Here is a 68669-nt window from a genome sequence, read left to right as displayed (position 1 = left end):
ACCCGAGAAAAGCGCTGTGACGGGGAGGCAGATAGGACCCCAGCGGCACGACGCAAGCGCGACAAACTCAAAACGAAGGGCGGCGAACAGCAGGAAGCTGCTAGTGTGGCAGCAATTCGGCCGTTTGATGACCCGGGCTTTTCGTGGTCAACATTGCAGAATATTGTACGATCCCAAGAGCACTTTCGAGACACGGTGCCAGACAATTTCCTTACCTCGTGTGGTTCGGGTAAATGCTGGTACCGCTATGGGAGCTGTGGATTCCGACTAAAGACACAACCTTGCTGCAGCGTTTGATGATAGAATCGCATTGTGGGGCGCAGGGGGACACCGCGGACGAGCTACTATGATGGAGCAACTACAACGACACTTCTACGTGGACCATTTACGTGGACATGTGGAAATTGTGTCATCATGTGAAGTGTGGAAATGTGGTACAGCGACCGTGGAGTGAGACGTTCCGCTGCTACGAGCGAAATGGCGCGTTGCACTGGGCTTTCCTTCATGTGGCAGATACCTGCTTATCCTGAAAGACGATGCGACGCACTACGGCGAGTTAATGCCATGAGCTACACCTACAAGTGCAGTGGATGTTTCAGCGATACTAGACTGGCATAGTCGTTTCGGCATTCCCCCATCTGGATCAGTGACCAGGGTAGCCACTTCAAGAACGAGGTGGCGGCCAAGGTTTGCAAGACGCTCAAGTCGGATCAGCACTTTCCGGCGGCGTACAGCCTTGATTCAATATCAGCATCGAAAGGGTCAATCGTGACGTGATCCAAGTTCTACGGGCAATGAGCCTAGAGTATGGAAACGACATTCGAGAGTGGACAATGTTTGTCCCGCTACTGAGGTCTAGCATTAACCACACGCCCCTGCCATCACTAGCCAACTAGTCACCTGTGGAACTGTTCTGTGCTCTGCCATTACCCCCCCCCCCGACTTTTGCGTGGACATGGAGCAAAGAAAGGTGCTTGAAATGACTAAGCATCCTGAGAAGATCGAAGAAAAACTACGCGAACTGCGAGCAAGTGTCCTTAGAAAGGCGCTACCAGCGAACGAAACGCAACAAAAAAGGACAGAATGGTGCAAAGAAAATCAACTTAAGCGTAGGAGACTTCGTGCTGCGGTCACGGGTTATCCAGAAGAACCAGGACAAGCTTTTGGCTACATGGATCGGCCCTTACCAGATTGTCAGAGCTGATGTACATTCGTTCGTGATCCGACATATCATGGGTGCAGAGACGGACGTACATGCTACTAGGTTAAAGTACTACGCAGACAAGAGCTACCAAATGACTGAGGAAGTGCGTGCGCACGTCGCGTCCCAGGGCATTGTACTGGTGGTAGATGTGCTCAAGGAACACCGGTGGTGTACGGCTAAGCGCAGCTAGATATTTTAATATCGTGGAAAGGGGGAGCCACTGCAGTCACTGTGGAAGGATATTCCGGTAATGGTGCGTGCATATGTAGAGCGTGTCGGAGACAGAGATCTCTCGAAGCAGATCGCACGGACAACAAAATTTGCAACCACTTCAAGTTGACGTAGCAGAGTGAAGCTCCAGATTGATGACACAAACACCATATTTTGTGCCATATTGCGATAGCATTCGTGCCACATTTTCAAAGAATGAAAGTCAAGTTTTGGAGTGTCCAAGGTTTGACGGGGCGGTGTAGTGGTTAATTGAGTCCAAGCCTTGCCCACTGCACTGGGCCGCACAGAACGTGAGGCCTGGTATAGAAGTAGGAGGACGTAGTGTAGTGAGCTCTATACATAAAGTTCCCTTAGTTTTGTCAGATTGAAACCTACCGGCTAGCAAGCTATACAACCAAGGTTAACAGGAAGCGTCAGCTTCCCTCGTGTGTGTTCGAGGTATCGAGACCCACTACAGATGGGGTAATTATCGCAACTGACCGTAAATACATCAAAGTTTTTCAAACTGACCGTAAAACTTACACAGCCGGCGTTTGTACATGAAGTAAAGAGACGTCGCAGTATAAAAAATTCGATGTACAACTGGGACGCGGTGAAGAACAAGTATCCAAAAGAAAAAGACTGCTTCAGTGCCAGATCGGATCTATTGGTAGCAAGAAGAGTACACAGAGACCACGAAAGTTCTGCAGACGGGTATGTGCAGACTGAGTATCTCACTTACTTTTGCGTGTGTGTTGTGGACTAAAGACAGCTGTCGTTGCTGGTTTTGCAGTATTTATATTGTAAACGGCGAGACGGTTCTCAGAAAGAAATTAAGACGTACGTAAGAAGCAGGTGAGTCAGCGTCACAGGAATGAATAACTGACTTTGTGCTCGCAGCAACCAAGCCGTACGTGAGGAGAAAGCGAGCCAACTTCACAGGAATACCACGCTTTGGGGGAGCAGGACCGTCGTACAGGTACGTGGACGAGTGTTTCTCTAGCAGTGAGTGTGTAATCTCAAAATTTATTTTGTTTATGTCAACTATGTTACGTAGATACAAGCGTCTGAGGAAATTTTGCGTCTTTAGAAGATCTACTGCTACCTGAACATCCTTGCTTGATCCGCATGTGGGGGGTGAGTGGTGTGGTAATAAAGCCCATTGACTTATTCTCGTTGAAAGCGTAAGCACGAAGAAACGCTGTACTGTCAGACGCTGATAGAAATACATCCCTAAATGTTACTGACTGCCTCCCGTACTTGGACTGAAGGTTAACCTTGCCTGGTTCCATGATAGTTGTAGAGTGAGCGACTATGTAGTGGAGCGGTACATGTGGAGTCGTCCTCGCTTCTGACCCAAGGATCTTTTTTTTACTAGTGAACTTCAACAGATGTAACCAATCAAACAGCATTTATAGACATGTGTATGTTTTACGGTCAGCTTGGAAAAGTTTGATGTATTTACGGTCAGTTGCGATAATTATCCCTACAGATGCCCAAAATCCGATAAATTTGAATTGAAAGCTGGAAGAAGAAATAAATAACGCGGGAGAATTCTTCTACACCGACAGATAAATAGCTGAGTAAAACCAAACGTCCCAATAAATTGTTGCAATATTGCTGTTGCAGCAGTGTCCCACTTGCAGTGACTGTAGCATCGCGCATATCGATCTCGCAGTGAGGAAGCTTGGTCCGGACATGGGTCACCAAATTGGTGTACCCTGTCTTGGGCGTATGCTTGCGGCACTTGCCGCAGGTCTTGTACGCATAGTAGCCTGTCGGCTCCTCTTCTTCGTCGAGGCACGGCTTGAAAAAGAAGGAGCAAATCTGCCGTGGGGTGAAGGTAGGCTGAGGCGTGGCCGCGGCAAGAAGGTTGTCAGACATGGCGTTGGGGAAGGAGAGGAGTTGGAGTTTCAGTTTCAGCTGAGTGTGCTTATTTAAAAGTGAGTTGTTCAGACTGCGCTTAGCTAAATGAATGGCCTCAGTAAAACTTTACAATTTAGTTTGACCTCAAGAGGTCCGTGAAATAAACTTCCTAGTTTTACGAAATTTAAACGGCTGAAATCCTAAAATAAACGGAGAAAAAGTAATTTAATTTTGTGTGTATTTTGGGTGATTCTGCTGCTGCTTGATTTGGAGAAAAACCGGTTCCCCCGGCCTCGCGATCCCTACCCGCTCCTAAATTACCGGTTTCTCCAGCTAACAGTGTTCCGGTTAGGGACACTACGTACGTGGCAGGACCGACAATCGATGGACGACGAGTTGAATGTGCCTCGATCGTATTACCTTCTTCCCTTTGACGACGATGGCGTAGAAGTGCGGGCGTCGACCATTCCGGGAGCTGGCATGGGGCTATTTGCCACAAAGTTCCACGCTCAAGGCTCAATTATCTGCGAGTACTCGGGGGTTGTGGTGCCGAATGAAGAGGCTTGGAAGCTTAAGGACAAGGCGTATCTCATGAAGTTGGGTGGCGGCGTCTACGTGGACGCCTTGGACTGCCCCGAGGTCCTTGCGCGGTACATCAACGACTGCAGAGGACATCGTGGGGGCTTCAATGTCCACTTCGTGAAGCGCCCAGAAGATACCAAAGCCGACGTCGTCGCGATGCGAGACATCCACCCTGGAGAGGAGCTGTACGTCAATTATGGTCGACTGTACTGGCTCGCCTACAACATGATGCACCCTAGTAACCCCGTGCGTTAAATTGCACAATTGATGTCATCAAACTTTCAAGTTGTAAGTAAATTGAATACATGGTTACTTTGACGTTAATACTCGCGGAGAGACGCCGAGATGGCTGCTGCTACATCCTCTTCACTTGTACTACGCGGCTTAGTCGGTGTGCCATCTTGTTGCCCCGTGCTGCCCACACTGCCTGACAGCGAAAGCTTCGCACTCTACATGAACGGTGTTAGTCAATATTAGTTATGGTATTTACTACAAAGTCCACGCGTACCTGTCGTGCGAGCTCGTCGTCCGAGTCGTCCTGAGTTACAGCGGCCTTCTCTTCCTCCTCTGCCTTGCGCATAGCGGCGATCTCCGCCTCCGCGATCTCCAAGAAGATGTGCTCGCGGTTGAAATCGTAGTCGAACACGTCCTGAATTGTAGTACAGTTGTATGTGTCAGTACATCGCTGCAGCACCATAATCCGCAGTATCTCCGTGTTACTCTTTGAAGCAGATTCTCGTTCAGCGAGGGCATCACAGGTGTCGTTGTAAACGTCGTGTTAAGAATGATTCTCGTGTGCTACAGCGCAAAAACGCCGCATACATAGTCAGCTGGATATCGAGAGTGGACATATACCGTCGTGGCAATAAATTCTGCCGCGACTTACCTTGAGAATGGCCGCCTGGCCGCCGGAATGCACCGGAGACGATGCCATGACGACACTTCTTTTTCAAAATGCAATGTTTTGTAAGACTAATATCCCCGTCATTCTCGCTCAATTGATATAAACAGGTACACTAGCATCATGTTAACATACGACTTGTGTCTTGTAGCTCTTCTGGTAATGACCACTCACCCCCTTGGTTTAAGTGCCAATCCTTTATCTATCTGGCTTAAGTACACCTCCTCTATCTATCTGCATCAACGCTATCCTCTCTCTTCATCTCAAAACTGAAGTAACACTGTGTCAACGCCGCTTAATACCCTCAAGGTCAAGTTTGTCTGTGCCTTTGCCGCTCTTCCAGGGCCATCCAGTGCCCACACGACCCTTCACGTCTTCTGATCCGTCCTTATCCTCTCGAGGCGCGTCCATCCATGTGTCCTGCGTGTCTACTGTCTTGGCTGAGGTCCAATCTCCTTTCTTCCAGTCGCGTTCGCCGCGCTGCTGGGCCTGTGCCGTGTCTACCAAGTCGCTGACCATCTTGAGCTGATCGCGTGCCTGGCGCAGTAGCATACTCACGCGACGTTCGTCCTCCTCGTACCGGCAGGCGTCGAAACCCGCGCGAATCTGACGTCGCACGTCCAGCCGCACGTCGGCGGCAAGAGGCTTCGTGGTGCGCAAGAACTCGCGGTATTGCTTCAATACTGCCGTGCGGTTTAAAAAGTACTGTAGCGACTTGACTTCGGGTCCCAGAGCTCGCCTGGTGACGCCCATGGCCGACAAGTTGTTGCTGGTGGTCGACGGCGAATTAGCGTCCGAAATGTAATTGAAAAATTTGCACTTTGATTGTGTAAAGTTTATGATTCTATTGCAACTTTTCCAGAAAATTAAGTTGAAGTGGGCCATGCATTCTTCTTGCTTCACCGAGTTGCTACAACTGGAGCATTTACTTGCGTGGTAGCTGGCTGACATGTCGGCTGCAATGTCCGTTCCAAGAGTCTTACCGTAAGGTCCTTTCGAAGTGCTCTTCGGATGTGGTATTTCACTAGACAAAAATACCGAAACTGGAACGTTGTAGAACTTCTAGCAAAATGTGAAAGGAGTACACGCGTCCTCGGGCCCATGTCAAGCATGTCAAGACTCAAGAGCGACAACTTGAGAAATTGGATAATCATTACAAACTGCAAGCAAAAGAACCTGACAAAGTCAAGCGCGCGCTATCATGCCGTGATAACACGGACGCCGACGGACGAAACGCACTCAGCCGACACCATATCGGGCTGTGTGATGAACATCATGTTGCGCGGTACGTCCTTCTTCTTGGACAGCCACTCGATCGTCGCGGGATTGAACTCGCCCTGCACAGACATGAAGTCGATGCGGATCTTCGGGTACATACTGTCGAACAGCACCGCCAGGTTACGGAATGCCTCCAGTACGTGGACGTCGCTCTCTTCGCCCGAGAAGACATGCACGATACGGAGTGTGTGCGTCTGCTCATTGCGACGCACGTAGACGATCACCTTGTTGATGATCGTCAAGTCCGGCCGCTTGCAGAAGAAGACGATAGGAGCACTACGGATACTCGTGATGGCTCGAGCGATCGTGCGACCTCCACGCGCTCCTGTGTGCTCCACCTCTGGGGTATCTCGCGTTCGGAAATAGCTGACCGCAGTGTCCTTCGCGTACTGTGACGGCGCCGTCTTCTTCATCAACGCCAACAGACAACGCAGAATCATAACACGCTCGAACATGATGAACATGACAAGAGCCACGGAGATGAAGTACAACGCAAAGTACATCAACACCGACGGATCTCCGAGCAGATTAGCGAAAATCGCCACTACCATCATGATCAGCCCAAGCACCAGTACCGACCACGGCGCAATGACGTCGCGTGGGATTTCAGGACGTTTTGCCTTCAGTAGCATAGCAGCACTGGCGAACAGCGCCATCAAACCCAGGAACGCGTACGTGTATACACCGTTCATGATACCGGAGTCTGCATCGAGGAGCAGCACGAGACTCGCAGACAAGAGGAAGAACGCGCCGATGATGTTGTGGTTCGTACCGCGTAACTTGTTGGTCGTGGCCAAGAAACTTGGCAACACTCGGTCCGTTGCAAGTCGACGCACCAATCCACATATACCGACGTACGAGGTCAGAACGGAACCCGAGAGGACAATGAATGCATCGACGCTGACCCAGGTACTGAACCAACTTCCAAGAGACTCCTCAGCGGCTTTTGACAATAAAGCATCAGAGCTTGCATAGATGCCGTTGTCGCCACCAAGTGGCAACACGGCAAGGATGCCAACTCCGAGGCAAACGTTGAAGAAGGAGGCCAAGGCCCACATGTTACGTAGGGTCTTGCGGAACACTCCGGGAGCTTGTTCCTCGACGTAGCTGGACGATGACTCAAAAAATAGTGATACCCAGCATTGCAGCACCGAAACCGAAGAACACGCATTGCCGTCCAGCATCGTGCCAGCAAAGTCCACCTCGGGGAAGTCCGCCTCCATGTTATCACGGAAGATGTGTGGGTTTTTGATGCCGTGCACTACGCATGACACCACCAGAATGCTCAGTACCACGATGTGGTGCAGAAAGATGACGAGAGCGACACGGGAATTTTCAGCGATGCCCACAAGTGCCAACAGTGCGAACACAAACAAGAGCGCGATGGTGCAGGCGACAATGGGAATATCCACCTGGGTGTCCAGGTAATGGACACCTGACGTGGCTGAGACCACACCCGTGGCCACGTACGACAAGATACTCAGACAGGCAGTTACAGCGGCTGCACGCTTCGAGGTGGTGTTCAATAGGGCGTTGTAGGTGCCACCGTTCATGGGGATAGCGGTGACAACTTCTTCGTAGATGAACCGGAAAAAGTAGAGCACGATAGCCACCATTAGCAGCGCGACCGGCATGAGTTTGCCGGCTTTGGAGACCACCGACGCAGCTGCATACAACACGCTTCCCAGAATGTCGTTGCCGCTGATAGCGGTGGCAGGCCATTCGGACAACAGTTTGCGCGGTTGGTCTATTTGGTGTTGGATGTCAGCAAGTTCGGATTCAGGCACATGTACATGCTGCGAAGTGCCGGAGCGGGGGAACTGCCAGGTAGGGAGGGCCTCGGGCTGCACCTTCCTCCACTTCAATCTCAATCTTGCGCCGACGGACATTGGGTACGACGGCCCAGCATTTATTTTCCCGGACAACAACTACCAACAGTTTGTGGTTGGTTTGGAGCCCCTCGACTTCTCCGAATCGCATATTCTAGCTCATTCTGCAACTTCAGGAACACCCCAACAAAACCTACTATCTTCTTTCACCACCGTGGATGCTTGCATTTAGGCGGCTTCACCCAGGCTTGGTAGTTTATTTCACTAATAATTTACGTTTGCAATGTCCCCGCTCCAATTATTTATTTGCTGAGTTCTTAGGTTGCCGCGCGTTATGTATTTCTCGATGTCCTTTGAAATTGATATAAATTATATTTTCGGGCTTCCTGCCTGTCAGGTCCATGGAAAACTTGGATGTTGTAAGGGCGAGAAGTGAGACCGACCCCGCAAAATGAGGAATAGTGCAGAGCTGAAAGGTGTTGCCAAATGCCAGCATGTACTGCCCTGATGTAGTATATCCTCCTTCTATCAGATATAGTGCAATACTCGAAGAAGTATTGTACTTCAGTAAGCCTTCTACAATATCGTCGCCAACCCCGGGTCATCCCGAAGGAGAACAGAGTGGAAAAATCAAGGCGGGTCATCCCTCCCTCCCTCCCTCTGGCAGGCGTATGAATACAGTACTCTCCCATTCGCGAAAGGGGCTTCGAGTTTTGTAGGAGTGGCGGTTCCACCGCCTCAAAACTTTTCAGTTGTCAATAAAACAGTTGCTGTCACTCCATAATCATCATGTCGAGCAGATGGGCTCCATTATTAATTATTGGAGTCCATCTGCTCGAAAGAGTCACCAATTTCACATTGGCAATTTGGCGATGCGGTCTGCACACGAATCACATGCTCTTTGTCTCTGTGTCCCGCATTCCTCAGATGTAGCAGCAAATGCGGAAAGCTTCTCTTAGTCGAATTGCTTGCCTCGGCACCAACATTTTTTTCTTGCACGGGCTGTGCTTGTCAACAAAACCACAAATCCACAAAACGCCGTCTAAACGACGTCGGTTGTTTTGTCCTATCTGGGATCCACTTTGGTCTGGCTTGGTTCGCAAAGGACAAACAACTCAGCAGAGCTGGTCTACTGGCTCACAGAAGCTGGATACATGTAGTGCAAAGTCGAGTTGCACTCCGATTCAGTCACTTTCGGCCTCGCGGCAACGGTTCTCCGGGGCAATTGCTTCCAGAAGATCCCGACTCAAGGTTGCTGGACGGATAGGTGAGTTTATGTGAAGGCTGCAATCAATTTGGCGGGCGACTGGCGCTGGATTTTTTTCACATGTGACGAGACATTGCATCGCCCCTTTTTCAGCAAAATGTCCGTTTCTTGACAACGAAATGTTGGGCGAAGCCATGTTTCGTTTGTCCGCACTTCAGATTTGCTACATGTATTTGAAATTGTCAATCTACGCATGAAACAAAAGCGCTTTCTGACGACTGAGAATAACTGTACAAATGCGTAGGATGTGCGTATACAAGTCGATGAATGGTGCTCGACGCGAATCTGGCTGCAAAAACCAGCTACTGTTTCCTTACTACGACACACTAAAACCTGGCAACTTCGAATATGTGCAAAATGTTTCTACCAAGTCACTAAGGCGTATGTACGGCATCCGTCATTTCTCATGAGGGTTTTACCTCCGCCTGACTTGGGCTTGTCCGCCGAGATGTTGGTCAGAATCACGTGTCAATGAAGTGCAAAACATTTGTTCACTCCTACACATTTCGGCATACTCCCACTTTTTTCTAAGCCCATCCGGAAGCCGAGCATGCCCGCAATGCCATCTTGCATGCACGTCGTTTGAACCGGAGCAATTGCCGTCCGATTTTAGCGCGAAGTTCTTCAGCTTTGATCTTTGACCATGTGGTGCAGTCTCTGTCAGATCTCTTGGCAAGCAGGACGGATGTCATGGTCCCGCAAAAGCCACGGATCCGTTAAATCGCCCGCCTCAAAGCCCTGAAGATGCAGGAATCTCAATCCAAAATATGATGGGAGAGATGACCCTTATCTCCAAGGTAACATTGTTATGGGTACAGGGGCAGCAGACATCATGATGTCCTGTCCTTACTCTGAATGAAGCGCCGACTTGACTTGGATATTGAAGTGATCAATACAAATCGCCATATATCGCGATTTAAGCGCGCTGTACTTGCCACTCAAGCGCAAAAAAGTTTGGCATCCGCTTTTCGCCACATCCGAGGCAGTTGAAAAGTCCCGTGTAATTGTCAAGTACTGTATCCCAGTCCAAGTCGCAATGGTCTCGAGTGCTGGAGAAGGCGGAAGCACCACTGGCAACCTCCAGGTGCCATCGGCAGCCTACATGGAGGTTTTGTCACCCCGTGTTCCGAGCTCAGGCACAAGCTCCCGAGCCTTGAACCTTCGTCGCCGCAAGATCGAGATCGAGATCGTTGAAGGTGCTCGCAAGGGTCCGACGTGGCAATTTCCCGGTTCGGGCTCTTCGGAGCACGTTCAAGTGCCACAAGGCGAACTGACCGAGATCCAGAAGGAACTGGACCAGCCAAAGAAACTACTGGGCCAATTACCAGCCACTTCCATCTCGGGCAATGACATTCTGTCCAGTGTTCTCTACTCGGCGTCGTCGGTGGCTGCCAAGGCCGGCAAACTCATGCCCATCCCTCTCCTCATGGTCTCCACTGTGCTCTTCTTCTTTCGTTTCATTTATGAAGAAGTGGTAACAGCCATCCCTTTGAACGGTGGTACCTACAACGCGCTCTTGAACACGACGTCGAAACGCACCGCCGCGGTGGCCGCCTGTCTCAGCATTTTGTCCTATGTGGCAACTGGCGTCGTTTCGGCAACTTCGGGTGTCCGCTACCTGAACAACCAGATTGACATTCCTATTGTTGGAGCGACCATCATTCTGCTTGGAGCATTTGCCATTTTGGCCGTGATCGGAATCACCGAGAGCTCACGTGTTGCCGTCGTCATCTTTTTGCACCACATCCTCGTCCTGCTCATCCTCTTAGTGTCGTGTATTGTCTACGGCATCAACCACCCTCATGTGTTCCGCGACCACATGCCGGCTACCCAGAAGTGGATTTCGCCGGCTCCATGTTGGACGGCAACGTGTTCACTGCCATTTTCTTCGGCTTTGGTGCCTCCATGCTCGGTATCACTGGCTTTGAGTCCTCGTCCAACTACGTCGAGGAGCAGAAGCCAGGCGTCTTCCGCCAGACTCTACGCAACATGTGGGCGCTCGTCACGTTCTTTAACGTCGGACTCGGTGCCGGGATCCTCGCGGTGTTGCCACTTGAAGGTGATGGTGGCATCTACCACAGCTCCGATGATCTACTTGCAATGGTTGGCCGAGAATCCGTGGGAAGCTGGTTTGAGTCATGGATCTGTGTCGACGCCTTCATCGTGCTGTCCGGCGCCGTACTGACGTCCTATGTCGGTATCTGTGGTCTCGTACGTCGTCTATCAACGGACCGTGTGTTGCCGGCCTTCCTGGCGAGAACTAACAAGCTACGAGGCACAAACCACTACATTATCGGCATCTATTTCTTGCTCTCGTCGAGTCTCGTTCTCATTCTGAACGCTGACGCCACTACGGTGAACGGTGTGTACACGTACGCGTTTCTTGGTCTGATGGCCATGTTCTCGTGTGCCTGCATGTTGCTGAAGGGAAAACGCTCGGAGATTCCACGTGACATCCACGCGCCATGGGCTACGGTTATCATTGGCTTCATTCTGGTTGTAGTTGCCATTTTTGCCAACTTGCTGGGTGACCCGTCTGTGCTCATGTACTTTGCCATCTACTTTATCGTCGTCATGCTCGCCATGTTCATCATGTTCGAACGTGTTACAATTTTGCGTTGCATGCTGGTCATGTTGAAGAAGATGGCGCCGTCTCGTTATGGTAAGGCGGCTGCGGTCGGTCTCACTACTGACAACTCGGAGGTGGAACACACGGGCGCGCGTGGAGGACGCACGATTGCGCGTACGATTATCAGTATCCGCAACGCGCCTATTGTCTTCTTCTGCAAGGTGCCCGACCTGACTATTATCAACAAGGCAATTATCTATGTGCGTCGTAACGAACAGACCCACACGCTTCGTATCGTGCACGTATTTGCGGATGAGGAAGCCGATGCACCGATACTTGCGACGTTCCGTGAGATGGCTGCGTTGCTCGACAGCATGTATCCGAAGATCCGTGTCGACTTTGTGTCGGTGCGCGGCGAGTTCGGTCCGGCGATGATCGAGTGGCTGTCGCGCTCGATGAATGTGCCACGCAACATGATGTTCATCACGCAGCCGGATTTGATTTCAGCCGAACGTGTGTCGACGGCCGGCGTGCGAGTCATCACGGCATGATACAAGTGAATATGAACCTTCTTGCGAGCACAATTTTATTGTTAATACAGTTTGCTTGCCTTTTAAAAACGTCCCGTGATATTTGAAGTTTGAACGATGCAAACAGTGCAAAAATCTTCGCTAGTAAATTGCCTGAAATTATTTGACTGAGACGACGCTCTCCTGGATTTTCATGTGGGTGGCTTTCGAGGGCCCACAGTTGCCGACCATTTCTACTTTTGCTTGATGTTCATGTCAACCACAGACCAACACTTCTGTTCCCGCTGCAACTTTTAGACGCCGCACGATTCATCTTGAAGTGGTGGAAAACGCATCGAGGGGACCAACGTGGAAATTCCCAGGCTTCGGCTCCTCCCAGCGGCTGTACATACCTGATACGGAACTCGCCAATGTTCATTTAACTCCGCCCCATGAGCTTCTCTCCGAGTGGCCAGCCACTGCTATCATCGGCAACGACTTTTTGGGAAGTGTTCTGTACTCTGTATCCAATGTAGCTGCAAAGGCTGGGAAAGTTACACCCGTTCCACTTCTCATGGTTTCCATTGTTGTACAACTATACAAGCTCATGTACGCCGAGGTGATCACTGCTATCCCGATGAATGGAGGCACATACAACGCGTTACTTAATGCCACATCCAAGTCCACAGCTACAGTCGCTGCGTGTTTGGGAATTTTATCGTATGTGGCAACTGGTGTCGTTGCCGCCATTTCGGGCGTTCATTTCCTCTACACAAGTAAAACTTCCGATTGTGGCCTGTACAGTTGCGCTTCTGCTGGTTTTTGGCCTTTTGGCACTTCTTGGCATTGTTGCCAATTCCCGTGTGGCACTTATTATTTTCCTTCATCACATTGTTGTCTTGACTACATTAGTGATATCGTGCATGGTGTACGGTATTTAGAATTCCAGTGTCTCCCGCGAGAATATGTCGACTGAGTTTCCTGATGTAAATATCGCTGGAAAGATGGTGGACGGCAGTGCGTTCACTGCCGTGTTCTTCGGCTTTGGAGCTGCCATGCTTGGCATAACAGGATTCGAATCCTCTTCCAACTACGTCGAGGAACAGGCGCCAGGAGTGTTCCGCAAGACGTTACGCAACGCAGCTCTGCCAACGACCATCTTCAACATCTCTTTCGGAATGGGAATCCTAGCCGTGTTGCCACTTGGTGGCGACAACGGCATCTATGCAAGCTCTGATGCTTTATTGTCAAAAGCCGCTGAGGAGTCTCTTGGAAGTCGGTTCAGTACCTGGGTCAGCGTCGATGCATTCATTGTCCTCTCGGGTTCTGTTCTGACCTCGTACGTCGGTATTTGTGGATTGGTGCGTCGACTTGCAACGGACCGAGTGTTGCCAAGTTTCTTGGCCACGACCAACGAGTTGCGCGGTACGAACCACAACATCATCGGCGCGTTCTTCCTCTTGTCTGCGAGTCTTGTGCTGCTCCTCGATGCAGACTCCGGTATCATGAACGGTGTATACACGTACGCGTTCCAGGGTTTGATGGCGCTGTTCGCCAGTGCTGCTATGCTACTGAAGACGAAACGTCCTGAAATCCCACGCGACGTCATTGCGCCGTGGTCGGTACTGGTGCTTGGGCTGATCATGGTGGTAGTGGCGATTTTCGCTAATCTGCTCGGAGATCCGTCGGTGTTGATGTACTTTGCGTTGTACTTCATCTCCGTGGCTCTTGTCATGTTCATCATGTTCGAGCGTGTTATGATTCTGCGTTGTCCGTGACGTTGATAAAGAAGACGGCGCCGTCACAGTACGCGAAGGACACTGCGGTCAGCTATTTCCGAACGCGAGATACCCCAGAGGTGGAGCACACAGGAGCGCGTGGAGGTCGCACGATCGCTCGAGTCATCACGAGTATCCTTAGTGCTCCTATCGTCTTCTTCTGCAAGCGGCCGGACTTGACGATCATCAACAAGGTGATCGTCTACGTGCGTCGCAATGAGCAGACGCACACACTCCGTATCGTGCATGTCTTCTCGGGCGAAGAGAGCGACGTCCACGTACTGGAGGCATTCCGTAACCTGGCGGTGCTGTTCGACAGTATGTACCCGAAGATCCGCATCGACTTCATGTCTGTGCAGGGCGAGTTCAATCCCGCGACGATCGAGTGGCTGTCCAAGAAGATGGACGTGCCGCGCAACATGATGTTCATCACACAGCCCGATATGGTGTCGGCTGAGCGCGTTTCGTCCGTCAGCGTCCGTGTTATCACGGCCTGATAGCGCGCGCTTGACTTTGTCAGGTTCTTTTGCTTGCAGTTTGTAATGATTATCCAATATCTCAAGTTGTCGTTCTTGACATGGGCCCGAGGGACGCGTGTGCTCCTTTCACCTTTTGCTAGAAGTTCTACGTTCCAGTTTCGGTATTTTTGTCTTGTGAAATACCACATCCGAAGAATACTTCAAACGACCTTACGGTAAGGTACTTGGCAACGGCCCGTTGTAGTAGTTATTTCATTACCGCAACGCAAGTACAGTACGTTGCAGCTCGGTGAAACAATTCAAAGCAAGAACAATGCAAGGCCCCACGTTTTTCCACTTCAACTTGATTTTCTGGAAAAGCTGCAAATTAAATCATAAATTTTACACATTAAAAGGGCAAATTCTGCAATTACATTTCTAACAACTTGTTGGGCACTGCTAAGCTTCTTATACCGCACGAAGTAATACCGCGAGCTCGTGTGTGATGCTAGAGGCGTCACAAAAAGCATTTCTGAGACGGGCGACTCATCATTTCTGCTGTTTTCCGCCTATTGTACTGGCGAGATAAAATGCACCACCATTTTTTTGTTTTGCCCATAAATACAAAAGTAATTATCGGAATAATGCCGGCAGACCCGCAATGGAAACAGGGTAGCACAGAGATCACCGACAAACACATTGTTTGACTTTCTTGTCTTCTATTAAAATGGTGGAAGCTCTAACGTCTGCGGGAAATTGATGCTGATCATGCATGCACAGAGCATTTCTTGCGATATTTAATAGACAATGAAGCCTAAAGTGACAAGCTTTACGCCAGAATGCAGCTTGGAATGCAGCGCATCTGCAGAAGTTGGTCTTAGCTACAGGAGCAGCGTAGGGATTGCTGCATGCAGTGTTAAACGCATCGCCGACAGCCCCACTTCCTAGGGTCAAATGTGCATAGAAATGAGTAAAAAGGGCATTGTTGATTGTAATAATAAAGTTTGTAAGGACCAAAACATCTGATGCCACATGTCAAGAACATAGCCTCGATTTTTTGGGCGGAACGAAAGACACGCACTTTTCGATTAAGTGTAGCACGTGCATTTGAGCAGATATTCAAGAAAAATTATGACTACTTAAGAGAAGAAATCGTTATCTTTCCAGCAAAAAAAGCTCATATAAATTGGGTAATTGGATGAGAAGTTGTGAAGGGGCAATGTGTGACGACTGGTGAGAGCACGGCGCAGAGGAACAGCGACGAGGAGCGAGTCGCGTGGCGAGGAGCGAAGCGGAGGAGGGCGGCGAGAGTCCAACGATGGGAACTCGAAGGTAAGGCGTAGGAGGCAGTTAATGTGCCTCGAAGAAGGTAAATTGGAAAGTGAGATTGAAATGGTTAGTTGTTTGTCGGCTACGAGGAAGTGCTTGTTAGCATTCCCTTGGTATCCTATGTAAGTATATGCATTTCACTATACTACATTCTAAGGAGTCCTTGAGTCGAATCTTGAAGTAGCGTAGCGTAGTAGTGAACCACGGTTCATTTGAACCGGGTCAGAATCTCCATAGTGAATTCAAATGAAAAAGAATGACTATCATTGAAGTTCCATGTTTGGCAATACTCGTCCAAACATGGTGATTGCCTTCCGGTCAGGCGTGTGTCTGCCTGGCCGCTCATTGGCAACTTAAGAAGACAGTTGGCAGTCAGCAAAGACAAGTAGGAAAGAAATAAAAGAAAGTAGGACGCCTTAGTACCAACGTCATGGCCATCGCTGGCTGTGACGTTGGTGTGTCGTTACATCCTCCCGGACTTGACTTCTCGTTGACGCTTGTTGAAGTCGGAAACGAGAACCTTCCAATGCGACACATGGCGGATGTCTTTTTCGCGCTCTTTAGGTTGCTTCGTGATCTGGTAATCCGTGTCATTTCACAAGCCATTCAGGTTTGCGATTGAATTGACGCTTGCGAAGAAGCTTCTCGATGATGTGCATCATTGCGCCAGTGTCGTCGTCAATAATCAGTCTTGAGGCCTTTGGGATAGGACGAGTCTTAAAACGTTTTCAACGTAATGACTCAACACGTCCACATTGAACGTGATCGATGATCGCTTCTTGTCATAGTACTTCTTCTGACGTTCTTGGGCTTGAAGAAGATGCTTCTTTGCCAAATCAATGATCTCTTGACGTTTGTCTTGGAACTGTTATGCATACCCAAATTCAGCGTGGAAAAATATATGCATATATTTTCCACGCTGAATTTGAGTCATGGTACTGGGATTGCTCAAAGGATTCAGCGGATTCCGTTCCTTGCGTCCAGTATCAACTTCAAAGGGCGACATACCGGTAGATGCGCTGACGAAAGTAGCATGAGCATTCGCAATCGTTCCGAGATTATCCGACCAATCACGTCCGTGGTACGATATCATGCAGCGTAGAGCGTCTTCCAGAATCAGATTCTGGCGCACGGCTTGTCCATCGGCTTGGGCACGATAGGAAGTTGTCATGTGCAGACGATTCCCATTAGCTTAGCCAAGGATGACCAGAACTTGGAGACAAACTTGGAATCTCGATCGCTGATGATGATCGATGGTAAACCGTGATGGCGAACAACGCAATCAAAGAAGTGATACGCAGTCTTCTGTGCATCATCAGTCCGGTTGCACGCACGATACTTCGGGCGCTTGGACAACTTGTCGACAACAGTCAAGATTGCATCAAAACCATTGGAATCAGGTAATCCAGTGATAAAGTCCATAGAGACGACAGACCAGCATTCCCCAGGAATCGGAATGGGAATCATCTTGCCATTCTTGCGAGCATTGCTGTGTTTCCAGCGAGTGCAAGTTTTACAACTTTGCACATAATCGCGAACGTCTTGGTCCAAGGTGGGCCCATGATACCATTTCGAAATGCGAAGGTACGTTCGATGAGCTCCAGGATGAGCAGCAATATTGGAGTCATGGAAGCAAGAGATGATGGAAGTTCGAAGATGATTGTCCCGAGTAAACGGAACACACAAGCGCATCATCGTCTGATACTTGCGGAAATGTAAACCATTTTGTTTGACAAATGGTTGTTCCGGATGCTTAAAACGTTCTCCGCAGTCTGGGAAATTTGCGATATCGAGCAGCGAATTCTCTTCTAATCGAATCAGACCAACCGAGCGAGCTCCAATTTTGAGCTTGTTTACCCAACAAGCTCAAAATTGGAGCTCGCTCGGGTTGGTGGCCACAACAATATTCTCAGCCGCAGCGACGGTACGTGAAGTTTCCACTGGTACATGGCGGTAAGCTGAGCCAAGGTCGGAACAGGGCGCGTGTAGTAACCAGCAGCAACATCCTCCCCACGAAATTGAGGGCGAGAGGGTGGTCGAACCAAATGTTGGTTAAGACTGCGGTAGTCGGTAATAACGCGTCGATTCGTCAGGTTTCGAGCTGCACGGGTGTGGCAGCGCGTGGTACACTGATGAAACGAAACCGTATTGATCGCATGCTCCGAAGATTGACGCGACAAGGCATCGGCAACCACGTTGAGGTGTCCCTTAACGTGATGCAACTTGAACGTAAACTGTGCGAAAAACGTCAAATAGCGAGCAAATTTCGCTGAAACCTTCGGGTGGTGCAAAAACCATTTGCAAGCAGTGTTGTCCGTGTAGATATCAAATTCACGACCATATAGATAGTGACGCCACTTGTCTAACGCTAATTTAATAGCGAAGCGTTCTTTCTCGTGTGTTGGCCAATTAATCTCGTGAGGACCAAGTTTCTTCGAGAAGAAGGCTATCGGATGATCTTGACCGGAACGAACTTGAGAGATAACGCCACCAACACAGTAGCCAGAGGCATCTGCTGTCACGATGAAACGTTTCTCGTAATCCGGTAACTGTAACACGGGTGCTTCTTGAAGAGCGGATTTGATTTCCTCAAATGAACGCGTCTGTTCTGGACCCCAGCTCCAGACATGTTCTTTCTTGACAAGAGAACCAAGAGGCAACGCAATAATGGCGCAATCACGGATAAAGCGACGGTAATAGCCTGCGAGACCCAAAAAGCTTTGTAGTTGCTTTTGGTTTAGTGGCGTAGGCCACTTTGCAATTGCTTCAGTCTTGCGAGTATCAACAGCAAGTCCTTTGGCAGAAGTCGTATGGCCGAGAAACTTAACTTCGGACTGACCGAAGTGACACTTCGAGAGATGGCAGAACAAATTCTCACGACGTCGAACCTCGAAGAGAGTTTGAAGATGCTCAACATGCTCTTGCAGACTGGTGTAAAAGACAAAAATGTCATCCAAGTAGACAACAATGAATCGGTACTTCGCAAGGAGTACCCTCATGAGGCGAGACCAAACACCAGGCATACCGGCCAATCCCATAGGAGCTACACACCACTGGTAAGTTTCAGCGTGCGTGCGAAAGGCGGTATACTTGCGACTCTTGAGCGCGATACGCATCTGGTGATATCCTTGAGCCCAATCTAGAGGTGAAAAGATGACACAACCAGACATCTGATCGAAGAGTTCGTCGATGCGAGGCAGTGGAATCTTTGGAACAATCGACTGCGAGTTCACATAGCGATAGTCGATGACCCAACGGATAGGCAAAGTCGAGTTTCCAGAGCGTACCCACTCAGAGCGAGACAGCTGATGTCCAGAAGTAGGATCTTCCTTTGGAATCCCAAAGATGTTGGACACCCAAGGAGAATCAGAAACTTCGATCCATCCTTTCTTCAGCTTCTCTGCAACGAAGAGATCCAGTGCATCCTGCTCAACCTTAGACAGGCGGAACGGAGCACGGCTACTTGGAACAGCATCAGGTTTCATGTGGAGCTCGAAATCCACACGACGTGAAGGCGGTAAGCCATCCAGTAAAGTTTCCGGAAAGACGTCAGTAAAACGCTTCAATAAGTGAGTGATCGGAACAGGAGTCGACTCACTAACTGGCGTGACCGCACAAATTTTGACACGGTACACTTCCTTGTACACATGTTTCTTCACGTTACGTTTAAAGTCAAGAGCAGCAATCTCCACAGCTGCTTGACTAGCAACCGTTGATGGAGGTGCACAAGACACACTTGGAAACGAAATCTCATGCGAACGCCAATTGATACATGGCTAAAACTTGGTAAACCAAGGTTTTCCCAAGATGACATCATGGGCAGATCCAAGTGACCATTCCATGACTTGAAGATTTCGGAAAAGGTAGCGACCGCATTCAATAGTCGCTTGATCTTTCTTGACATAACGCGCTTTCGTAGAAGTTCCATCGAACCGAGTGACTTGTGAGACACCAGACGTAGCGGTGTTAGCGACTAACCCTGGGCAAACAACATTGCACGTAGCACCACTGTCGAACATGATAACGACAGGTTTCCCATCACAAGTCCCTTGTTTACGAATGAGCTCGTTCTCACGATGCATGGACGACAAGGTGACGTGGAAATCTCTTCCACTTCAACAACCTCAACCTCGTCATCGGAACGGGTCATAGACACTCGTTCGGCAGCAGCAGTTGTAGGAGAAGAAGAATTAAAGTTCGCGGCAGATTGCTCGTGACGGTTCTTTCGAGCATACTTCTCCTTGTTCTTCAACTTGAAGCACTGCTCAATGACATGACCAGACTTCTGGCAGTAGCGACATCGCTTGTTAGACGACGAAGAAGAAGCAGAACGGCGATTTCTAGTACTCCCTGAGTCAATTCCCATTGGCTCGGGCTCGTTCTCATGAGCGCGCATAGGCGTGGCTTGCTTTTGGTGCGAATTGTTGTTGGACTGAGAGCGTGATCGGTCCTGCGAAAAGAACGGTGGACGATAGTTCTTACCGCAGACATGTTGCGATCGATCATACTCCAAAGCAATCTTCATTGCTTGCGACACTGTTGTACAGCGACGATATTGCACCTCTTCGCGCGTAGGACTGACTAGTCCACGTGTGAAGTAAGTGATCTTGTCCAACTCACTCATGTCTGTCACTTGCATGATGGTTTCACGGAAGCGAGAGATGTAATCTTCCAAGCTAGAGCAAAATTTCTGCTTGAGCGCGTACAATTGATCACGCAAACGCTCTTGCAAATCCGGAGGCACAAATTCATCGGTCAACCGGGCCATAAGGTCCTGCATGTCCTTGATATCACGCTTGTTCAGCTTGTACCAAGCGGCAGCATTTCCTTTAAAGTTCGCAGTAGTAATGGCCAAAATTCGAGAACTTTGGTTGTCGTTTTGCCAATCGATGTTTTTGGCATCAAAGTACTGAGCAAGTGTCTCGAAGTACAAATCAACAGATTCTCCCATCATGCCATGAAATTCAGGCAGACGGATATCTTCCACTTTCACTTCACGCTTACTCATGGCTTCAAGCAGTTGTTGCTGCTTGTCAACCATTTCGATGAGTTTCTGCGTGATAGCGTCAGTAGACCATCCTTGAGGATTCAAGGAAGTCATGGTTGATTGTCGTAAAATTCAGCGATGACGTGCCGAAAAGGTAGTCGGGTACAGATGGACAGCGACGAGGGGTGCAGGTACTGCATTGATCCGGTTCTTATAGACCAGACACTTACAGTACACACGCAATCAACGATAACGCTGATGAAGGATGCGACGTTAGGTACGGGTACTAACTTGATCCGGTTCTTATAGACCAGACGCTTAGTGCAGTACACACGCAAAATTTCAACGCGGCAAGCCGTATGAAATGAGGTCGCAACGAAGAAATCTTACAAATGTGGAGACGAAGAACGACGACACACGCTCAACGAGCGGCTTTCCACGTGTCGCGTAGCGAATAGAGAATGAAGAACCCTCTCCTGGACGAAAAACAGCAAGTGCTACCAGATGTGACGACTGGTAAGAGCACGGCGCAGAGGAACAGCGACGAGGAGCGAGTCGCGTGGCGAGGAGCGAAGCGGAGGAGGGCGGCGAGAGTCCAACGATGGGAACTCGAAGGTAAGGCGTAGGAGGCAGTTAATGTGCCTCGAAGAAGGTAAATTGGAAAGTGAGATTGAAATGGTTAGCTGTTTGTCGGCTACAAGGAAGTGCTTGTTAGCATTCCCTTGGTATCCTATGTAAGTATATGCATTTCACTATACTACATTCTAAGTAGTCCTTGAGTCGAATCTTGAAGTAGCGTAGCGTAGTAGTGAACTGCGGTTCATTTGAACCGGGTCAGAATCTCCATAGTGAATTCAAAGGAAAAAGAATGACTGTCATTGAAGCTCCATGTTTGGCAATACTCGTCCAAACATGGTGATTGCCTTCCGGTCAGGCGTGTGTCTGCCTGGCCGCTCATTGGCAACTTAAGAAGACAGTTGGCAGTCAGCAAAGACAAGTAGGAAAGAAATAGAAGAAAGTAGGACGCCTTGGTACCAACGTCATGGCCATCGCTGGCTGTGACGTTGGTGCGTCGTTACACAATGTTTGGTGTTGCATTTCATCTCGCCAGTACAATAGTCGTTTCAAGCCAACAAATACTGGACACCAGATTCAAATTTTTGCTGGAGCAGGAACCAAAGAAGCAAATGGCATCTGATCCACGGTTGATCCAACCAGCCCACAACAGCAGTCGATCCAGTAGCGTTAGCAACCTCCAATCAGACGGAAGATCTTAAATAGGAACGCCGCACATAGCTTCTCTCTGCCTGCGACTGGGTTGGGAACGTCGCCTTCGAATTCATTCTCTCTCTTACCTAAAAGAGCGTCCAACTGCGTCGTGTCCTCGTTTACTTAACCTCAAGTCAAACCCATGGATCAAGATACCAAGACGAACGGAGCCTTATTGGCGTCACCCGCGCCGTTCTACCGACAGACTTCTTCCCCGAAGTTGGGGGGTTCGCACGTTCTAAACCTTCGGCGTCGCAGGATCGAAATCGAAGTGGTAGACAAAGGTCCCAAGGGCCCGACGTGGCAGTTCCCTGGGTTCGGTACTTCAGAGCATGTACAGGTTCCTGAATCGGGTCTGGCCGACATCCAGGTCGAGCTGGACAAGCCTCGCACGGTTCTTGGCGAGCTTCCTGCCACTGCTATCTGTGGCAATGATATCCTATCCAGTGTGCTGTACTCGGCGTCGTCGGTGGCTGCGAAATCCGGCAAACTCATGCCCATTCCTCTGATCATGGTGTCAGCTGTACTGTTTTCGTTCCGCTTCATCTACGAAGAAGTCGTTACCGCCATCCCATTGAATGGAGGCACCTACAACGCTCTACTCAACACGACGTCTAAACGCACGGCCGCTGTAGCAGCGTGTCTGAGTATTTTATCCTACGTGGCGACGGGTGTGGTGTCCGCGACGTCGGGTGTGCGCTATCTCAACAACCAGGTGGAGATCCCGATTGTCGGATGCACGATCATCCTCCTTGGAGCTTTCGCTCTACTGTCAGCATTGGGTACTGCCGAAAGCTCGCGCGTGGCTGTTGTCATTTTCCTACACCACATCGTCGTGCTTAGTATCCTCTTCGTGTCGTGTGTAGTCTACGGTGTTAACCATTCCCACATCTTCAGTGACAATATGCACACGGAGTTGCCCGAGGTGGACTTTGCAGGTTCTCTACTTGATGGTAACGTGTTCACATCGATTTTCTTTGGATTCGGCGCTTCCATGTTGGGTATCACGGGGTTTGAATCCTCGTCGAATTACGTCGAGGAACAGGCCCCAGGTGTCTTCCGGAAGACTCTACGCAACATGTGGGCACTCGTCACCTTCTTTAACATAGGCTTGGGTGCTGGGATCCTAGCTGTACTGCCGCTTGGAGGTGACGACGGCATCTACGCACATGGTGACGCCTTGCTGGCAAAAGTAGGACACGTGGCGGTGGGGAGCTGGTTCGAGACGTGGGTTTGCATCGACGCCTTTGTTGTCCTGTGCGGCGCTGTCTTGACGTCGTACGTCGGTATCTGTGGTCTTGTTCAACGTTTGTCAAGTGACCGAGTCCTACCGGCCTTCCTAGCTAACAAGAACAAGCTACGCGGTACCAACCACAACATCATCGGCATCTACTTCGTACTTGCATCTAGTCTCGTGTTGATCCTGAACGCCGATGCCTCCACCGTCAATGGAGTCTACACGTACGCCTTCCTTGGACTTATGGCCATGTTCTCGTGTGCCTGTATGTTACTTAAAGGCAAACGCTCCGAGATCCCACGAGACATCCACGCGTCGTGGACAGTCGTTATCGTCGGGTTCCTGCTGGTCGTAGTGGGCATTTTCGCGAACCTACTGGGCGATCCATCCGTGCTCATGTATTTCGCTATCTACTTCATGGTCGTCATGCTCGTAATCTTCGTCATGTTCGAGCGTGTCACGATCCTTCGCGTTGTTCTGGTGTTTCTGCAGAGTGTGGCGCCGTCTCGTATGGGGAAGGAGACTATCATTGGCATGGTGGACGACGGTACACCGGAAGTGGAGCACACTGGTGCACGTGGTGGACGCACGATTGCGCGTACGATTATCAGTATCCGCAACGCGCCTATTGTCTTCTTCTGCAAGGTGCCCGACCTGACTATTATCAACAAGGCAATTATCTATGTGCGTCGTAACGAACAGACCCACACGCTTCGTATCGTGCACGTATTTGCGGATGAGGAAGCCGATGCACCGATACTTGCGACGTTCCGCGAGATGGCTGCGTTGTTCGACAGCATGTATCCGAAGATCCGTATCGACTTTGTGTCAGTGCACGGAGAATTCGGTCCGGCGATGATCGAGTGGCTGTCGCGCTCGATGAACGTGCCACGTAACATGATGTTCATCACGCAGCCAGACATTTTATCGGCAGAGCGTGTGTCGACGGCCGGTGTGCGCGTGATCACTGCGTAGAGATAGAGAGAATGCATTCTCACTTCAACTTAGACAATTGTATTTACAATATATTTTAGAAACGTTTCTAGCAAGAATATTCTGATTTTTTTTGCGATGAAGCTGGAGGCGGCTGCCGCTGAGAGATTCGACTCTACCAACTCGCAATGCGCCCCCGCGCACTTCCTAATCAACCTCCAGAAGGTATCTAGTGGTCACCGTACTAGCGAAATTATCCCAGTTGCTTATTGGTGAATGACTTTGTCGATTATTACGATATTTCCAGCAATTTAAACACCGTCGTCGCTATGAGCTCTCGTCCTGCATGGTAGGACTGCTAGGCATTGCCTTGATGCTCGTGGAAAACGAAATTGTGGAGCGCAATGACAAAATATCGTCAAAATCGGAGCTTGCCCTGCTGATTGTCAAGATTTTGGTACTAACATCAACAGTGCTGTTGGATGCGCTTCTGGTGCTGCGATATCGCTGCGACGGCCGCGTGAATCAATTGCAGTGCTCTGTTCCGTCCAGCAGAGCGAAATTCTCACTATGGAGACACATATTGCTGGTACTGGAGCTAATTATCTGCAGCTTCCACATTCCGCCAGGACTTGGCGGAAAGTTTGAGATCATGCAACTACACGGACAGTTAAGTCGACACGATAACTCGATCTGCGAATCTTTGCAGCGAGGGATTGAAACTGTGAAAAGAGGAGAGGCGTGTTATGTGGTGTATCAGTACCCTGTGGAGGTTCTGGGTGTGTTCATGGTGGCGAGGTTGTATTTGTTAGCGCGATTTGCTCGTAGCTCGTCGGCCCTGCACTCACCATGGATTTCACTCGTGGGCTCGTTGAACGGAGTGGATGCGATGAAGCCATTTTTTCACTTTAAGACCATTTTCAAGTTGCATCCGCTTAATATTCTACTGCCACTAATAGCGCTAATTACGCTGCTTACGGCTGCAATTGTGCGTGTCCTGGAGCGACCTGTCCAAGCTGCCTTTGACAGCTACTGGAAGGTTGTCTGGTTTACAATCACCACTCTGGTACGTGCATTTCTTTTTAGACGTTCAAGTGTGCGATAAAATACTTACGCGGCAGACTTGTTGGAATAGTCTGGGACCGGTTTGGGCGATTACTTTCCCGTGACGTATCTTGGTCGAGTCTTTGCGGTCGTTGGTGGCATGTTTTGCGGCGTGTTCATTGTGGCACTTGTCCAGTCCCTTTTCTTCAACTTCCTCGATCTTTCACCAAACGAAAAAATAGTGAAATATCTCATTGAATTGGAGTGGTGGGAAAAGGCGACCCGCCACAACGCGGCAAAGTTGTTGCAAGCAGCATGGCGAGCAGGGGTCTTGCAGCAAGGAGGCGAGTTGGGCGATCAGCGTCATCTTTTCTCGATAATGAGAGCTGCACGCAGTTTGCGGATGAACATGCCTGCCATCGAGCTGTCTGTTGAAGATCAAGTGGCGGAGATGGAGGCAACTATTCTGGCAGAAGTGGACCGCATGGAGGCTCAAAAGCTGGAGATTTTGCAGAGAATCCAGGCAAAGGCAACACAACTCGCCGCTTTGAAACTGCGACTGAACAGCAAATAAATTCAAAAGACAATCACTCCCAATTTGTGGCTTCAACGTCGCATTCAAATTCAAAATTTGGCGGTTGATTCGTCAACAAAACAGAAATAGGGAAGGGTACTTTTTTCTTTTTAACCACTTAGAATGCAGATTTTCTACCGGTTCTGAGGCCAGTTTAGCCATTTCCAGTCTAAGCACCAAGAAGAGCCCGCGCACCACCTCCAGCTTCCTGCCGCTTTATCTTCTTCACCGTCTGCCTCCCCCAAGGCCTCCGCCATGTCGTCAGACTGGCTGTTCTCCGCCACCGAGCTGCAGCGCTCTCCGTCCCGCCTCGACGGTGTGTCGCTCGCTTCGGAATTGGAGCGCCGCGCCTCTGCCTGTCGCCTTGTGGCTCGACTCGCGGCGGCGCTGCACTTGTCGCTGGCCTCTCAACGCGCAGCTTGCGTGTTCCTACACCGCTTCTTTATGCGGCGCTCACTGGTAGAACACGAAGAGCATCGAGTGGCAGCTGCCTGTTTGTTGCTGGCCTCCAAGGCCGAGAACGATGAGACGCAGGGCGTGGACGTGCAGCGACTAGCGAAGACGCTGATGACGCAGACGTCACTGGAGTTATCCGAAGCTGACGTGGCCAGCGACATTCTTGAGCTGGAGGGAGATGTGCTTCTGGCGTTGAGCTTCGAGTTGCACGTGGACCACTCGTTCTGTTATATCGCAGCTGCGGTGGACAAGGTTGTTGCATTGAAGGCAACACAGGGAGACTCTTTGCGGCAACAGCTGAAGCAAACGGCCTGGAGTTTCCTGAACGACAGTGCCATCACGTGGACATGTCTGGCGGTGGACGCTTTCGCTGGCTGCCAAGGGCCGCAGTGTACGCCGCCGGACTGTTCTGCAACGTGTCGGAAAATACGGAAGAGGGACCGTGGTGGACAGTGCTGGAGACACCAGTGGACATCTTGAAAGGTGCTTGACTGGCCTCCTTTTTATTTATTTATCCTTGAGTTAGTGGACTCATGAGCTAGTTGGTGTGTCTTTTAGATGCCGCAAGACACGTGCTGTCCGCCTACACGGCCCCATTTGTGGACACCACTGTGCTGCCCCACACACTGGTTACACTAGTAAATGTCCTCCACAAAGAGGCGGAAAGTGATTCCTCCGAACCGCTGGACGATGGCTTCAAGGTCGAGATCGACGCAGAATTCCTGGTTGAGGAACATCCTGTCAGTGTAGAGACCTTTGTGGACCAGACTACCACATGGGTTGATGACTGCGTGGTGGTCATGAAGGGTCAGCAGAGCCCGTCGAGTCCCTCGGACCCAAGTGACGTGGAGAAGAGCATCCCCCTCTATTCTCCACAGAATCGTGCTATTGAATCGTGCACACAAGGCTCACAGCTTTTGAAGCGCTCGATTACGCTATCTGAGTATGGCCACAACTTCAAGAAAGCCAAACTAGCCCAATAAGGATCATCAGCTTCTTGGACGACCCCAAAAAATAGTGAAAAAGCAGTGACGAACTGCATACGAAGCGAGTGCTTCTGTATATCTCAATGGAACCAATATCCGTAAAGTTAAAAAAAGTATAAAAGTCTTTCGTGCTTTTTTCAGCACGAATGCGTCGATTAATTTTCGCATTTTAGCTTTAGAGGAGGCACTCGAACCACTTTAATGGCATCTTCTCGGTGTTTATAAGTGCGTCGCCGTTCCGGAACGCTGCGTCCGCATGATTGAGCTTGGTCACGTAGAATCGGTCGTGGTAGGAATCGCCGAACTTGGATTCGGGGAACCCGCCAGCACAGCTGTAAAATTCCACAATTCCGTCGTTTTTGGAAGACTTGTGCGTCATCGTGCGCCCAAGAACCCAGTAGACTGCTTGTCTGTTCGATTGCATCCCAGTGTTTCCATCGCTGCACATTGCGGCAGTGACGTGAGTTCGATAGGCTTGCTGCGCAGCCTTATACAGCGCATCTAGTTTTTTGGAACTGTGTTTTTCCCCTTGATACGCTAACGACCGAATACCGTCTCCCCCCGGGCATAAACCAGTGTAATCGATAAGAGTTTCCATAACAAAGTTGGTGTTGTCCTTGCAGGAATCCTGGAAATAATCAGAGGACATACTTCCTCTCATTGGAGACGCAATCGCTACCCAGCTGGTGCTGGAATCAACTTGACATTTCCCACTTGCAAGCGCTGCTGCGAGTAACAGTCCTCCCATCGAGTGCGTCACGATTATAGTATCCGAGATAGTGGAGTTCTCGTTGTTTTCGTTCACTGCAAGCAAATGATGACAAAGCTTTCGCTGCTGCTTGGGGTCAGTCCAGGACGTGTTCATCGTTTCTAGCCTCACATATATCATCGACGAACAACAGGGTGCGTGATTCGTTAGATTTCCCCAGTAAGGGTCCGTGTCGAGATTTTCCTTTTCCTCTTTAAAGGCCGCCAAGCCATGAAGGAACACGCAAGGACGAGGCTTAGATTTACATCCACATACTGTCTCAGACAGCGTAAATTCAAACCCAAACGCGGCTTCCAACTTTCTCGTATCCTGCAAGGAAAATGCCTCGCCCGTAAGTAGAGACTTCCCGATCAACGTCACTGAGCTCGAAGAGATCGCCCTCGCACACTGTTCGTCCGTTGCCGGTGCGCTTATTAATATTTTCGCTTTTTCGTACTCCACCATGACGTCCACGTCGTTGCCATACATCGTAAAGCCCGAGGAACCCGAAAAACACAATCCGAAGTTAACTCCATTCCACGTGACTTTGAACGCATTTCCACTCATACATTCGATAAGCTTCCCGTCGCTTGTTGAAATACTCGACACGGCCACAGCTTCGCTTAATGCTGGTATAATGGAATTTATTGACGGTAAGATATCTGAGCTTGCGCATTCCACCCCCGGACTCGAAGATTTATCGTTCATGGCTCGATGAGAAACGTAAGATACGCCGTTAAATACGGTGTAATTGAACGCTACCGAGTTCTCCGTGAACGTTGAAAACGTATCGTACTGCACGCTTGCAATATCATTAGAGACGACGGGGTCGGCAAACATCGTGAAGTCGGACTGGCCGTGAATCTGCATAGAGCTCCGCTTGACCGAGAATTTAAATCGTAGCGCCGGCCAATCTTTCGCCGTGCCATAATGAAGATTCAGCTGATGTGGAGACGCTAGCGCTGCCGACGTAAGGGCAGCGGCAAAAAATCCTAAAGTACGCAAAGCCATTGCGAGAGACTTTGACCGTTAAAATCGAACAGTGGAGCTGTCCACGACAACCTCCAACACCATCCGACGGAGGACGGCAGCATTTCTAAATGCTTGACATGTGCATTCCGGATGTTTGATGCATACGTTTAGCAAATGTGTGGAGTTCGGTTCGACGATGTGTCGATCGCTTGCCTATCTTCGGCTTTGACGGCAACACTTCGTCCTTCTTGAAGAGTGAGTACATGTAGGTAAGGCGGTCATCAGACTGAAGACCGGGAAAAACTATGGAGCTCGAGCTTAGGGGAGCTCAAGATACCCAAATTTAGAAATAGTGCTATTTGATGTACCCAAATGCATTTTGTGTTTTAAACATATTTGTCAGGTAGGACTTTAATTGAGCTGCCACAATACCTACACAGCTACATTTTGCACACCGTCCGAGATGACAGTGATGATTACAAGAAGTTCTTCATTGGGGAAGCTTCGGGATTAAAAAAATATACTTATTACTTCTCTTCTTCAAAGTCAGGTTTAATTACAGTCATTTAGCTGTCCTAACGACCACATTAATACTAGTCACTACTCCAAAGCAGGACATTTTTTTTAAACTTTTTTTGGCTGCATGAATTCCATTCATTTATTTAATGAGCTTGGGAGGTAGACTATTCTTTAAAATGCAATACGCTTCGACTCGATGCTGCGGCATTGCTGTATACCAGACCTGCTCTCCGCATAAGTGCCCCTCCTCGTCCACGGACCACTTCGTAGGTTTAGATAGCACTAGAGTAGTCTATTATTATTTCTTGTGGTATTTTGTGTATCTTAGCAGTCTATGAGGGTATGCAGCATTTGTTACGTAGTCGATGAGCACTTTGCGTCATTGGAGAGGTCAGACCATTCTTCTATAGAGGTTAGTGGATGAAGGGATAATACTACTTAAGTTTCTACCAGTGCTGCTGTGGCTGATGAAGTTTTAACCCTGACAAACACCATTAACCCTTAGACAAACACCATTTACAAAAGAAAATCAAGGAAAGCTCCAGATTTCCTACAGAGCTATAGGTTTACAAGAGCGAAGCGCTTTATAAATGCTTGCTACGGTGCAGGATATCCTAAGGCCCTCCGCCGAAAAATCTAGGAAGCGCACTATTAAAGGCCCATGGCTACTTGTAAGTCAGCGAAATTCAACACTACACGATTAAGTTTTCATGTGTCAGCGTACGATTTGTTGGTCTATAATAGCTCGCATTCAAAAACGCCTACACTTGCTCTAGAATGGGCATTGTCGCCTCATTTAGGGTGATCGATGTATCACTCTTATTAAGCCACCGCCTAACAAAGCTGAGGCGTAATATGGCTTCGTGATATATAACAATACATCTCCGCTGTAACTACCTGAGCGAGGCATACCGTATTCTCTTGGTCCAGCTCACGACATTGCAATTCTATGAGGGTCTACAGGCTGTAGTACATCGAGACCTTTGGATCATTTTTTTAGTACATCAAAAAGCACTATTTCTAAATTTGGTACCTCGAGCTCCCTGAAGACCCCGTCCCAATAGCATCTAACTATGGCTATTGTTACCAGCAGGAAATGAAACAAAGCATTTATTTTCGACTTTTAAAGAAGACACTCGAACCATTTTACGGGCATCTTTGCCGTATCTAAGAGAGAGTCGCCATGCCGGAACGCTGCATCGGCATGATTGAGGTTCGTCGCGTAGAATCTGTCACGGTAGCTCTTGCCAAATTAAGATTCGGGAATTCCCGCCGCGCAGCTCTGAGGCCCATTCTTATCAGCTGGGTACCGATCCCAGCGTCGGCGACTAGGGGAAGGTGTGCCGGGGAACTGATAAGAGTCGATCGCTGGGTATTTGGTGTACAGTGTGTGGCACATTAACACACAGCAGAAGCGATCGTCTCCGCGACAAGAAGGCAGCGCAACGGGCACGGTGATTTTCGCCGCACACAGTCTACGGCGGACGCCCACGTCACGCACACCTTGCGGTGGGTATTGTGCTTAATAACGTGATCGTAGCGTGTGCTAATATCTGAATTGCGCCGTTGTTCAATGTATTTAGACGAGTTGTGGAAAGCCCCCTGCTACTGGGAGTGAGTGATGCGTCTACCACTCACACCCGCACGGAAGAGCGCAGCGCTGGTGGCGCTATACCTGTTCGTGCAGCTAAGAAAGGGAAGAGAGCCCAAGCTAACTCGGGAAAGGCTGGACTGGGACGCTGAGAGCTAGCGTCTTCTACGCGAGGGTGCGTTTGATGCGTGTTATCGCATGTCCTCGCGCTCTTTCGAGCAGTTAGTTCAGATTCTCGCTCCTTGCCTGGTCATGGACTACCGCAGTACTGTATTGCGAGAGAATATAGTCCAGATGATGATCCGCAGTTTAGCGGGTGGGTCGTACCATGACGTGCGTCGCATTGGCGGAGTCTCAATAGCAAGCTACTATCGGCTCGTTCAGAAAGGAGTTGATGCTGTATTAAACTGCGACCATCCCAGTTTGGCTATATTATTTCCGGACACTGAAAGAGATATCAAAGCAATGACCGAAGGGTTTGGCCTGCTGAGTAGTTGTGGAGAGATGACAGGATGTGTAGGGTGCATTGACGGTTGGCTCTGTCGCATACGGGCGCCAACGGAGACAGATACACAGGGGACTGGGCAACGAAAATACTTTAGCGGTCACTACCAAGCGTTTGGGATTAACGTTCAATGCGTTTGCGACTACGACTCGCGGTTTACGTACGTGTCAGCCGTATGTCCAGGCAGTGTGAGTGATCTAATAAGCTACGAAGAGAGCGCTTTATACAAGCGCGTGGAGAATCTCCCAGTTGGAATATATCTATTAGGTGATAACGCTTACATGCTGTCGGAGCACCTGCTGACGCCCTTCCCGGGAAAGGATATTCCCTCTGCCGAAGACACGTTCAACTTCTTCCTCAGTCAGCTCAGGATTAGAATTGAGATGGCGTTCGGGCTATTAATTACAAAGTGGAGGATCTTTCGCAGCCCCATGGAAGGAAGTCTACAGTACACTACTCAACGCATATTGACAGCACAGAAGCTTCATAACTATTGCATCACGGAGCGATTGCGACGCAACAAGAATGACCATGTCCGTGCGAGCGAGGTTGAGCCTATTTACTTCCAGGACACTGCTGCAGCATATCTTTCAAGTGACTCTATCGTTCGTGTGGGTGCGAACAGTCTCCCTTCGTGACATCGTGGTGCAGAGGATTGCTGGTGGCAACGCCGTTCGTCCAACCTACAATTTACAGCGCAGGCAACGGGAGGAGAGCCCACCCGCTTAGATACCAAGTCGCTTTTTGATATTGATGAAAATACCAGCTAAACGAAGAAAGAAGACTCGACCTTGTAAGTTTCGCAACGGAGCTTCTCTTTGATTTTGTTTTTATATCGGCAAAAAATTCAAGGTCTGCTTGAAGGTCATCGATTTGATCTGCGTCGTCTGTACCCCGCAGCTGTACCTGGAGGTAGCCCCATCGTCTCAATAGTTGTCTTGAGCTGGCGAAGCAGACCATCTCGATCAACCTTTCCTGCGTGGTCGGCCCCATTGTTTCCACCTCTAACTAGTCCGACCATCTCGCGCAAGAGAGCCAACTCCTCATCTCTCCTTTTTGTAGCGGATCCATTCGCTAAGGTGGGTGGTCGCCGCTCAGGCGTAGCCGGGTCGATCCTTGGCTTCAGTGAGTCGACCTGGGCAGTCTTGGGCAGTCGACCAGCTACAGTTGCCAGTAGATTTGGTCTCTTCTGCAACCAAAGATGAAGATACAAAATGTCAATTTGGCCATAACAAAAGTTGAAAAAATCCGGATCGTGAGTTCCGGATTGCGTGAAGTTAATACGGCAACGCTGGTACTCCGATGTAATCTCTCCCCACATAACTCGAAGCTTGCTGCTGCTGTGGGCGGTTGTAATCGAAGGATCGATGCCGCTGAACTTCGGATGGTTTGCGACCACCCACCCATATTCCAAGCGTTCTTGTGCGAAACTATCGGCAATATCAGTCCAAAGTGATCTTTCGTTCACAGCTCCCCGATCAAGATCCATGTGGGTCACAGGTCCATTACTTTCGGTCAGGCGAGTTGCAAAATCGTCCGAAAAAATGACGTTCAGGAGCCTGAACATACAGTGCTTCGTTTTGATTGTTTGGTCGGGGCTCGCCTTTCGTTTTTGGTCGCCACTGCCGACTGCAATTTGATCGTAGAGCTGATAGGTCCTGTCGAAATTCCTGAGTAGCTTCATGTAACTAGCCTTGGTGCAGTTGGCCTGTGGGCCCTTTTTGGTGGGACGAAGTCCTCTGCGATACACTTCCTTACGCAGCTCAAGCGCTTTATATGCTGTATATGGCTCTGTTAGACCGTCTTGACGTCAAAGGGGTGGTTCTTGCGCCAGGTCAGTGACCTCATCGTCTGCTTCGGTGTCTGCATGGGCTGTGATTGCTACAAGCGCTGTGTCGTCGACTGGCACACTTGCGGTTTCATTTTTCAGCTGTGCAGGGGCGAGGTCCCTCTGTGACCCCCCTTCACAACCAGCGTACAGGGGCAAAAGGTTGTCGAGGTCCATTTTAAAAATAACAGACTTTGACCCTACTTGGCCCAAACTCACAGCACAAACGATTGGATGCCAAGCCTGTGATCTCGGGATCCCAGCTCGGGGATCCGTTCTCCGATCCCCAACTTTTTTTATGGGATCGGAGAACGGTACCCCAGATTTTCTGTTTATGCACAATTCGTCCAACTTTTGTAGATGTTCGTACACCAATGAAAAGCGAGGGTTCCGAAATCCCAGGAATCCCAGCTGATAAGAATGGCCCTGAAACTCCACCATTCCATCGTTTTGGTCTGATTTATGCGGAACAACGTTGCCCAGCGTCAAATACTGCAAATGTTCAATGGAGTAAATCCCGGCGTATTGCTTGCTGCACATAAGGGCATACACGTTGTTTCTGTACACCTTTTGAGCAGCCACAAACGCTGCATCCAGCTTCTTCGACCTGTAGCTTTCATTCTGGTAGGCAAGGGATTGGATCCCGTTACCCGCAGGACAATAGCCAGTGAGATCCACGAAGATTTCCATGAACAAGACGGTGTCATCCTTGCAGGAATCCTGAAAGTAATCGGACGACATACTCCCACTCATAGGAGACGCAGTACTGATCCACGTTGAGCTTGAAGCGAGACTGCATGTCCCCATTGCAATAGCGCCAGCCACCAATAGTCCGCCCATGGCGTGCGAGATGATAATTGTGTCAGAAATTGTGCCCCCACGGCTGGTTTCGCTTACAGTGAGCATCCGGTCACACACTTTTTGCTGTTGGACCTTGTCGGTCCAGGCGTATTTTATCGAATCGAGGACTGCATATTTCATTGACGAACAACAAGGTGCGTGGTCCGTCAAATCGCCCCAGTACTTTGGAAGTTCATCAGCGTTTGTCGGCTCTTCTTCGCGTATTCCTAAACCGTGGATGAAGATACAGGGGCGCGGCTTTGACTTGCACGAGCACGAATCTTCCAGCAGGAAATCAAATTCAGCCTTGAGCATTCTTTTCGAATTAGCGGAGATCACCTTACCCGTGAGCAATGACTTCCCCATTTCCGACACTGAAGTTGGCATTGCCGTCACTTTACAATCGTCTGTCGCTTCCCGATTAAGTTTAGGGGCAGAAATCTCCACGGGACTCGTTATATATTCCACGGTGATGTCGATATCGCTGCCATACATCGTAAAACCTGACGGACCAGAAGCGCATACTCCAAAACTGATGCCATCCATTGTGCTCCTGAACGAATGACCGCTCGAGCACTCCATAACGCTGCCGCTGCTCGTGGATATACTGGACACCGCTGTAGCTTCGTTTAGCGCTGAAACAATGAAGTTAATCGACGGTACGACAACGGAGTCTGTACACTGGACCAGCGGAGTGCTGGTGGTTGGAAAGCTTTGCGATACATATACCACGCCGTCCAATTGTAGCTCATCGATTCCATCGCGAACGAGGCAAACGTGTCATAGAGAACGCTGGTATTATTGTAAACATCGACGGGGAGAACGGGCCTTGCGAGCACGGAGAAGTTGGATTGGCCATATGCTTGCATGGAGCTGCGCTTGCTCGTGAAGTGAAATCGTAATGAAGGCCATTCCGTATTTCCTGTCTGGGCTGGGAGCTCACGTAGCTCCTGATGTTCAAGTGTCAACGCAGGTTCCACTTGTATCACGAGCGAAACTAGCACAGTAAGGCTTACGATGTATATCGAGCTCAAAAACGCCGTTCCCATTCCTGACACGTGCTGATCAAAATGTAAAATGAATAATATATTATTGCTCTGTAGAAACAGCAAGAAAAACACAGCAACAGAGGGACAATACATTACTGTATCTTAATACAGTAATGTATTGTGATAGTTAGAAATTCCATTTTCAAATTAAAAATAAAGATCACATATTATAATGTTAGGAAAACTACTGGTAAACGGATGTGTGAAGATCTCGATATTGCCGCTAGCTACCGTAGTGAGCCGATCATGCTATGGTCCCGATCGTACCTACTTAAGTAGAACATATTTGAGTGGATTGTCGCTCGCTTAATGAATATTTTCCAGTTTTACCCAGTGTACTGTAAAAGGGTGGTTCCTGTAAGCAACGCTATCTTCGGCTTTGATCCGTTGTCCAAGTCACTTGGTCACCAAGTTTGTGTGGCTACCCCACCTACCATCTAAGTTTCCCACAAGTTGCTGTACAATGTGTCGCACACCTCCCCTTCGCGCGGCGCCTCCGGCCGCGCTACTGGTCAGGGTCGGGCAGTCCGCGGCTGTTTGTAGAGCGGGGCCTTGCGTGGGGCGAGCGAGGAGCGGGTTGTAGTTGTAGAACGGTAACGAGCGGTAATCAGTGAAAAGTAAACTTGGCTCCTTGTTCTTTGTAGTAGGTGGGAAATATACGACTGAGAAACTAATGCGCCGGGCTAAAACGGGGAAAGGGTCGATCGCGCTCATGAGGATGACACAATCTCCTACGCTCACCTGTACTCCTGGGCATGACTTCCAACCCAACGTGACACCCGGTTGACTCGATACTCAAGACAGTATATAGTTCGTGTCATCCGTCCTTGAAGCTGGCGTCGCAAGTGCAAACTCCCTCCTCAAGGTCTTCACAATTCCCTCTGCACCAACCGTACCTCGCAGTCGACGCTTGAACAGCTCCCACTTGATACAGTAGGACCCTGTGTGCTTTAACACAGACTTTACCTTCTTCGCATCTGGTGCACGCTGCTGGAACGACCCCTGTACTCCCGGGTACGGGACATTCTCCCCCACTTGAAGTTTGCCGTCCTCGGCGAACGGTGCACCGGAGGCGATGAGGTAAAGTCCGGGGAACCGAACCAAAAGCAGCACGGTTAGGAGCAGACTTATCGTTGTGGTCACGGCGGCAGCAAACGCCAGTACCATCGCGCCCGTATCACGTGCTATCTTGAGACGCGTCGCCTTCTGGTACCACGCAAACACTTCCTTGTTGAGTACACTTGCTACCCAGACAACAGCATGGTTCACGACTCCACCCCTAACGTCTCGATCGTCGGAACTTTCATCCAGCTCGGCTAGTGGTCGCTTAAAGCGTTCTGAGCAAAGCTCCTTGTCACACACCCTGCTCTCCTTGGCTACCTTTGTAACCATTCCCTTAAGAAGGGTACTCAGATCCTCCTTCATTGCCAACTTGGGGTTTCGACGGAATAATTCTTATCATCTTCACCATATCCATGTCGTCTTCGACCCTGGTCTTCTTATTGTAACTGTTCTCCTTCCAACCCATATCGACGGGACCACCCGCGTCGACTTCTCCGTAAGTGCTCCGTTCTCCTTGCATCACGCTGGTAGTGTTCACTACGTCACGGTTAAGAGTGTTCGCCTTAAGCACTTCGTCGACGGGACCGTCCGCGTCGACTTCTTCGTAAGTGATCCGTTCTCCTTGCATCATGCTGGTAGTGCTCACTAGGTCACGGTTAAGAGTGTTCGCCTTAAGTACTTCGTCGACGGGACCGTCCGCGTCGACTTCTCCGTAAGTGCTCCGTTCTCCTACCGTCGCAGATGTAGCGTTCTCGGTGCCTAGTACCTTCGCTTTGGCTTCCTTGACCACAGTCAGACAGTTGCGACTCGAAATGCGACCCCGGTGGTCCTCTTCTTCGCTAGGAGTGTTGACTTCGAAGACCGAGCTAACTCACTGATGCTGAACCATGATATCACCTTCAGAGCCTACCGTCCTTTTGTTCTCTTCGACGATCTCTTCCTCGGCGACGGAACGCTTTTTAAACCCATTTTGAAATATGCAGACGGACGAGCCGTGTTCACCACCCACCGCGGAATCTATCGCTCGCGTGTTAGTGCCTTTGGTTGCGGGTTCTCGAACTTCGCCATCGTTCTTCATAGCAGGTTTCTCTGGTTCTTGCTCTACCAGTACCGTTCTCCTAACAGTAGTCACTTCAGCCAATTCTTCATAGCTATCTCCACTTAGTGCTTCTTCACAGTCTCGCGAGACACGTAAGGTTCCAGGAGTGTTCTGGAACACTGTCGCATCGTATCTGGCAGGTTTGATCTCCTTGCGAAGAAATAACTGTTCTTGTTGCACCCTTCCGGTTACTTCTTCTACCCCATATTCTCGTTCCACACTCCAGTCCTCACGCGCACCTGGAACCATTGACGCACTGTACCATACGGACTCAGAGCGTTCTCTGATCGATGACTGTTCTTGTTTCACTTCTTCAGTCACACGCGCTCCATTTATAATCGATTCACACACCTCCTGGAACGTTCCTCTCACCCCGGGACGCGCTCCATACCGCTCTGCCAAATTGTAAGCACTCCGCGCTGTAAATTGGCTGGGTGGTGTCTGTGTCCAAATTGGCTGGGATGGGAACACTTCCTGAGTGTGTTGCGTTAGTTGTTTCAGCAGTCCGACTGCTGGTTGAAGTACTTGGCCGTTCGGTAATAGTATATAGCCTCTGCGTAAGACACTTCCACCGCATACAGCAAACGACGAATACAAATAGTGTGGGGGGATTACATGGACGCTGCCATCAGGCATCGTGACCACATCGACGATAGAACAACCACGGTACGACGGGATGGCACCGTCCCCGTGTTGTCGACTTGAAAACACGCATCCAGGACTGTTCCACCAGCCGTTTGACGGCTGAGACTTCTCGGGCCCCCAGCCCCAACAGTGCTGGGTCCACCTCGGGTCTTCCATCTTAGTGCTCGTAGCTCCTCCAACTCTCACCAGACAGCGCCTTCTCCAGCAAGCAGACTACCCTGCTTCTCCACCAAATGTCGCACACCTCCCCTTCGCGCGGCGCCTCCGACCGCGCTACTGGTCAGGGTCGGGCAGTCCGCGGCTGTTTGTAGAGCGGGGCCTTGCGTGGGGCGAGCGAGGAGCGGGTTGTAGTTGTAGAACGGTAACGAGCGGTAATCAGTGAAAAGTAAACTTGGCTCATTGTTCTTTGTAGTAGGTGGGAAATATACGACTGAGAAACTAATGCGCCGGGCTAAAACGGGGAAAGGGTCGATCGCGCTCATGAGGATGACACAATCTCCTACGCTCACCTGTACTCCTGGGCATGACTTCCAACCCAACGTGACACCCGGTTGACTCGATACTCAAGACAGTATATAGTTCGTGTCATCCGTCCTTGAAGCTGGCGTCGCAAGTGCAAACTCCCTCCTCAAGGTCTTCACAATTCCCTCTGCACCAGCCGTACCTCGCAGTCGACGCTTGAACAGCTCCCACTTGATACAGTAGGACCCTGTGCTTTAACACAGACTTTACCTTCTTCGCATCTGGTGCACGCTGCTGGAACGACCCCTGTATTCCCGGGTACGGGACAAATGTACACTTCAGTAAACAGTGTCTACTTACGCAACATGTCTACTGATGTTTTTAGGCTTTTTAAGCCTGGTTCTCAACATCAGCCAAGACAGGGTGCAGTGAGCAAAATGACGCTGCCGAACACAATTACTTTGAAGTACTTAAAGTAAATAAATCTCGTTTTAGTAGCAACGTCGTTTGTGGTAGTCAAGCAGTGCATGAATAGTATCCGTTAAGACTCAACTTGAGTACATGTACTTTATCACGTCAACATTATCCGAATACATGTACACACTTGATTTCGTCCGAAATCGTGTTATTGCGCTGGCGGTACTGTACCGCTGTACATGCATGGAAGTCGGTATTGAAATTGCAATACGCGTCGAAAAAGTGAAAACTCATGTAAAACTGTTTATTTACGCTTGTTGCTCTTTATCTATTAAAACTTCGAAGAACAGTACTTCGTCCTATTCTAAGTCTAACTAAAAGTAGGAGCACTTTTCAAAGTGCTCTTAAAATAGTATTGTAAATAAATACTGCTCATTGTCTATTTGTCGTTGAAGCGATAGCATGTTTCAGCTCTAACCTATTACGCTTAACATGCTTCCCTACAGTAGGCACTCAAACCACTTGACTGGCATCTTCGCTTTATCCAAAAGAGCATCACCTCCTTTGAATGCCACATCGTAGTGGTTGAGTTTCGACACGTAAAAGCGATCCTGATAGTCGCTACCAAACTTGGACGGGGGAAACCCGCCGGCACAGCTGTGGAATTCAACCATACCGTCGTTTTTACGAGATTTATGTGAGATCACGCTGCCCATAATCCAGAAGCCAACCTGATATGACGAAAGAATTCCGGCATAGCTGTCGCTGCACATCAGAGCGTACACATTCTCTCGATATGCCTTTTGAGCCGCCTCGTAGGCCACGTTCAGGACAGGATTACTATAGCGCTCGTGTATATATGCCAGAGACTTGATACCGTCGTCTGCAGGACAAAAGCCCGTCGATTCAACAAATCGCTCCATGAAAGCATTAGTCTGGTCCTTGCAGGATTCCTCGAAGTAATCCGACGCCATACTACCCGTGATAGGTGATCCTGTGCTGACCCACGCGGTGCTTTTATCGAGACTGCAGAGTCCGTTTGCAATCGCCCCTGCGACCATAAGTCCGCCCATGGAGTGCGAGACGATAATTGTATCCGAAACCTTAGTGCCATTGCTCGTCTCACTCACTGCGAGAATGTGATCGCACACTTTCTGCTGCTGAATAAAATCGGTCCAGGAGTTATTCACCGTGTTAAGGACGGCATATTTGGTGCTTGAGCAGCACGGCGTGTGGCCTGTCAGGTTGCCCCAGTAGTTGTAGGTATCGAGGTTCTCCTCCTCCTCCTCAAGAACACCCAAACCGTGGATAAACACGCACGGACGTGGCTTCGACTTGCACGAACAGGAGCCGTCTGTCTCGAAAAATTCGAACGCCGGCTTCAATTTTCTTGTATCGGCGGGAATCTCCTCTCCAGTTAGAAAATATTTCCCGAGGGAAGTGACAGAAGTGGGCGACGCCACCTTTTCGCAATGAGCTCTAGCGCTTTTATCCATTGTTGGCGCTACAATAGGCGTGTCATTCTCCACGTACTCGACCTTGATGTCCATATCGCTGCCATGCATCGAGAAACCTGAAGGACCTGAGAAACAAAGACCGAATTCGATGCCGTTTACCGACATTTTAAAGGAATTTCCGCTTGAACACGTGATGTCCTCGCCTTTACCTGCAAGAATGGTTGAAACGGCCTCCGCGTCATTCAGTCCAGCCACGATGGCGTTGACTGGCGGGAGCATATTCGTGTCCATACACTGCACCTCCGGACTCTCGCTGTCATCCAGGAGGCTGTGAGAAACGTAGGCCACTCCATTAACGAGAGAGTAGTTGAAGAGCATTCCATCTTCTTCGAACAACGTGAGCGAGTTGTAGAGCACGCTAGCTTGGTTGCTTGATACAATCGGGTCAGCGAGGACTGAAAACTCGGATTGCCCGTGGACTTCCGTTGCGGCACGCTTGATCGAGAACTGGATGCTCAGGGACGGCCAATCGGTACTTGAGTCGTGTTGAACGACGCTGTTCTGTGCAGTTGCGAAAGCCAAAATACCAGCTAATACAGTGGCGAAGATGGCGCTTCGACGTAGCGTTGACATCGTGAAATCTTTGGTTCAGAGAGCAAAACGGTCACTGAGGGGATCACGTCCGCCGTTGCGGTGGTGCTCGTCGAAGGGTGTCAAAATTCGACGTCACGGATGCTGTGTCGAGCAAAGGTGTTGAACCGGACTCATGCATACGAATTTTTAGACGTTGACTATCCGGTTCGAAGGAGATCATGTGTTTATCTTGGGGCTTTGCCAATGACATCAAGTCGACTCGACAATGTTGAAGACTCGACTCGAAAGACGAGAAGTCAAGCTTTCAAACTCACTTTAACAGACAGTGATCGCTCATGTTGCTGACCAACTCAGCGAACGGTGACATCGATCACAAGTTGCTGCGAAGGTCGATCGGATCACTACCACAACTTGTGGTCTACAAGAGATCCGAAAGTCAGTCGAATATGACATGGGTGCTCGACTCGACAAGGAGAACTTGACATTCAACTTGAATGCCTTGAACAACTACCATGTACATGTACAAGTGTAATCTGATCCTAAAGCAGAATAAAAACTGTAACTCACCGGATATCAATTGCAAATGGGTGAGTTAACCAACCGGTTACTTGAAGTAGGTTTTGCTACCTCAGTGCATTTCTATTTTTTTTATTTCTACAGAAGACACTCGAACCACTTCATCGGCATTTTCGCTTCATCCAAAAGTGCATCGCCACTCTGAAATGCCACGTCGAAATGGTTGAGTTTCGTCACGTAAAATGGTTCTCGGTAATTTGTGTCAAACCTCGATTCCGGGAAGCCTCCAGCGCAGCTGTGGAGCTCCACCATGCCATCGTTTTGAGGAGAATTGTGAGGAACCACCTTGCCAAGAAGCCAAAATTGCCACTGATAGCTAGAGATCAATCCGCTGTGCTTATAGCTGCACATTGCCGCTTTCACATGAGTCCGGTAAACCTCCTGTGCTTCCTTGTACGCTCTATTCAGCTTTACCGAAGCGTAATCGCCGTGTTCGTACGCGAGGGACCGGACGGCAGCACTTACGGGACATCGTCCTGTTACATTGGCCAGCTTCTCCATGACCCGGTTGGTTACGCCGTCACACGAACCTTGAAGATAGTCCGAGCCCATGCTCCCTCTCATTGGAGCTCCCGTACTGATCCATGTTGTGCTTGGGGAGAGGCTACACTTTCCCGAAGCGATTGCGCCACCGAGCATCAGAGCTCCCATTGAGTGCGTAATAATGATGGTGTCGGAAATTTTTGAGCTGCTGCTCGTTGCGCTAACGGCAAGAGCGCGATCGCACACCTTCTGCTGTTGCTTGTCGTCAGTCCACGAGTTGCTCACGGTGTTGAGCACTGCAAACTTCAGCGACGTACAGCACGGCGCGTGGTCTGTCATGTTCCCCCAATACGTCATAGGGAACACGTCCTGGTTTTCTGCCATCTCCTTTTTGATACCTTGACCGTGAATAAAAATACACGGACGTGGCGTCGACTTACACGAGCACGTTGAGGCGTCCAAGGAGAAACCCAAAGCAGGCTTTAGCATTCTAGCATTCTCAGTTGGAATAGGTTGACCTGTCAATAGTGACTTTCCTATTGAAGTCACTGAGTATGACGTTGCCATCGCAGGGCACTTGGCAGAATTGTCGTCTGGAGCTGGAATTAGAATCTCTTTGATGTTATGTGAATACTCCACGTTGATATCCATATCATCGCCGTACAATGAAGAACCGGAAGAGCCTTTATAGCAAAGACCGAAAGGGATATCGTTCACCGAAACTTTGAATCGCTCCTCGCTGAAACAATCGATGGGATCGCCATTTCTTTTCAATATACTGGACACGGGCGAAGCCTCGCTTAGTCCAATAATAATGGAGTTTAGCGACGGTAAGATGTCGGATTCATAGCATTGTACGGAAGTTGCGCTGTTGCTGCCAATACTACTTTGCGAAAAGTAAGAGACGCCGTTCACGGTAGTGTAGTTGAAGACTGTGGCGTCTTGTGTTAAGGTCGCAACAGTATCGTACAGCACAAGGGTAGGTTCATCACGAGACGTAACAGGGTTGGCGAACATGGTAAAATCTGATTGCCCGTGGACCTTCATGGAGCTGCGCTTGACTGTGAACTGGAAACGAAGAGAGGGCCAATACGTCGTTCCATTCTCAAGGCTTCGATGTGGTGCAGCAGTCACGTGAACTGCCGCAACCAAGGCCGCCATGAACACCACAACCAACGTTGACATGTCGTTAAATTTGCAAACTTGTTGTGTTCGTGATCTCGGTGGAGAATTGTGCAGTGACTGGCGGCCGGGAAGGATGCACCATCTCGAAGGCAGAGCATACAAAGTTCAAGCGAACTGATCGAATCACTTATCTTGACTTACGACGAGTTAAATAAAATGTTTGCATAATTGTTTTAGTCACACTCAGCAAAAGTGACACAACATTTTCATTTTCACATGTCAATTCATCAAGCAAGTTTTCCGTTTTTCGATCTTTGCAAACTGCAAGTCTATTATGTCGCTTACCGGTATTTGTATCATTTTAGAGCAGACACTCGAACCACTTCACAGGCATTTTGGCCTTACTGAGGAGCCCATCGCCATTTCTAAACGCGGTATCTGCGTGGTTTAGTTTTGTCACGTAGAATTTGTCCTCGTAGGAATTCCCGAAATCCGACGTAGGGAATCCACCCGCGCAACTGTCGAATTCCACCAAACCGTCGTTCTTGAAAGAGTGGTGCGAAACGACAGTTCCTAACATCCAATACCACCATTGCCGGTCGGATCGCAGTCCGGAGAACCCGTTACTGCACATGACGGCCTTCACATTGCTTCGGTACGCCTTCTGCGCCTCCACGTACGCTGCATCCTGTTCCGGATTGCTGTAGCTGTCGCCTTCGTACGCGAGGGAATCAATTCCGTCAACAGCGGGACAGTACCCAGTCTTTGCTACTAAATTTTCGACAAGAAAGTTGGTTTCGTTCTTACAGGAGTCTTGGAAATAGTTGGAGGCCATACTTCCACGCATTGGACCTGATAAACCCACCCATGTTGAAGACGCAGCCAGGCTGCATTTGCCCGTAGCGATGGCGCCAGCGAGCATAAGGTTGCCCATGGAGTGCGTGATGATAATAGTGTCTGTGATGGCACTGTCTTGACTGGGCTGCTGGTTCACCGCAAGCGCTCGATCACAGACTTTCTGCTGCTGCTCACCGTCCGTCCACGAGTTATTCACCGTGTCTAGCATAGCATACTTCATTGATGAGCAGCATGGCGCGTGGTCTGTAAGGTTGCCCCAGTATTTAGTAGGGAACACGTCCAGATTCTCGGGCTCTTCGGTCTTGATTCCCAAGCCATGAATAAAAATGCACGGGCGCGGCGTCGACTTGCACGTGCATGGTTCGTCTTTAAGGGAGAGGTCGAGATTGAACAGCATAGCTTTTAATCTCCTGGCGTCATGAGGAATTGTTCCCCCAGTGAGCAAAAACTTCCCGACTGAAGTTACTAAAACTGGCAATGCCACTTTCGCGCACTCTTTTTCATCAAATTTCGGTTTGTTGATTTGCTCATGAGTTTTCAGAAATTCCACGGCGATTTCCATGTCGTCACCGTACAGCTTGAAGCCTGAAGACTCCGAATAGCACAAGCCCAGGTCGATTCCATTGACCGAAACCCTGAACGTGTTTCCACTTGGACAGTCAATTACACCGCTGCTTGAAGATATTCTTGACACGGGGGTGGCATTGTTGAGTGCACTTATGATGGAGTTAATGGACGACACCACATCTGAATCGTCACAATCTACCACGGCGTTTGTATCGCTGTCCAAAGGACTGTGAGAAATGTAAGCGCTGCCGTCTATGACCGTGTAGTTGTACTGCGTCGAATCCTCAGTGAGCGAGGCGAAGGTATCGTATAAAACACTGTCGACAGCATCGCCAGTAGCCGATACAACTGGGTTTGCCAATACGGAGAAGTCCGAGTGTTCGTGGATTCTCGTGGAGCTGCGCTTGATGGAAAAGTGGAAGCTTAATGAGGGCCAGCGCGCTGTGTTCCCATCCACAAGACTGCGAGCGTCGCTCTGAGCAGCGAATACCAGAATAATGGATGCTACTGCGGTCACTAGCATGACGGCAGATAGCTGCAGTTTGCCGTGTGTTCTCAGTCTGAAGTGGAGAAATGAGCAATAGACCGACTGGTTATCAGGGCTGCCAGCCGCCATGATCAGATCCCATGATTGCCTGGCTTTCTATCACACGTGAGAGGCCAAGAAATATGCAAGCAGAACTGTGTCCCTGACTTGGACCTCATCATGTTTGCCGACCTCCTCAAAACTGCAAGTTGCAGTCCCTGCATCGATGGAACTCGTCACGCACGAGCTGCCACTGGCAAGTTGCCAGTCAAAACGAAAACTTGTCCACAACCTCGTTTTTTTATTCGAATTTTAAATTTCACTTTGTTTCTGTGACTCCCTGCCTACATTAATCCGTGATTACGCGCACGCCTAGCGCCGACACGCGATGGATGTTCTCATTCGCCGGTTGACGCATGAACATCAAGTTGGTCGGGACATCCATGGACTTGGACAGCCACTGCACCATCGCCGGGTCGAACGCTCCAGTCACAGCGACAAAATCGATCTTCATGGACGGATAAATGTGGTCGAACAAGTTGACGACATCTTCGAATTCCCGTGGAACAGGTGCGTCAGGCTCGCACACGTGGACTAGTCGGAGGCAATACGTGTGCTCATTCTGTATCACGTACCGCACAGCCTCGTTGATCTTTGGCAAGTTAGCAGCCTTACAGAAGAACACCACAGGCGTGTTCTTGACCGTCTCGATGGTCTTGGCAACTTTCACACTGCCCACAAACGTCTGGCCACCCGCCGAAAGTTGTTGTAAAGGTGTGGAATCTCCTTGTTTGCTACCGAAATGGAGCAACAGCTTGCGTGAAATATAGAGAAGTCCTTTGAGTAGACTGACGCGAGTCAACATCAAGAAAACCACCACGAAGAAGGCCAAAAAGTAGATAAAGAAGTACGACAGCGCCTTGACATCCGAGAAGGCGTTCGACAGAATACCCAGCGAGATCATTACCAGGCAGAAGCACGTGTTGGTCCATGACGTCGTTGTCTTGCGTGGGATCTCCTCTCGACAGATTTTCAGTAGGACACACGCGATGGTGAACGATAGCAGTACAGAGAGGAATGCAAGTGCAAAGACACCCGAGAGTACCGTCACTTCGGCGTTCAAAATGAACACGAGACTGGAGCACACAATGCAGAAGACCAGGATAATGTAGTGGTTTGTGCCACGACAGGAGTTAACTTTCAGTAAGAAGCTGGGGAGCACACGGTCAATTGCCAGACGCTGGAATAATCCGTTGATTCCTACATATGCTGTCAAAACAGCACCTGCAAGCACACCAAATGCGTCAATTGCCACGAGAATTTCCAGCCAACGACCGCCACTGAGTCGACCCATTAGCGACAGTAATGTCGACTGGTTCGAGATAATCGTGTCGAGTGGCACGACTGCCAAAGCTAGTAGCGAGTATACCACGTTGAATGTACTGGAAAGAGCCCACATATTGCGCAATGTTTTGGGGAACATACCCGCGGCTTGTTCTTCCACGTACTGCGACGAGCTCTCGAAGCCTGTGACGCCAAGCATCGCTGTACCGTAGCCGAGAAACAAAGCGGAGACGATATTACTGGCCTCTGCAGCTCCACCAAACATCGTCACGTGAGGGAGAGATGTACCCATGTTGTCCACAAAAATGGAAGGATGTTGTGCCACATAGACCAAACTGAAAATTCCCAGTAGAGTGAGTGTAAATGTGTGGAAAACAAACAAAATAAGTGCCACAAACGCACTCTCGGCGATGCCCATAAGACACAGTAGTGCGAACACGACGAGTAAGAGGATAGTGCAGCCCATTACGGGGATCTCCACGAGCGACTCGTTGACGTAATTCATCGCGGACACTCCATTCACCACAGCTGTGGACAAGTACGAGAGCATACTGAACACTGCACAAATCGCAGCGACCTTCTTAGGGGCGGAGTTGAGCATCGCTGTATAGAACCCTCCGTTCAACGGTACAGCGCTCATAACCTCCTCGAATACCCAACGTAGACAGTAGACGACTGTAATTACGAATAGTTGCGTCACTGGTGCCAACTTGCCGGCCTTTGCGATCGTTTGGCCTGCTGAGAATAACACACTGGAGAGGATTGCATTGCCACTGATGGACGTGGATGTCCATTCCCCCAGTTTGTCTTTCGTTGCATTGACTTCCAGTTCCTCGCGCATAGCGTCGATCTCGTCCTTGTGGCCCTGCACGAACTGCGCCTCGCCGCCGATATTCGGGTGCATCCACGAAGGTTCTTTAAAGCGCCGATCGGTAACTTGGATCTGGATGAAGCGCTGGCGTAATTGACTGGGCGTGTCGGCGCGAATGAAGTTCATCTCACTCACCCAGCCCAAGTCCATGGGATGGTGCACCGACAGCGACGTGATGCCTGAGGCGAGTGCGTAGTCTCCAGAGGGGGTCACGGGGGACAGCAGGTTTAGACGAAGGTCTCGGTTGGAACGCTCCGGATCGGCCATGGTTTACGGACCCGATGCGTGCGAGGCGGCTCGAAATTCCAACTGCCGCGTCGTCGAGTGACGTTGGGGAGAGACGTGGAAAAACGGTTGGACAATTGTGGACGGGGTTGACAGAGAGCGGCCAGCCAGGTTTTGCTTGGTTCGTAGCCATCTGTGCAATGCCCAAGCAGGATCAGGACAGCGGGAGCTTCTTGTCCGAGACGCTTCGTGCCATCCTTACCGCCGTCAGTGGCACATTTGATACGTATTACATGTACACTTAGCGAAAATGAGAGTAAATGCGATATAGGGACAGTGGGTAGCGCTGATAAATTCCTGATAATTATACGTGCTCATGAAAACTTTCCCTCCTTCCTTCGGCAATGCTTCCAAGCAGTAAACGCAAGAGTATCTTTTGCATCGCAGGCTCGCCTGCCTTCCTTCGGTAGTTTAGGAGAAAAAAATACATTAACTGTCTGAAACCAACTTACTATGTATTTGGTGCCCCAAGAAAACACAAAGCATACATTTGTTTTTCTTTTTACGTATTAGGCAAAGAAAAATCCAACCCGCGACGCTGATGGTTGACTCGTGAGCATCATATTAGTCGGGGTTTCCATCGATCTGAACAACCACTGTAGCATGACCAGATCGAATGCCCCAGTAACAGCAATGAAATCGACAGATAAATGTATGTACCCTCCAAGTTTGTGCTCCTCATCGTGATCTTCTAGCACTTCTTGCAACTGTACTACGCTTCTACGCCAATATTTGGGTGTATTTAATAACTACTGTAGTTTATTTGATCGTAGGTATCAGCTCGGATGAAAGTCATTTTATTCACCCATCCGGTAGGTTCTGTCATTTGGTGCGCTGTTGATACTAGAGAGAGCGGCGGAGGCTCATAGGATAGCTATTCAAGATGCAGATTTCGATTGTTATCGTCGGTCAACGTCAGTGAAGTGGTGCGGTTCCTAACGAGTTTTGTACTGGCAGTTGACCGTTCTATTAATATTTAATAGAAGCATACAATGTACACTTTGTTGCACTAGAAAACTAGCGGTGGGGCGTCTTCGTGCTCCTCTTCAAGCTCTACTTCGGGTCCAATACTGTGGGTCGCAGTCGTTTTCGTCACTAGTGGAGTCATCTGCACACGTTTACTGTTGCCATCGTCGTTCTCTTTCTTCACTAGCCCGCGAATGCTGACCGCACGACGTTGATCCGCTGAGGTTTTATTCGCAGCTTCCAGAAGCTACACCGGTCAAAAGACAAAGTGTAAGTCCTTGAAATAAAAACAATGAAAAAAATTGCTGTACCTCGTCAGAAATCTTGGTGTGCCTCGATGTGTTCTTCATGGTCGAAGGTGTTTTTTTCTTGTCCTTTCTCTTTTTCTCCTGCTCTTCACGGTGCAGCTTGGCACGTAGTTGTTGTGTAGGAGTGACATGCGCTTTCGGAAGCGTCAAGCGCAGAGTTCCCGTGGTCTTGGATCGTTCCGCTTTACCTGCATCTGAGTGTACAAGCTCCGGGAATTTAAGTCGGAGAACTTTATTTTTCGCCACAATGGAGACATACGAAGGATGAACATCCACGTCCACCATCGACGTGTCCATGAACCGAGGTAGATCCACTTCCAGTATGATGTCGAGGATCTCATCTGTAAGTCGGAAGTCCCACTTGCCTTCGTTGCACTGTCGAACGGACCCGTCTGCCCTCTCTTCCAGCTCCCGAGCCTTCCGTAGTGACTCCTTGTGTTCAGCTTCTGTGTTTCTCTCCCTTGGCTGGTTCTCACGTCTACGAGCTTCTTCTTCTTCCTTCTGCTCCGCCATCTCGAGATACATTTCACGACGAGTGTGCGGTGTATATGGCACCTTCTCCGTCGACGACAATACCGCCTTCTTCTCTGAAATGTCGGTCGCTTCGCCACCGACCACTTCAATCACCGCTTCATCTTTTTCTTTTTGTTGCGCCTTTTTGGCAAGTACCTTAATGGCTTCTCTACGCACGTACTTTTGTCTCTCTTGAAAGACTTGCAGAGCCTTGATCCGGTCACTACGATGGATCTCTTTACCGTCTAGAATCCCCAGTTGAGGTAGTGAAGCGATTATGTATTCTCGGAATCCGGTCTCCCAGTCAGATTGACACGGATTCCCGAGCATGTAGAGTTCTCGGAGATGCTGCAGAGGTTTGAGGTGGTCGATACTCCTTTCCAGCGTGTCAAAGTCCACGAAGTTGACGGTGAGGTCCAGTTTGTTAAGGAATTCGCAGCTCTGCAGACCTTCGATCTCAAATATGTTATTCAGAGCCAAATTGAGGTATCGTAGCTCCTTCAGGTGCGTCAAGTCCTCGATCTTTTCGATGATGTTATTTTGGAGGTAAAGGATACGCAGCTTGCGACACATGGTGCCGATTACCTCCATCTTCTCCAGTTCTTCTTGGTGCAAGGAAATCTCCTCGAGTGTGGAGATCGTGCCTTCATTGTGCTCCGCGCGCTTGCGTAGCAGCTCAACCGTGATGCGAGGCATGACTGTGACTGCAGATCTGCAAATGCGCGTCCTTTCAAGAAGTTGGTGTACGGAACAAAATTTTCTACAATTATTTCCGTTCGGATGTCAAATCTCATCGACTTGAAATCTTTAATACATGTAGTTAGGTGGTTGAAGCTTGATATTTCCTGCCATTCGAGAACTCCGGCTGGTAAAAGGGAATTGGAGGCTATACTTTTATCATGCGGTGTTGAGAATGCTGCTTGTCGCTCCGACACAAGCTTTATTATAATTGAACAGATTCGCTTACGTCTCCAAACAATAAGTGTTTTCTCCCGACTCGGAGAATTGAAGCACAAGGAAAAACTATGGAGCGTACCCAAATTTAGAAATAGGGCTTTTTGATGTACCCAACAAATGATCCAAAGGTCTCGTTGTACAACAGCCTGTAGACCCTCATATAATTGCAATGTCGTGAGCTGGGCCAAGAGAATACGGTATGCCTCGCTCAAAGAATTACAGCCGAGATGTATTGTAATATATCACGAAGCCATATTACGCCTCAGCTTTGCTAGTCGGTGGCTTAAAGTAGAGATCACCCTAAATGAGGCGACAATTGCCCATTCTAAAGCGAACTAGACCAACAAATCGTACGCTGACACATGGAAACATAATCGTGTAGTGTTGGGTTTCGCAAGAATTTCGAGTAGCCATGGACCTTTAATAGTGCGCTTCCTAGATTTTTCGGCGGGCGCCTTAGAATATCCTGCGACCGTGTGGGAAGAAGCCAGCATTTGTATAGCGCTTCGTTCCTGTATACCTATAGCTCTGTAGGAATCGGAGCTTTCCTTGATTTTGTTTTTTGTTAAAGGTTTTTGTCAGGGTTATTCCTTCATCAGCACTGGTAGATACTTAAGTAGTATTATCCCGTTCATTCACTTTCCTCTATAGAAGAATGGTCTGACCACCCCAATGACGCAACGTGCTCATCGACTACGTAACAAATGTTGCATACTCTCATAGACTGCTAAGATACACAAAATATCACAAGAAACCACTCTAGTGCTCTTTAAACCTACGAAGGGGTCCATGGACGAGGAGGGGCACTTATGCGGAGAACAGGTCTGGAATCATCACTGTCATCTCGGACGTGTAGAATATGTATAATGAAATTGTGGCTGGTCCAACCTGACAACTATGTTTAAAACACAAAATGCATTTGGGTACATCAAATAGCCCTATTTCTAAATTTGAGTACATCGAGCTCCCTAAGCTCCATAGTTTTTCCAAAAAAATGAAGTCCCTCCAAGCGGCAACCGACCAGTTGTATGCACTTCGTTTTAGCCAATTCGATTGTTTGTAATGTTTTTTTGTGCGGGTTATGGGGCTACATGGTGTGGGACACACAGGGGTACGGAATACCAGCAAACTCTCAGTACAGTACGTTGGTTGAAAGCCACACGTCATGCATTTGATTAAGTTTAACTATGCTAGATAATTCGACAGACACATTAAGTAGATACATTTAACCCTAGGTGGCTTAACCGCAATAATAAAAAAACTAGCCGAGCGCCGCCGCTACGCGGCGGTAGATTAGGTTTAGTTCTACTTGTTTATGCCTTTCTGCCTCCGCTACGCTTAATTATTCCAAAAAAACTGACCTATGCTCCTAAATCCATTTTTTTAATTTCATAAATCCGGGTATAATTTAGATTACCAACCTGATTAAAAATAATTATTTTATCGTGAAAACCGATTTGATTGTCTTATCCGATTACATATCTGACTATTTAGAGTCTAAATAAGGCTATGTAATCTTGTTTTATTAATAAACCAGAGCCGTTCGCAAGGAATTAGATGCACGCTTTCAGATTTAAACTACTATTATTAAAAAGCGAGCTAGTATAAATAGCCAGCTGCTCTCCGATTTGTCTCTATATCGGGCCGAATGTCCGATGCCTTCACGTCATTCCACGACCGGCATAGCAGAAATCCGTCCGCCAGTCCAAAGCAACGATGACTCTTGATAGCGTTCCTATCAAAATCGGTGTAATTACGAAAACAAGCTGAACGAATGTCGGCGTTGACAACCCAACATTCAATTTCAATGAGGAGATCGATGCCTTCAATACATTGCAGACTGATGTAGAAAACAGAATAGCTCCAGCTCTTAGAGCTTACAAGATGAGAACGATTCGAGCTGACCCTACAATATATCTGAAGCCAAGTCTCGGTGCCAAACAGGCAGAGTGGGTCGCTCTCACAGTAGAGAATTGGAAGAGCTATGTCAAGATTGCAAGGAGTCACTATAGCAAGCGCAAGAAATCGACAGGACCTTTCACGTTTGACGTGTTTGTATTTGCAGACAGGGAGGCTTCAGGAGTAGGAATTCGACGTGTCACATCGTCTAGAATCACAGAAGCTGCCAACGCTATCGATGAAGCGTACAGATGCTCAAGTATGAACCCATTGCACGTACGTATTGGGAGACAACGCATGCGAGACAGCCCGACGTAACGGAGCCATCTCTGCCAGACAACGGTGCGTTCATAAAAATGCAACATCTTGACTCGTTCGAGAAGAAACCAGTACTACAACCACTGAATCGATTTACAGAACCATTTGGGTACGCCTCAATTGATTTACAGACCTACAACTCACTGTGAATGTACAAGAATTGCGAGTCGCGCTTGGGTTACCAAGTCACAATTTCATGGGCGAAGGCATGTTTGCGTCGTTTCGGCCACCACGAGAGCTAAGCGAGGACATGAGCGACAGAGACCACATGAGCGACTGAAAACACCAATACATTCACAAAATAAAGTGCTTTTTACAGTTTTAAGGCTGACTATGCTCGAAAGCTTGCCACGAGATAAAACCGCTAGCATCACACGCTGCCAAGTTAGACACACGATTCACGCGCGCGAAAGGTGTCCGCACAATGGCTCACTGACCTCGAGCAGACCACGCGTAGCGCCGCATTGCGTCGACTCCGTTCTTTGACGTTTCGCCAATGAAGACAAGCTGTTCCGGAAAACTGTACCACTTAGCCATCTTAGTCATGAAGCATTCGATCTCTTGCGGCAGCGCCTCTCGTACACGCCTCTCCAGCACCTTTCGCGACAGCCCCAGGTCAAAACGGAGCAGACGTAGAATGCTTGTGGCTGATACGCCTTTTACATTGTGACCAAACCGGTGCTTTAACTCCTCCTGCATTTCCTCAACGTAAAAGCACGGATGATCTCTAACGTACCCGCTTACGAACGATACTAATGCAGCGCTGTTTGTAGACCGTTTTATAGCAGTACCAGGATTCACGTGGCCATTTGCCTTGAACTGACTGTACCAGTGGGACACAGTACGACTCGACACACCAAAAATCCACCCGACTTGCTCACAGGGAATACTGGACGCATAGTGAAGCACCATGCTCACCATCGGGTGTGCGCACTGAACCCAGTCACTTCCGGCTGGGACCCACGCAAGGTTGACCGGAGAATAATAAGGGACGGACGGATCGAAATATACAACAGCATCCACGAGAGGAGCAGGCTCGCCGCCGAGCTTCTGGGTGACCACCGAGTAGAGCTAGTCGTAGACAGCGACAGCCAAGGATCGTAGGGTGTCACTACGGCGTGTGCGCTCGAGCTTGCACACCAGCCACAGCTCATACACTTCAGCAAGCTGAGCAGGCGTGACGGTCGGGTTCAGGTCGGGATGGAGGCCCATCAACACACTTGACTCGACGATCCAGTGGCGACGCTCGTAGAGAGCAACGAAGTACGAGTCACTTGTTCATCCGTCGTGATGGACCGCCCCGCCGAGTTCAAAGGACTGTCGCCACGAAGCTTCACCCACGTATCTCCAAGAACCTGCATCGAGCCTCCTCCAGAACTGACGGAGAAAAGAAGAAAGGAAGCTCGGAGAGCATCCGCCAGAGACGCTGACAAGGATGACTCGGATCGAAGACAGCCATGAAAGCTCGTATGCCGCCAAGAGAACACGATGTGGGCGGCACACGACTCTTGCCACCTACGAGCTCCAGCTGCACTCCGCCGGTCAGTGCGTCCAGTAGTGCATTCCAACAACGGGTCGAGCCGAAATGCATAAACGGCGCCTCGCGGAGTTGAGCCATGTGGAGGGCCAAGCGGCAGTCCTTGAAAACTGCTTGCGAGGACCGGGTCCGTAACGTCGTCAGTGGGAGCATAAGAGCGCTTGGCAGAGTGACCGAAGCCGGTCGTGACGCAGTCGAAACCGGCTGGGATGAAACAGACGCGACCGGGGGCACACTCGGCTAAGGAGCAGCCGAAAGAGATTGGGGTGGAGACATGTCAGGGGTTGACGCAGGCTGCCGATGCTTGTGGTGTTGGTGCTTCTTGTGGTGCTTCTTGGATATCTTCGACCGGTGACCGGTAGGACTCGACGAGGCACGACGCTTGCGACGTTGCTGTTTCCCCGAAGCCGACGCAGAGGTAGAAGGCGTCGTCCCGTCACCAGAATCGATCGATGAATGCCGCGAAGAGTGGCGATCACTCGGCGGTAAAGATTCATCACTCATCTCATCGTCAGATCCGAAGATGGCCGCATGAAGGCTTTTCGCCTTGGCAGAACGACGAGCATCTTCGGCCGCCGAGTCGGAACCCGAAGTACTATCCGCCGAGTTCTCGGATAAAGAAATGAGGTCCGAAAGCGACCCAGCGGCAAGATTCGTCGAGCTGGCGGACGGTGCAGAACCGTCGCCAGGTCCTAAGACCTCGTCGTCAGACGCGTCAAGGTCCTCAAGCAGCTGAGCGGTCACAGTACGAGCAGTCGCAGCAGATCCCCGGATGGAGCGCCCAGAAGGGGACGTCAACACAGCCGAGCTCGCAAGGAGAGACGGTCTGAGGACACTCACGGCCGGAGTCACTAGGTCGGTCGGTGTAGTGGATGTGCTAATGCTTCGAGAGGGAGAGACGTGAGAAGATCGAGGACCAGGTGAAGACCGGGAGTGCCCAACCTCCATCGATACGACGCTGAGTGGCACGCTTGACTGGGGCAACTCAGCTGAGCTAGGTGAGGTCGAGCCTGGGGCACAAACAATCGTAGCCGGGACAGGCAGTGAAGGCATGGCATCAGATGAGGACACCAACGATGGTTGCGTAACCACGACTGACGACGTCGACAGAGGACTAGAAGACGAAGAACTCACCAGAGTCGTCGAATCAGACGCAAGAACGGTGTCGTCGGCAGGCCCAGACATCTCAAACTCGTATTCGGCTTCGCTCGAAGCTTCATCTTCGTCTTCAGAGTGAGCGGAGACAGCTGGCTGTGTAGCAGAACTCAACTAAAGGTGACGAAGCTTTTTTCCGCCGAGTCTGACGACGAGATTTACCACAGCGAGGTTTCCCTCCATCGGACACGGTGGCTTGAGGAGAACTCGAACGCAAAAGTGCACTGACAGCCTCGTGTCCCTCTTCCCCGGGAAGTGAACAAGCGTACGGCTGAGGCGGCGCCGACGAACGATGACGAGGACCCGCAGCAGCTGGAGATTTTAAATTTGCATAACGCCGACGCCGCTGCGGTGACGTCAAGTCGGCCAACGGAGTAGCACCTGCTAGCTTTGCTCGTGCTAGTAGCGTGTTCTTATTTTTACTGGCTGGCCTAGATAAGTATTTTACAAGATCCTGTTTGTCCCGGCGAAAACTTTTTCTTTGTGAAAATTTAAAAGCAGTGGCAGAACTGGGGTCTTCAGGTCCGCCCGAACAACCGTTTACTATCCTAGTAGACGTATTGTTGTGGGAACGTCCTAACTACATTTGTAGCTAGCGTTCACGTGGGAATTCCAACACCACAAAGCGACTACACAACATATACCGCGACGGACCAGGTAGCATTCTTTGCTACCTGTCTTCTCTCCTTCTCACCCGTCTCATCACCGCCATACCCCTCACCAACTTTAACCAGTGCTCTGCACCCGACCTAGCACTGCCGCTGTTCTTTTTTCATTATCTGTGCCAACGAGGTTGCGAACAACTAGCTTCGTCGACAGCACCGCGCTACCGCTCGACCACGACGCGATAGCAGGAGGAGGAATGGCGGCAGCATGTGCAGGCGTCTCGAAAAGTGGTTCTGTGCGGACGAAGCGGCAAAAGACAAGAAGATATCGGAGGAGGGGATCGAACCCTCGATCTTGAGCGTGTTAAGCTCACGTCCTAACCACTAGACGACACCGACGCTCCACACTCAACACACCCATCGCATCACAAATTTGGCGCACACACCTGCGCCTCTCTCCTTTCCGACACCACTTGTCCTGGCATCCTATGCGCGCCCCCACGCCAGCCCCTCGCCGCATCGGGAGACCCCAACCATCACAGCGTGGCAACCGCCGGCCCACCTCAGCTACGGATCGGGTGTACTTCTAGTTACGCCATGTCGAGGCGCGATAGTTACTCAAACCAGAGTCCATTTGGCTACTGGCGCATGCTTGCGTCTCAGGTGCGGTCCATACACAAACAAGGGCGCATACGGCGTCCCTTCAGTAGTAAAATATCGACGAATGCATAGGACCGAGCTGTGGTCATAGAAAGCGTTATCTTGAAATCGGTTGGGGTGGACAGACGCAGCAGCAGCACTTCACGTACATGAAGACCAAGGGAGGCACCAACAGCGACGTGAAAGGCAGTGATGTCGAAAAGGTGATGATACCAAAACGCAAGGCAATATGGATCCGACAGCTGTGAGATTTGAACTCACGCGGGTTACCCCAATAGATTTCTAGTCTATCGCCTTAACCACTCGGCCAAGCTGTCGTTAGAAATACAATCCATTTCAGTCAATCAACACATCCACCATAAACAAGCGACTACACAACATATACCGCGACGGACCAGGCAGCATCCTTTGCTACCTGTCTTCTCTCCTTCTCACCCGTCTCATCATCGGCATACCCCTCACCAACTTCAACCAATGCTCTGCACCCGACCTAGCACTGCCGCTGCTCTTTTTATTCATTATCAGTGCCAACGAGGCTGCGAACAACTAGCTTCGTCGACAGCACCGCGCTACCGTTCGACCACGACGCGATAGCAGGAGGAGGAATGGCGGCAGCATGTGCAGGCGTCTCGAAAAGTGGCTCTGTGTGGACGAAGCGGCAAAAGCCAAGAAGATATCGGAGGAGGGGATCGAACCCTCGATCTTGAGCGTGTTAAGCTCACGTCCTAACCACTAGACGACACCGACGCTCCACACTCAGCACACCCATCGCATCACAAATTTGGCGCACACACCTGCGCCTCTCTCCTTTCCGACACCACTTGTCCTGGCATCCTATGATCGGCCCCACGCCAGCCCCTCGCCGCATCGGGAGACCCCAACCACCACAGCGTGGCAGCCGCCAACCCGCCTCAGCTACGGATCGGGTGTACTTCTAGCTACGCCATGTCGAGGCGCGATAGTTACTCAAACCAGAGTCCATTTGGCTACTGGCGCATGCTTGCGTCTCAGGTGCGGTCCATACACAAACAAGGGCGCATACGGCGTCCCTTCAGTAGTAAAATATCGACGAATGCATAGGACCGAGCTGTGGTCATAGAAAGCGTTATCTTGAAATCGGTTGGGGTGGACAGACGCAGCAGCAGCACTTCACGTACATGAAGACCAAGGGAGGCACCAACAGCGACGTGAAAGGCAGTGATGTCGAAAAGGTGATGATACAAAAACGCAAGGCAATATGGATCCGACAGCTGTGAGATTTGAACTCACGCGGGTTACCCCAATAGATTTCTAGTCTATCGCCTTAACCACTCGGCCAAGCTGTCGTTAGAAATACAATCAATTTCAGTCAATCAACACATCCACCATAAACAAGCGACTACACAACATATACCGCGACGGACCAGGCAGCATCCTTTGCTACCTGTCTTCTCTCCCTCTCACCCGTCTCATCATCGCCATACCCCTCACCAACTTCAACCAATGCTCTGCACCCGACCTAGCACTGCCGCTGCTCTTTTTTTCATTATCTGTGCCAACGAGGCTGCGAACAACTAGCTTCGTCGACAGCACCGCGCTACCGTTCGACCACGACGCGATAGCAGGAGGAGGAATGGCGGCAGCATGTGCAGGCGTCTCGAAAAGTGGCTCTGTGTGGACGAAGCGGCAAAAGCCAAGAAGATATCGGAGGAGGGAATCGAACCCTCGATCTTGAGCGTGTTTAGGCCCGTTCTCTACCGAAGCGGTTTTCTCGACGCATGCGTTGCACGCGTACCCTACCCCGTGTGCTCGGTTGAGAATGAAACTGAACGACATTTATTGGTGCAACAAAAAAAATATTGGCCAGTAAAATACGTTGTTTATTCTGTAGATCCGCATTTCCCCCTTCCAACAAAATAATGGAAGCTGAGAAGATCCCGACCCGAGAAGTTCCAGTGGCTCGCCGTCTCGCGGCGGAGCTTGCTACGGTGGCACCTTTAATTACAGCATTACCAACCAATGGGGTGGTCGCTGTCACAATTCACGGTAACCGCTCTAATTACGTTATGGAAAACGCTGAGTCCGATGCCCTATCTTCCGTTTGTCCAGCTTCAAGCGATTCTGACGCAGCACAAATAAGGGCGAGAGATGCAGAAAGGATTGATACCGTCCCTACCATTCTAAGTGGCTCACTAACTGAAGGGCATTTTGCGTGGGAGCCGTACGAGAAAATGCCACAGGATCTCATTCGCAAGGAATACACCATACGAGAGATCAAGCTTAACACGCGGACAAATAAGGCCGATCGCATAAAGGGCCTCCGCCGGTATGATGAGCTGGTAAACAGGGGCGAAGGCCCTACATCTGCATCGACAATGGCTTCTGGCAACATCCGTCGTACCAAGCACTGCATGTTCCGCTTAGCGAATGTCGTGCTGTCCAAGGATATGGTGACAAGACTTGTTGAAGTTACTGGTATGAATCATGATGGATGTATTTCCATGCAATTGACTATTTTGTTGTATTTGTAGGAAAGAACTTTGATCGAGCTGATTTAGACGACCCCCAGTTTTCTGAGAAATCTCTTTTCTGGCGCGATGTTGAAACAGCGTACGAAGAGAATGACGAGAAATATAGTGGACTGATCGCTGACGACGTCGACTTCGTGGAAATCACCGAGGGAACCATTGTACCGCATAATGCCGCAAAGTTGGAAGAACTTTGGAAGGAGCTGACGTCCTTCTTCAGTATTCCGAAGCCAACTTTCGTCTATCCGGGACCCACGATCAGGAATTTATGAAGTTTAGCATGGCAAAGCGGATGTGCTTTATTTGTGGTACTGGACCAAGGTAGAAATTTTGGCTTTAGTTTGTTTGCTGTCATACCTTGTATAACATAAGCGATTTGTAAAATTACTGTAGCTTCGACCGGAGCTCAACCTCCTCGTTACGCTTAGTTTCATCGTTAAAACCTGCATCACTGTCTTTTCCTGGTTAGTGCGGTGAGCTCTTCACCAGGCCGCTCTCTCCAGCTCAAGCAGCTGACCACGATCGCCGGTTTGCCCACGTACGCACAGCACTCACGACACACCAATCTATTTTCACAAACGAAAGGTTGCGGTGTGTGCCACTGCCGAGCACCGTGATGGCCTCCTCGCTCGTCGGGATGTCGTCCTCCAAGTCGCCGTACGTCATGTACAGGTAGTTCATCGGGGACAGCAACTCAGCCGCCTCGAACAACGTGCCCATGACGCGGACGTTGTAACGTTCCAGGTCGCCGTTCAGGTATAGCTCGATACCGACGGACAGGGCCGTCTGGTCACCCACACTTACCAGGACTCCAACCAGCTACTCCTTCGTGACGCTCTCCAGCATTGCCTCGGCACGTGCCGGCACGAAGTGGAAGTTGTCGACCAGAACCTGAGATGGCTGCCCCGTGGCGATGTACGACGTGAACGCCTTCCTCACGCACAGCAACGATGGCCTGGCTAGAGTAGTCGAGCTCACCAGCCTGATCGATCGACAGACCACCAGAACGAAACGCTGGGCGGTCGTGTCCATGAATGTGCACATAGGTGGAGCGCTGTTGACATTTTCCAAGAGCAGGTCGAAGAGGAAGCCCGTGTTCGTGGGGGCACCACATGCCTCCAGGTGGAGCTGCGCCGAGAAGAAAGACTTGTGTTCGTGGATAATACTCTTGTTCGACTTGTCGCTGGCGCTAATTGAGAGGGTCTTCTAGCCCTCAGACAGAGTGCTCGAGTTCGAGTTCGAGTATTCGTGATTCTGCGGCGTGACGCAGCAGCGTGTAGAGCGAATGTCGATGCAGGACTGGTTCATACCGCAATAGCCGTACTTCAACTTGTCCGTGATGACACCGGCGACCAGAGCTCGGTTCTGGTTACCCAGATAGATACCGAATTTTAGGCTAGATGCTCTCTTGGTTGAAGGCCCAACGGATGCTGTCGATGGTCTTACAGTCGGGTAAGCAGATCGTTATTGATGGAGAAACCTTCGTACGGCAGCTCGCTATCGGGCAGGTTGTAGTCGTAGGGCACGACCGTGAGCTCCACTTCCATGTAGGTCAAGTACCGCACGATGTAGTTCTTCATTCCGCAGCGGAAGGATACGAACTTGGGAGAAGCGCCCTTGTTGTACACAGTCACTTCCTCGACGGTCACTTCGGCCACGAGGTTCGCCTTGTTGGGCTCCACGATCTCAGTGGTTTGGCCCTCGAACACGACCTTGCCCAGCACGGCAGACACGCTTCGTGATCATGCGAGTACTTGGACACACTGAAACCCGGGTTCTGTACTGTTCCTGACTCGAAGGACTTGGGCAGGTTGAACGCACCCTTGACGTCGATGTCGGGTACGCCGTAGCTGCCAATAAGGGAATACGTCAGCACAAGGATCTGGCCGCGCTACGACGGATCGGACAGAGCCCCACCATACCCGCGCTGAACACTACCTCGGCCGAGATGCTCTTGTCTAGCCTGAACGAGAAATAGGCGTACGTAGTGCTATCGGTCAGCACCAACGTGCCACGAGAGGAGTTGTCTGTGTCTGCGTCCACGGAACACAGCACAGGCGGCCGGTACCGCGCTCGCCGAGAAGGTCACTAACGACATGCCGACAATTGATTTGTAGATTGAAGCTTGATGGAGCGGGACGAAGTGATGGTCCTGGTAAAGTGGTGCTTGGAGGCAAAAACCAAAACAAATCTTAGCAGCGCGTGCGCACAGACCTAAAATGGTAGACGCATCTTGAAGCGCCTCCCATATCTGAACCGTCGGTAATTGGCGATCACTGCGACTGGAGAAAGACTCACTAAGTTACACTCAGGCGCTGGACGTGGCTTGTATTTTACTTTGTTAGCAGCAACCGTTGCCGCTTTCTCGTGTGGAACGACGTCAGACGAAAAATAGAAAAAGCTTGACGACGGCTTAATAACCCGCTGATGAACTCATTTTGTTACACCACTTGCCACTGCAAGATACTAGCTGTGCCATGTGCATCATCATTTGTGTTGTCTTGATCAGGTCGAGAGGGCCCTGGTGCTGATGAAACACTGATCATTTCTGCTTCCGTCGGTACTTGCTGGGCAGTGGTCATTGCTGCATTAATACGGCCTTTATTTCTCAGTAAATTTCGCTGGGGACGATGCAAATTATGTCTTGAAATGCGATTGACTAATTCGGAAGAGCCCTTTCGTCCAGCAAATCGACGTGGGTGCCATTTTCTAGCTCAACTTCCGACGAATCGTATGTGAATGGCTCCTGATCATTCTACGACCTTACTTCCCGAACTATTGCCCCCAAGACTTGATCAGGTGGTTTGGCGGAAGATGCACAACGCTGGGTAATGCAGAAATTGTGTAGCCTCATACATGATAAAATAATAACGCGACAATGACGAAGGCAAACATGAAGTGGCTGCTTTAGAATTCCCCACTTGTCACGAGAAGTCCAAAAGCCATTTCAATACGAATTCGTAGCTGGCTTATATGAAAATTGTAGTTGTCACGGTCTCGTCTGTCTACCAACTGCGTCTTATTAAAAGGAGTCATTACACGCTTACTTTGGACATAAGCATTATCGCCGATGACGACGTAGTTGCCTGAGACCTCTTGTTATATATTGCTTAGTTACCAACGCTGGAAAGCGTACGAATCATTTATTCCACCAGGTGAGTTGATCGAAAACGCAGTAAATCGAGAAAGAGAGTCTGCACAAGCTTGGATATTCAGTCCATATTTCTGATAGTGTCCGAAGAAAAACGATAGTACGCGACCGCAGTCATCTTGACGAGGAACGCGTATTGGGCAAAGCCACCCGTTAATCACACCAATGCAATCATCAATAACACCTCGATTGCTGAGAGACTGAAATTCGCTCGCAACTCGCTTCATATCATCCACCGTTTTTGAAAATTGAGGCGCTAGAGCGTCAGTATCGTTGATAGCGTACATCACACGATACACAACACGGTAGAATGTAGCAGTACTACATCTGGTAATGACAATGATGTGGTGATGACTCCCCCCTGCTAGCCATGAGAGCGCGCATTGTAGCATTACAGCTGGCGTGAGTGGAGGGACACCGCGAGAACGGCGTAGCGACTGGTAATAGTCGACTACCAAATAGGGTCCCAAAACACATAGTAATTCCTCGAAAGTAGACAAGCTCATCCTGTAGTACTTCTTGAACGCAGACTCTTTCAAAAGCGTGGTGGCATGGACTCGCCATGAAATGCGCTCACGAACAACAGGATCTACCTTCCTATGTGATCGATGGCGCTTGAAGACAGCCATACAGACGAGAAGACCGCACAAGGTGTCGTCGTCTTTCCACCGACGTCGTTGTCGAGCTGTAGGGACGTACCGCTGCTGCGAAATACGGTGGGGACGAAATCAGATACGCGTCCTGTCGATGGGAGCGGGACAAGTGGCATCTGAATTTCGAGCTTAGCGGTTAAACGTAAGAAATAAAAGCAACATGTTATTGGTCTAAATCGGAAAACGCACGGCAAACGCATGCGTGTGGATTCTAATATGGGCACCTTTTTTGTTATACCCATCTAGCCAATCAGATCCCAAAGTGTCCGAAAACGCATGCGTCCACCCCGGTTGAGAACGGGCCTAAGCTCACGTCCTAACCACTAGACGGCACCGACGCTCCACGCTCAACACACCCGTCGTATCGTAAATTTGGCGCACACACCTACGCCTCTCTCCTTTACGACACCACTTGTCCTGGTATCCTATGCGCGGCCCAACGCCAGCCCCTCGCCGCATCGGGAGACCCCAACCATCACAGCGTGGCAACCGCCAACTCACCTCAGCTACGGATCGGGTGTTCTTCTAGCTACGCCATGTCGAGGCGCGATAGTTACTCAAACCAGAGTCCATTTGGCTCCTGACGCATGCCTGCGTCTCAGGTGCGGTCCATACACAAACAAGGGCGCATACGGCGTCCCTTCAGTAGTAAAATATCGACGAATGCATAGGACCGAGCTGTGGTCATAGAAAGCGTTATCTTGAAATCGGTTGGGGTGGACAGACGCAGCAGCAGCACTTCACGTACATGAAGAGCAAGGGAGGCACCAACAGCAACGTGAAAGTCAGTGATGTCGAAAAGGTGATGATACAAAAACGCAAGGCAATATGGATCCGACAGCTGTGAGATTTGAACTCACGCGGGTTACCCCAATAGATTTCTAGTCTATCGCCTTAACCACTCGGCCAAGCTGTCGTTAGAAATACAATCCATTTCAGTCAATCAACACATCCACCATAAACAAGCGACTACACAACATATACCGCGACGGACCAGGCAGCATCCTTTGCTACCTGCCTTCCCTCCCTCTCACCCGTCTCATCATCGCCATACCCCTCACCAACTTCAACCAATGCTCTGCACCCGACCTAGCACTGCCGCTGCTCTTTTTTTCATTATCTGTGCCAACGAGGTTGCGAACAACTAGCTTCGTCGACAGCACCGCGCTACCGCTCGACCACGACGCGATAGCAGGAGGAGGAATGGCGGCAGCATGTGCAGGCGTCTCGAAAAGTGGCTCTGTGTGGACGAAGCGGCAAAAGCCAAGAAGATATCGGAGGAGGGGATCGAACCCTCGATCTTGAGCGTGTTAAGCTCACGTCCTAACCACTAGACGACACCGACGCTCCACACTCAACACACCCATCGCATCACAAATTTGGCGCACACACCTGCGCCTCTCTCCTTTCCGACACCACCTGTCCTGGCATCCTATGCTCGGCCCCACGCCAGCCCCTCGCCGCATCGGGAGACCCCAACCATCACAGCGTGGCAACCGCCAACCCACCTCAGCTACGGATCGGGTGTTCTTCTAGCTACGCCATGTCGAGGCGCGATAGTTACGCAAACTAGCGTCCATTTGGCTACTGGCGCATGCTTGCGTCTCAGGTGCGGTCCATACACAAACAAGGGCGCATACGGCGTCCCTTCAGTAGTAAAATATCGACGAATGCATAGGACCGAGCTGTGGTCATAGAAAGCGTTATCTTGAAATCGGTTGGGGTGGACAGACGCAGCAGCAGCACTTCACGTACATGAAGACCAAGGGAGGCACCAACAGCGACGTGAAAGGCAGTGATGTCGAAAAGGTGATGATACAAAAACGCAAGGCAATATGAATCCGACAGCTGTGAGATTTGAACTCACGCGGGTTACCCCAATAGATTTCTAGTCTATCGCCTTAACCACTCGGCCAAGCTGTCGTTAGAAATACAATCCATTTCAGTCAATCAACACATCCACCATAAACAAGCGACTACACAACATATACCGCGACGGACCAGGCAGCATCCTTTGCTACCTGTCTTCCCTCCCTCTCACCCGTCTCATCATCGCCATACCCCTCACCAACTTCAACCAATGCTCTGCACCCGACCTAGCACTGCCGCTGCTCTTTTTTTCATTATCTGTGCCAACGAGGCTGCGAACAACTAGCTTCGTCGACAGCACCGCGCTACCGTTCGACCACGACGCGATAGCAGGAGGAGGAATGGCGGCAGCATGTGCAGGCGTCTCGAAAAGTGGCTCTGTGTGGACGAAGCGGCAAAAGCCAAGAAGATATCGGAGGAGGGGATCGAACCCTCGATCTTGAGCGTGTTAAGCTCACGTCCTAACCACTAGACGACACCGACGCTCCACACTGAACACACCCATCGCATCACAAATTTGGCGCACACACCTGCGCCTCTCTCCTTTCCGACACCACTTGTCCTGGCATCCTATGCGCGCCCCCACGCCAGCCCCTCGCCGCATCGGGAGACCCCAACCATCACAGCGTGGCAACCGCCGGCCCACCTCAGCTACGGATCGGGTGTACTTCTAGTTACGCCATGTCGAGGCGCGATAGTTACTCAAACCAGAGTCCATTTGGCTACTGGCGCATGCTTGCGTCTCAGGTGCGGTCCATACACAAACCAAGGGCGCATACGGCGTCCCTTCAGTAGTAAAATATCGACGAATGCATAGGACCGAGCTGTGGTCATAGAAAGCGTTATCTTGAAATCGGTTGGGGTGGACAGACGCAGCAGCAGCACTTCACGTACATGAAGACCAAGGGAGGCACCAACAGCGACGTGAAAGGCAGTGATGTCGAAAAGGTGATGATACAAAAACGCAAGGCAATATGGATCCGACAGCTGTGAGATTTGAACTCACGCGGGTTACCCCAATAGATTTCTAGTCTATCGCCTTAACCACTCGGCCAAGCTATCGTTAGAAATACAATCCATTTCAGTCAATCAACACATTCACCATAAACAAGCGACTACACAACATATACCGCGACGGACCAGGCAGCATCCTTTGCTACCTGTCTTCTCTCCTTCTCACCCGTCTCATCATCGCCATACCCCTCACCAACTTGAACCAATGCTCTGCACCCGACCTAGCACTGCCGCTGCTCTTTTTTTCATTAACTGTGCCAACGAGGTTGCGAACAACTAGCTTCGTCGACAGCACCGCGCTACCGCTCGGACACGACGCGATAGCAGGAGGAGGAATGACAGCAGCATGTGCAGGCGTCTCGAAAAGTGGCTCTGTGTGGACGAAGCGGCAAAAGCCAAGAAGATATCGGAGGAGGGGATCGAACCCTCGATCTTGAGCGTGTTAAGCTCACGTCCTAACCACTAGACGACACCGACGCTCCACACTGAACACACCCATCGCATCACAAATTTGGCGCACACACCTGCGCCTCTCTCCTTTCCGACACCACTTGTCCTGGCATCCTATGCGCGCCCCCACGCCAGCCCCTCGCCGCATCGGGAGACCCCAACCATCACAGCGTGGCAACCGCCGGCCCACCTCAGCTACGGATCGGGTGTACTTCTAGTAACGCGCTGTCGAGGCGCGATATTTACTCAAAACAGAGTCCATTTGGCTACTGGCGCATGCTTGCGTCTCAGGTGCGGTCCATACACAAACAAGGGCGCATACGGCGTCCCTTCAGTAGTAAAATATCGACGAATGCATAGGACCGAGCTGTGGTCATAGAAAGCGTTATCTTGAAATCGGTTGGGGTGGACAGACGCAGCAGCAGCACTTCACGTACATGAAGACCAAGGGAGGCACCAACAGCGACGTGAAAGGCAGTGATGTCGAAAAGGTGATGATACAAAAACGCAAGGCAATATGGATCCGACAGCTGTGAGATTTGAACTCACGCGGGTTACCCCAATAGATTTCTAGTCTATCGCCTTAACCACTCGGCCAAGCTGTCGTTAGAAATACAATCCATTTCAGTCAATCAACACATCCACCATAAACAAGCGACTACACAACATATACCGCGACGGACCAGGCAGCATCCTTTGCTACCTGTCTTCTCTCCCTCTCACCCGTCTCATCATCGCCATACCCCTCACCAACTTCAACCAATGCTCTGCACCCGACCTAGCACTGCCGCTGCTCTTTTTTTTCATTATCTGTGCCAACGAGGCTGCGAACAACTAGCTTCGTCGACAGCACCGCGCTACCGTTCGACCACGACGCGATAGCAAGGAGGAGGAATGGCGGCAGCATGTGCAGGCGTCTCGAAAGTGGCTCTGTGTGGACGAAGCGGGCAAAGCCAAGAAGATATCGGAGGAGGGGATCGAACCCTCGATCTTGAGCGTGTTAAGCTCACGTCCTAACCACTAGACGACACCGACGCTCCACACTCAACACACCCATCGCATCACAAATTTGGCGCACACACCTGCGCCTCTCTCCTTTCCGACACCACTTGTCCTGGCATCCTATGCGCGCCCCCACGCCAGCCCCTCGCCGCATCGGGAGACCCCAACCATCACAGCGTGGCAACCGCCGGCCCACCTCAGCTACGGATCGGGTGTACTTCTAGTTACGCCATGTCGAGGCGCGATAGTTACTCAAACCAGAGTCCATTTGGCTACTGGCGCATGCTTGCGTCTCAGGTGCGGTCCATACACAAACAAGGGCGCATACGGCGTCCCTTCAGTAGTAAAATATCGACGAATGCATAGGACCGAGCTGTGGTCATAGAAAGCGTTATCTTGAAATCGGTTGGGGTGGACAGACGCAGCAGCAGCACTTCACGTACATGAAGACCAAGGGAGGCACCAACAGCGACGTGAAAGGCAGTGATGTCGAAAAGGTGATGATACCAAAACGCAAGGCAATATGGATCCGACAGCTGTGAGATTTGAACTCACGCGGGTTACCCCAATAGATTTCTAGTCTATCGCCTTAACCACTCGGCCAAGCTGTCGTTAGAAATACAATCCATTTCAGTCAATCAACACATCCACCATAAACAAGCGACTACACAACATATACCGCGACGGACCAGGCAGCATCCTTTGCTACCTGTCTTCCCTCCCTCTCACCCGTCTCATCATCGCCATACCCCTCACCAACTTCAACCAATGCTCTGCACCCGACCTAGCACTGCCGCTGCTCTTTTTTTCATTATCTGTGCCAACGAGGCTGCGAACAACTAGCTTCGTCGACAGCACCGCGCTACCGTTCGACCACGACGCGATAGCAGGAGGAGGAATGGCGGCAGCATGTGCAGGCGTCTCGAAAAGTGGCTCTGTGTGGACGAAGCGGCAAAAGCCAAGAAGATATCGGAGGAGGGGATCGAACCCTCGATCTTGAGCGTGTTAAGCTCACGTCCTAACCACTAGACGACACACTCAACACACCCATCGCATCACAAATTTGGCGCACACACTTGCGCCTCTCTCCTTTCCGACACCACTTGTCCTGGCATCCTTGGCGCGCCCCCACGCCAGCCCCTCGCCGCATCGGGAGACCCCAACCATCACAGCGTGGCAACCGCCGGCCCACCTCAGCTACGGATCGGGTGTCGTTCTAGTAACGCGCTGTCGAGGCGCGATATTTACTCAAAACAGAGTCCATTTGGCTACTGGCGCATGCTTGCGTCTCAGGTGCGGTCCATACACAAACAAGGGCGCATACGGCGTCCCTTCAGTAGTAAAATATCGACGAATGCATAGGACCGAGCTGTGGTCATAGAAAGCGTTATCTTGAAATCGGTTGGGGTGGACAGA

The 68669-nt window shown here is 50.1% G+C and overlaps 18 protein-coding genes across 18 annotated transcripts; 7 read left to right on the top strand and 11 right to left on the bottom strand.

Moving 5' to 3' along the window:
• Nucleotides 1-1806: 1806 nt before the first annotated feature.
• On the bottom strand, nt 1807-3298 carry PITG_16689 (uncharacterized protein; the record flags this gene model as incomplete). The annotated part of the gene is made up of 3 exons (XM_002896873.1): nt 1807-1813; nt 2302-2432; nt 3122-3298. The coding sequence occupies 3 exons, from the start codon at nt 3296-3298 to the stop codon at nt 1807-1809; spliced, it is 315 nt and encodes a 104-aa protein (XP_002896919.1).
• A 366-nt stretch (nt 3299-3664) lies between these two features.
• PITG_16688 (uncharacterized protein) lies at nt 3665-4117 on the top strand (the record flags this gene model as incomplete). Its single annotated transcript, XM_002896872.1, has 1 exon — nt 3665-4117. One exon carries the CDS (start codon nt 3665-3667, stop codon nt 4115-4117), a length of 453 nt encoding a protein of 150 aa, XP_002896918.1.
• Nucleotides 4118-4182: 65 nt separating this feature from the next.
• PITG_16687 (uncharacterized protein) lies at nt 4183-4796 on the bottom strand (the record flags this gene model as incomplete). Its single annotated transcript, XM_002896871.1, has 4 exons — nt 4183-4311; nt 4371-4511; nt 4583-4660; nt 4749-4796. 4 exons carry the CDS (start codon nt 4794-4796, stop codon nt 4183-4185), a joined length of 396 nt encoding a protein of 131 aa, XP_002896917.1.
• Nucleotides 4797-5048: 252 nt separating this feature from the next.
• PITG_16686 (uncharacterized protein) lies at nt 5049-5597 on the bottom strand (the record flags this gene model as incomplete). Its single annotated transcript, XM_002896870.1, has 1 exon — nt 5049-5597. One exon carries the CDS (start codon nt 5514-5516, stop codon nt 5049-5051), a length of 468 nt encoding a protein of 155 aa, XP_002896916.1.
• Nucleotides 5598-5962: 365 nt separating this feature from the next.
• PITG_16685 (uncharacterized protein) lies at nt 5963-7675 on the bottom strand (the record flags this gene model as incomplete). Its single annotated transcript, XM_002896869.1, has 1 exon — nt 5963-7675. One exon carries the CDS (start codon nt 7673-7675, stop codon nt 5963-5965), a length of 1713 nt encoding a protein of 570 aa, XP_002896915.1.
• Nucleotides 7676-10109: 2434 nt separating this feature from the next.
• PITG_16684 (uncharacterized protein) lies at nt 10110-12257 on the top strand (the record flags this gene model as incomplete). The annotated part of the gene is made up of 2 exons (XM_002896868.1): nt 10110-10912; nt 10975-12257. The coding sequence occupies 2 exons, from the start codon at nt 10240-10242 to the stop codon at nt 12255-12257; spliced, it is 1956 nt and encodes a 651-aa protein (XP_002896914.1).
• Nucleotides 12258-22178: 9921 nt separating this feature from the next.
• Nucleotides 22179-24248, top strand: PITG_16683 (uncharacterized protein; the record flags this gene model as incomplete). The annotated part of the gene is made up of 1 exon (XM_002896867.1): nt 22179-24248. One exon carries the CDS (start codon nt 22179-22181, stop codon nt 24246-24248), a length of 2070 nt encoding a protein of 689 aa, XP_002896913.1.
• Nucleotides 24249-24513: 265 nt separating this feature from the next.
• Nucleotides 24514-25311, top strand: PITG_16682 (uncharacterized protein; the record flags this gene model as incomplete). Its single annotated transcript, XM_002896866.1, has 1 exon — nt 24514-25311. One exon carries the CDS (start codon nt 24553-24555, stop codon nt 25309-25311), a length of 759 nt encoding a protein of 252 aa, XP_002896912.1.
• Nucleotides 25312-25410: 99 nt separating this feature from the next.
• PITG_16681 (uncharacterized protein) lies at nt 25411-25824 on the top strand (the record flags this gene model as incomplete). Its single annotated transcript, XM_002896865.1, has 1 exon — nt 25411-25824. One exon carries the CDS (start codon nt 25411-25413, stop codon nt 25822-25824), a length of 414 nt encoding a protein of 137 aa, XP_002896911.1.
• Nucleotides 25825-25907: 83 nt separating this feature from the next.
• On the top strand, nt 25908-27421 carry PITG_16680 (uncharacterized protein; the record flags this gene model as incomplete). Its single annotated transcript, XM_002896864.1, has 2 exons — nt 25908-26671; nt 26839-27421. The coding sequence occupies 2 exons, from the start codon at nt 26080-26082 to the stop codon at nt 27261-27263; spliced, it is 1017 nt and encodes a 338-aa protein (XP_002896910.1).
• Nucleotides 27422-27441: 20 nt separating this feature from the next.
• PITG_23091 (uncharacterized protein) lies at nt 27442-29025 on the bottom strand (the record flags this gene model as incomplete). Its single annotated transcript, XM_002896863.1, has 1 exon — nt 27442-29025. The coding sequence occupies one exon, from the start codon at nt 29023-29025 to the stop codon at nt 27442-27444; it is 1584 nt and encodes a 527-aa protein (XP_002896909.1).
• Nucleotides 29026-33931: 4906 nt separating this feature from the next.
• PITG_16679 (uncharacterized protein) lies at nt 33932-34764 on the bottom strand (the record flags this gene model as incomplete). Its single annotated transcript, XM_002896862.1, has 2 exons — nt 33932-33996; nt 34080-34764. 2 exons carry the CDS (start codon nt 34762-34764, stop codon nt 33932-33934), a joined length of 750 nt encoding a protein of 249 aa, XP_002896908.1.
• A 4739-nt stretch (nt 34765-39503) lies between these two features.
• On the bottom strand, nt 39504-40751 carry PITG_16678 (uncharacterized protein; the record flags this gene model as incomplete). The annotated part of the gene is made up of 1 exon (XM_002896861.1): nt 39504-40751. The coding sequence occupies one exon, from the start codon at nt 40749-40751 to the stop codon at nt 39504-39506; it is 1248 nt and encodes a 415-aa protein (XP_002896907.1).
• A 957-nt stretch (nt 40752-41708) lies between these two features.
• PITG_16677 (uncharacterized protein) lies at nt 41709-42281 on the bottom strand (the record flags this gene model as incomplete). Its single annotated transcript, XM_002896860.1, has 1 exon — nt 41709-42281. One exon carries the CDS (start codon nt 42279-42281, stop codon nt 41709-41711), a length of 573 nt encoding a protein of 190 aa, XP_002896906.1.
• Nucleotides 42282-43599: 1318 nt separating this feature from the next.
• PITG_16676 (uncharacterized protein) lies at nt 43600-45279 on the bottom strand (the record flags this gene model as incomplete). Its single annotated transcript, XM_002896859.1, has 1 exon — nt 43600-45279. One exon carries the CDS (start codon nt 45277-45279, stop codon nt 43600-43602), a length of 1680 nt encoding a protein of 559 aa, XP_002896905.1.
• Nucleotides 45280-45538: 259 nt separating this feature from the next.
• PITG_16675 (Amino Acid-Polyamine-Organocation (APC) Family) lies at nt 45539-47530 on the bottom strand (the record flags this gene model as incomplete). Its single annotated transcript, XM_002896858.1, has 1 exon — nt 45539-47530. The coding sequence occupies one exon, from the start codon at nt 47528-47530 to the stop codon at nt 45539-45541; it is 1992 nt and encodes a 663-aa protein (XP_002896904.1).
• Nucleotides 47531-48698: 1168 nt separating this feature from the next.
• On the bottom strand, nt 48699-50172 carry PITG_16674 (uncharacterized protein; the record flags this gene model as incomplete). Its single annotated transcript, XM_002896857.1, has 2 exons — nt 48699-48902; nt 48967-50172. The coding sequence occupies 2 exons, from the start codon at nt 50170-50172 to the stop codon at nt 48699-48701; spliced, it is 1410 nt and encodes a 469-aa protein (XP_002896903.1).
• An 8645-nt stretch (nt 50173-58817) lies between these two features.
• On the top strand, nt 58818-59480 carry PITG_16673 (uncharacterized protein; the record flags this gene model as incomplete). Its single annotated transcript, XM_002896856.1, has 4 exons — nt 58818-59018; nt 59123-59185; nt 59267-59333; nt 59404-59480. 4 exons carry the CDS (start codon nt 58818-58820, stop codon nt 59478-59480), a joined length of 408 nt encoding a protein of 135 aa, XP_002896902.1.
• Nucleotides 59481-68669: the final 9189 nt, after the last annotated feature.

This window comes from Phytophthora infestans, genomic scaffold (assembly GCF_000142945.1).
Source record: "Phytophthora infestans T30-4 supercont1.51 genomic scaffold, whole genome shotgun sequence".
In the NCBI taxonomy this organism is placed as follows: domain Eukaryota; phylum Oomycota; class Peronosporomycetes; order Peronosporales; family Peronosporaceae; genus Phytophthora; species Phytophthora infestans.
This window is presented reverse-complemented; position numbering and strand designations above follow the sequence as displayed.